The sequence below is a fragment of the Sabethes cyaneus genome, chromosome 2, assembly GCF_943734655.1.
Source record: "Sabethes cyaneus chromosome 2, idSabCyanKW18_F2, whole genome shotgun sequence".
Taxonomy (NCBI): domain Eukaryota; kingdom Metazoa; phylum Arthropoda; class Insecta; order Diptera; family Culicidae; genus Sabethes; species Sabethes cyaneus.
The window spans coordinates 926,867-988,200 of NC_071354.1; the positions used below are offsets into that span (position 1 = coordinate 926,867).

The 61,334-nt window shown below is 37.5% G+C and overlaps 5 protein-coding genes across 6 annotated transcripts; 3 read left to right on the forward strand and 2 right to left on the reverse strand.

Annotated features, from left to right (window-relative positions):
• Positions 1-3,198: 3,198 nt before the first annotated feature.
• LOC128734707 (uncharacterized) lies at positions 3,199-4,445 on the forward strand. Of its 2 annotated transcripts, XM_053829019.1 has the most exons (3): positions 3,199-3,265; positions 3,325-4,113; positions 4,174-4,445. In XM_053829019.1, exons 2-3 carry the CDS (start codon positions 3,396-3,398, stop codon positions 4,359-4,361), a joined length of 906 nt encoding a protein of 301 aa, XP_053684994.1. In that variant the 5' UTR covers positions 3,199-3,265; positions 3,325-3,395; the 3' UTR covers positions 4,362-4,445. The 2 variants fall into 2 exon arrangements, with proteins under 2 accessions (XP_053684994.1, XP_053684993.1); XM_053829018.1 differs by having other exon boundaries at positions 3,211-4,113.
• On the reverse strand, positions 4,364-6,839 carry LOC128734706 (ATP-dependent DNA helicase Q1-like). Its single transcript, XM_053829016.1, has 3 exons — positions 6,119-6,839; positions 5,362-6,061; positions 4,364-5,290 (listed from the first exon to the last, which is right to left on the reverse strand). The coding sequence occupies exons 1-3, from the start codon at positions 6,771-6,773 to the stop codon at positions 4,456-4,458; spliced, it is 2,190 nt and encodes a 729-aa protein (XP_053684991.1). The 5' UTR covers positions 6,774-6,839; the 3' UTR covers positions 4,364-4,455.
• A 2,747-nt stretch (positions 6,840-9,586) lies between these two features.
• Positions 9,587-11,736, forward strand: LOC128737649 (zinc finger protein 239-like). Its single transcript, XM_053832325.1, has 5 exons — positions 9,587-9,695; positions 10,215-10,342; positions 10,535-11,049; positions 11,104-11,229; positions 11,289-11,736. The coding sequence occupies exons 2-5, from the start codon at positions 10,220-10,222 to the stop codon at positions 11,473-11,475; spliced, it is 951 nt and encodes a 316-aa protein (XP_053688300.1). The 5' UTR covers positions 9,587-9,695; positions 10,215-10,219; the 3' UTR covers positions 11,476-11,736.
• Positions 11,737-29,006: 17,270 nt separating this feature from the next.
• Positions 29,007-42,014, forward strand: LOC128737057 (protein commissureless 2 homolog). Its single transcript, XM_053831605.1, has 2 exons — positions 29,007-29,676; positions 41,299-42,014. The coding sequence occupies exons 1-2, from the start codon at positions 29,265-29,267 to the stop codon at positions 41,793-41,795; spliced, it is 909 nt and encodes a 302-aa protein (XP_053687580.1). The 5' UTR covers positions 29,007-29,264; the 3' UTR covers positions 41,796-42,014.
• Positions 42,015-48,019: 6,005 nt separating this feature from the next.
• LOC128738675 (protein commissureless 2 homolog) lies at positions 48,020-51,674 on the reverse strand. The gene is made up of 2 exons (XM_053833993.1): positions 51,260-51,674; positions 48,020-48,468 (listed from the first exon to the last, which is right to left on the reverse strand). Exons 1-2 carry the CDS (start codon positions 51,672-51,674, stop codon positions 48,020-48,022), a joined length of 864 nt encoding a protein of 287 aa, XP_053689968.1.
• Positions 51,675-61,334: the final 9,660 nt, after the last annotated feature.

The window sequence follows — 61,334 nt, forward strand, 5'->3', positions numbered from 1 at the left end:
GAAGGTAGACCCGACGATGAGAAGGAAGCGTTTTACGCGCAGCTAGGGGGAACGTACGACAGCTGTTCATCACGGGACATCATGATTTAAATCTGGGATATGAACCCCCATGTCGACAGCAAAGCTATATATCCGAGAAATTCGATCGGAGAATGAATATTCGCTGCTTGCAACTGCCAACTGAACCAAACCACCAAAACAATAACAAAGAGCAGGGCAGCCAGTTCACACAAGTTTCAGCATATTTAGGGTTACCAGTTGTTCAAATTAAAAACTAACCCCGTTAGTTTGCATGAGGAATCGTTCAAACGAACGGGGGTCCACTGTATGTGTACCGTGGACCCCCGTTCGTTTGACCATTTTTAATCTGAACACTTTTTAATTTGAACCCCGTTGGTTTGCACGACGTGCAAATTAAAAATGGTTCAAATGTCATTCTCAACATAACATCATTTGTTTATGCAGACAATGCACATAAACACGATTTGTTTGTACTGACCTAGCGTGTTTAATCGGTTTCACATTTCGTTTTCCTAACGATTAAGATAGAAATCCGATCGGAAAATGCAATATTCGCACTTGCAACTGCCAACTAAAACAAACTACCAAAACAATAACAAAGAGCAGGGCGGCCAGTTTACACAGGTTTCAGCATATTTCGGGTTAGCAGTTGTTCAAATTAAAAAGTAACCCCGTTAGTTTGCATGAGGAATCGTTCAAACGAACGGGGGTCCACTGTATATAAACCCTACTTTTGTATTAATAAACTCACGATCATCGGTTCACTTGTTTCTCTCTCATCAAATTTCCTACCTATAGCTTGCGCTGATAATCCGAAAGCTTAGTCCGTCATCAAAGACACTGCTAATAAGGTCTCTACGAAATAGAGCTATGGTAAATACCATAGCTTTACCATAAACCATAGGCAAGTTCGCAACATGCTGGTGGCTGCAGATAGGAACTGGTACTCTGAGCCAGCCAAGTTCCCATTTCGCGTGTGACTCTACAGTGTGGCACATATATATTCGAACAAAAACAGTTATATTTTTGTAAATATCGGCTTTATTTCGAATTGTAGTTTTAGAAGTTGTTTACCCATAGATACAGAACACATCAAGCAATCATTGCTCTATTAGTCTATTAAATCACCTTTTGCCTGGATAACACGCTTCAAATGCTTTTTGAAGTCGTTATATGCGGCACGCACTACTTCCATCGGAACGTTATCCCATATCTTGTTGATAACTAATAAATATTTATCCAAATTATGATATTTATAATCACTGAGCTTCTGCTGCATATACCCCCTTATACTAAAATCCAGAGATTCAAATGAGGAGAACTTGGAGGCCATTCCTTTTTCGATATGAAATCCGTCAGATTGGCTTTGAACCACGTCTGCACAAGATTTTCAGTGTGGGCAAGAGCTCTATCCTGTTGAAAGAAGTAATATTCTTCACCATACATTCCCTGAACGTAAGACATCAAATTTTGTTCTAAGATCATTTCTAGATAGTATTTTGCATTAATTTTCAAACCCTTTTCAATAAATACAACAGGAGGTTTCCCTTCCTTTTAAATGCCTCCCCATACCATGACTGCTAATGAATTTTGGTATCTTGGTACATTCCGTTTGTGCTTTGGAACGTCGATGATCGAAACCGACCACAACCGATCATTTTGAGCATTATGTGGGGTTTGTGGAACAAACAAATTCTCATCAGAAAATCATCACTTCGGAATCACCGGGCCGACGGAGCAGCAGTTTGCATCTTTCCTGTCGTTTTGGTTTTGTTGCTTTTACGTTTTTTGAATGCTTTTACATCCAGATCCATTTTCAAAATTCAACGAAGAGATTCCCTGTTGATATTCAGCTCAACTGCCATTTTCCGTGCGGAACATTTAAAATAGAATTTTGCATGCCAATTTACAACAGCTATGCAGTCAAAAATGCTTATTGGTTACCTGGGTCTTTTTATGCCGAGATGTTTGAGGTCACGAAAAATTGTGTTGCATGCAGCACCGTTTCGGAGTTTATTTATTATCAACGACCGTAACTCGAACATTGGTGCGTGCACACCGAACGAGACATAATACGGAAATGAAACTTTGATTGTATTAATTGTATATGCCGTTGCAAGCATAAAATGATTTTTGTTGGAATATATATGTGTCACACTGTAAATAGGTGGAAATTCCGCAATATCGGAAGCTTCTGATTTTAATTGCAGAATTTACCTTAAATTTTATAGTAACTTTACTGAAAAAAGCGTATAATGTACAGTAAATGGAGTGAATGTTGAAAGTTCACTGTTTTTGACTTTTATGTGTATGGAAAATAGTCGACAATTTAGTGTACCAGCTACGTTACCAGCACATAATGCCCCCTTATATACGTTGTAAAATCTACGTCTTACATTAAAATTTACTGATGTGAAAACCGCAACATTTAAAGTAACTTCAGTTTTTCGCCATTTCAATATTGCGATTATTATCTAAAATTTTTCTTTCGTAGGTTAAGTTGTGCGCCTAACAGTTGCGCGCAGCTCTGTTCTGGTTGCTCGCAGTCAAAGTATCTCTTTTACACTCACACGAAATCTCGTAAGAAACTGTCAACGCAAGAGTGATGAGAAAAGCAACAATATTTCTCTCTCACTCATCAGCTGAATGCTAGGGTAGCTTGCTTCGTGTTTGTCCGTTCAAACATGGACCAATTTTTTACAAACGCAATCAGCATTTAAATTTTATCATTTTCGGTTAACGTAAGACATTGTAACTGTGTTGTTTGTAAGTCTGTACGTAATAGAACAAAACAAATGCAAAAACAAAACAAAACAATTAATGTTCTATCTAAGCAAAGAATAAGAGCATAAACATAGAAAACTTACACGTACTTACACTGTCAATAATACATGATTTACCTTTGCGCACAACTATATAAAGCTGAAAAACGAAAGATTTTCTCAAGAAGCACAATATGCTTTTTTAAAAGTAAAATGAACTCTCATTGTTTTGTTGTACTTGATTTGCATTTGGTTAATTAGCCCTTTTCAAATATTTGTCGAGCTTGCTAAAAAATCATCTGGCAGCCGGGAATAGAATAAATTTTGAGTGTACAGTTTACAACACCGCTGGGATTAAAGCTGTCAATAATATTATTGTGTTTTCATTTCATTCGTATGAATTTATCGCTCGTTCAATTCACATAATTTCGCGTTTCGAAATTCGCTAATTTTGGATAAAACAACGGTTTATTAGTTTATAGGTAACCACAAACCATGAGTTCTCGTGACGTTAATTCTAAAAAACTGAGTCGGCCAACAGTTAACATCGCAATTCATCCGGGAAGCGCTAATCTTCCGTCTGGATCTGCCGCTGGAGGAACCATTAATAACATGAATGCTCTCAATGGACTGGATGCCACTGCAGGAGACTACGTGCCGATTTTTTTTGAAGAAATATCTCAGATAATGCGTGGTTACGGAGATTGTGAAAAACCTTTGCGAGAATCTGTCATATTGGTGGAAAAAATAGTGCTACATCAATTACGAGGAATAATGCAAGACGCTATCGACCATGCCATGTGTCGGCAGAATTCACCGGTTTTGTCTAGAAGAGATTTTGAGTATATAATGCGAAAAAATCCAGTAAGGGTTGCAAGATTGCAAAAATACTTTAGAGATATGGCTTTCGTGAAGAAGAAAATGAAGGATTTATACGGGGACCGTTTTTCTCAATTGGGTGATCTTGGATCTAATCTGGAAGAATCGGACGAAGACTCGGATCGTGACGTCGCAGAAAAATTCGATGAAGAAAAAGTGCGTCGACTTTTCCGTGCTGACCGCATTTCGCAAATTTTAGCTGGTAAACAGTATGAAGAATTTAATCTTGCTAGAAGAACATCTTTTATGCATCGTAATACTAATACAATGAAAAATAGAATGAGAGCATGGCTAAACTTCCCGGAAGATGTTATCATCTCGCAGAGTTGTTTACTGACATTATCCTATTTGGCGCACGAAACAATTGCAGTGTTGGTGGACTTCTGTATTTTAACAAGACTGAATTCGGCCAATAGATCTGTAGATCCGTACAGTCGAGTAACTTCATCTGGTAAGTTTAGTGCTGTATCACTGCAAAAGCTTTCTTATTTGCATATTTGTCTCGCTTCAGGAACATCACATTCAATGCTTCATTTGTGTCCAGAAGTGACACACGGACGCGGTGTTGACGGTGTAAAGCCAATCACGCCGCAAGAAATTCATGAAGCAATGCGAAGACATCGCCAAATGGCTACCCAAAGCATGGGTCATTTTCGGAACAATGCTCTTAATTGTAAAACTCCTTATCTTGCGATGTAAAAAATTGCATAATCCCGTTTAACAGAATCCAAGCATTTCGAGGTGGTTTTATTTTTGTTATACTATACCAAAAGGAAACGTAATCCATCTAGAACTATTCATCAATCTCGATAACTTCATCCTCTATGGGAACAAAAAGAACGTCTTCGTCTTCATAAGATTTATTTAGTTCCCTAGCACTATTACGCATTTCATCTCTTTTCAATGCTACTAGTTCGCTAATCTGCAGGCAATTTGAAGAATCCGCTTTACGGCGACGCTTATCTGTCCTACAATCGTTGCTAATGAGAGTGCTATTGGAACTGGACACACTAGATAAGCCTCTTGATGAAAAACTCTCATATTCATCATTATCTTCGTTTTCGGACAAAACTTTTCGTTTGGCTAAACTAGTTTTGCTAGATTTTTCCGCTCTATTAGTACTTGATGTTACAGATGCTGTCTCAAAACTATCACCCGGCAGACTAGTTCTGGAGGTAGAAGTATCTGTACTAGATTCCACAGGAATTCGAAGTACTCTGGCCGCCTGAAACCGAATTCCACTCTTTCCAACCGAAGCGGTTCCCTTTGTAATATAGCTGATTGCCGAGTATTGATTATATTGAAAATCTTCCTTAAGATAACCGTTTACAATTAGGAAAGCCACTACTTGTTCACCGATGTATCTATCCATCAATGGTGGAGGTTGTTCCAGACGGTTTTTAGGGCTTCCTTTATGATACCAAGCGTCTACCAACTTCAATGCTGTTAGCTTTGTTTTCAATGTCTCTGCTCGGCGAAGAATCGCAAGCAGTGTGTTGTAGTGAGGGTTTATATCTTGCTCAGGAAGCTGAACCTTATCCCGATAGTAGCAGCGGTCACACATTCGATCGCAGTCCGTATCTTCCCAAACTTCAGCGAAAAATCTCGAGATTAGCTTTCGGCGACAGCTGAAACAATGAATTTTAAATTAAAATCTGATGCTACAAGAATAGGGATTTATTGAAAATTCTCTACTCACTCTTTGCCATTAATACAGTACTTTATCATTGAGTAAACGTTTTCTAAACCTTCGTATTCGCTAAATATTACCGTGGAAAGACGAAATATATCTTGAAATCGGTATAGCAGAATACAGTCCGAACGCTTGCCGTCTCGACCGGCACGGCCACTCTCTTGGTAAAAACTCTCCATACTTTTGCACAAAGTGTGATGAATCACAAATCGAACATCTGGTTTATCGATTCCCATACCAAATGCATTCGTAGCCACAATCACTTGAATTTCATTTTGCATCCACTTTTTATGAGTTTTAGTTCGATCTTTTGCTGCCAAACTGGCGTGGTAAGGTAAAACTTTCACTTCTCGCTGAAGGAGCTGCACTGACAGTTCTTCGGTGTCCTTAATAGAATAGGTGTAAATAATACCGCTCATATTACGGTACTTCTTTCGAATTAAACTAGCAAGAAAGTCGTGTAATTCCTCTTTATCTGCTGGTTTTTCCAAAACATGATAGTACAGATTAGGTCGGTTGAAGGGAGCATTTAATATAAGACATTCGCGTAGATTGAGCATTTTTTTTACGTCCGCTATAACTTTTGTTGTGGCTGTTGCTGTTACTCCCAATAAAGGCACATCCGGAAACATAGTCTTTAATACACACAGGTTTTTGTAGTCTGGCCGGTAGTTGTGACCCCACTGTGAGCAACAATGGACTTCATCTGTAAAATACAATTTTAATTCGGGTTTAAATGCAGTAAACAATGTAGATATTTTACCGATAGCAATTAAAGCTAATTTTTTAATGTTGTAACATTTCTGGAGTGCTAGCATAAAGCGATTACTCTTAGCTATTCGCTCGGGCGTGATGTATAGAAGCCTTATTGCGCTGTCATTGCCTTCACGAAGCATCTTATGAACACTGTTTACTAATTCCTTATCTGAGGTAGCACATATGTATTCCGCTTTGACTCCTATTTTTTTCAACGCCCAAGCTTGATCCTCCATTAATGATATTAGCGGAGAAACAACTATGGTAATACCTTCCGCAACCAGCGCCGGAAGTTGATAACAAAGACTTTTCCCCCCGCCAGTAGGAGCCAAAAGTATGACATCGTTTTGTGAAAGAACTGCGTTTATAGCCGCTAACTGTTGAGCCCGAAATTTCTCCATGTGAAATACATCCTTCAGCACTGTTCGAACTCGATCCGACCAATGAAAGTTCTCCGCGTCCCATTTTTTCTCGACAAGCAAATTTGAATTCTCTTGTACTTTATGGATATGTAAGCGTTCTTGTAACTGTTCTAGTTGCTTCCGACGAGCTCTTAACTGGGAGATTTTAAGGTCGATTTCCTCCAATTCTCGTTCTACGGCGACTATCCTTGTGTCATTATCAGCTTCTGATAGCTCAATATCTAGATCACACATTTTCATAAACGAAAATGGCACATGCTCCAAGATAAACTTTGTCAACTATTTTGAAGAGTCACGTTTATTTAATAACAATTATTCAACAGAAATCTCAAAATAATATTAGAAAGGTTTCAAAGCGGTAAAGAGCGAAATGTCAAATCCTTTCCAGTTATAGTTCGGATCCCGTCCTATTCGCGCTATTCATGATATCTTTTGTTTCGTTTACACTCATAGAACTGAACGTATATGTTAGCTGAGTGCAAATGACGAATGTTAAAAATCATTCCATTTCTTCACTCTTTAACCAATTTCGTATCCTTGATTCATACCAAACCTTTACAGGTGGCAGCACCTTATCTTCGAATAGTCGCGAATGCGAAGGAGAAGGTCTTCCGCTATTTTCAGGGATGCCATTTTATTATACCGTTTTTGTTTTTTAACCTGGGTTTAGTTCCATATCCTGAGAGAGAGAGACGCGCCAGCTAGGTGATAGCACCCCGCTGTCACAAATGTCATTCCCATACATTTTTCGTGTAGCCAACATCTCATCTAGCCCACAACAAACTTTGCCTCGGACAAAATGTATTTGTGAGTAGCCCGCTCTAACTTCAGCCTCGGATGAATCTGTATTGGTAAGCTCCCGAACAAAGTTACTTTTTTGCTTTTTTTCTTTTTGTGTCGGACGTGTAGGAAGCGTAAAAAGATGTTAGCTACTTCTTTTCCCTTCAGTTTCATACGCCTGGGTGATAGGTTGATTATTGTCGTTGTCTTCGGATACCGCCAGAGTGCAAGCGACATGCGACGCGACGCGACATTTCTTGCTGTAGTTATACGCGCAGCCCTTTTTCGCCCAAAGCAGGACTGTGCATTTAGCAACATGAGAGCGAAGTCGGGTCGCGTCGCTGTCGCGTTTACTCTGTACGGGGCCTTCTTCTTCTTACACACTTAAAACGTTCGGTAAGATTTACCGAACTCTGAACAGCCGAACGTTCGGTAAAAATTTCGATGGTGCCAATCGACGTTTTCGGATCGTTGGTAATGTTTGACATCATAAAAAAAAATTTTACCGAGCGTTCGGCTGTTCAAAGTTCTGTAAAGTTTACCGAACTCGGTACTTTTTTTAAGTGTGTATACAGTGGACCCCCGTTCGTTTGAACGATTCCTCATGCAAACTAACGGGGTTAGCTTTTAATTTGAACAACTGGTAACCCTAAATATGCTGGAGCTTGTGTGAACTGGCTGCCCTGTTCTTTGTTATTGTTTTGGTGGTTTGATTCAGTTGGCAGTTGCACAGCGAATATTTCATTCTCCGATCAGATTTCAACCATAATCGTTGAGGAAGCGCATTGTGAAACAGATTAAACACGCTAGATCAGTACAAATAAATCGTGTTTATGTGCCTTGTCTGCATAAGCAAATGATGTCATATTAAGAATGACATTTGAACCATTTTTAATTTGCACGTCGTGCAAACCAACGGGGTTCAAATTAAAAAGTGTTCAGATTAAAAACGGTCAAACGAACGGGGGTCCACGGTATTTGAAAAAAATTCAAATATTATACAATTTAAATCAAGTCAGAATGCTCCGGTTTGCGAGGGGTTTGAAATTTCAACGCAAATAAATACTTCCCCTGTTTTATTCAATCAAGCTAGCCCGGTTCACACTGACATTTCTTACCCGGTTTCCACTGACAGTTCGATGCACAATAACAATCCCAGCTAGCGCCTCTCTCTCAGGTTCCAACTTGTCCAACTTGAGAATGAACAAACATTTTCGGGTTGTCCGTTTATTCCTAACAGCGGAGTTGAAACTGTGAAAAACTCAGAGCGAACCTGACGTCGAAAAAGTTCAACCCAGAGCGAAACTAAGTTCAACCTGAGTGAAAAAACAAACGTTTTGACAGCCGTTCGATTGGAACTAGGGCAAACCTAGGTTGGATCTAAGCAAAAACAAAAACGCTATAAGATGCACTCAAGGGTAAGTCGCTTAGAACATTGAGGCAGGCTCAATTTAGTGAACAGCTGGCCTCATTGATTGCAATTGCGGTACACTCATTTCACAGTTTATGGCACACTGTGGCCCACATTTTTGACATTTAAATTTTGAAATGTTAGAAATTGGCAGCCCTGCCAATGTTTGTTAATGTCAAAACGATCAAACGGTCAATCTGAGCGCTGGCGAATTTGACATGTTTCACATGATCAGCACCTCGGCAGCACAGTAAGGCACAGACTGAACAAAATTTCCATGAAAGAGGTGAACGGAATGTTCTCAGTGACTTACCCTTGGATGCACTTGAATGTCAAATTTGAATTATCGAGTTTAGAATACTCTCTGTCGGTTTGCCCAATAGAGCTTGCTAATCTGCAGTTGTGTTGGTGGTTTGTTTTCCCCCAGTTTGAAAAACGTCATGGAAAAACCAACAGCAGCAGCAACGCGTGTACGTATACGCGGGATAGTGTGCGTACGGTAGCTGTCAGCAATCTCAATTAGCCAATCACGATTCGATAGTAGGAAGAGTGCAATAAGTGTCACTATAAATCACCTTATTACAACTGAAGATAGAATTAACAAAAGGGCGAATGCCGCAAACGTAAACAAACCGAGTCAGGGTTGATTTTCCTATGCTGGTCCAGCAAAAAGTAACTCTCTCCCGTTTTGTTTACCTTTGCGACATTCGCCCTTATGCTAATTCTATCTAGTATTACAATGATGAAATTTGAAAAATAATCTGGTCGCTCTGCTCGATATAAAACGTCAATGTCTGATTGGCTGTAAAAAATCTAAAAGTAAACATATTTGTTAAAACTTTTTTTTGTGAATATGTGAAATTTGGAAAATTTTGCATTGTTGTCAAAACTACTGTTGATTTCTGGGCAAAAATCTCTTGCAAAAAACTCATCGTATTTATTCTCAAAACACGTCACAAACAAACTTCTGGGTAAGGAAAATTTAAAGCTTGCTTTGAATAATGTCTTTAAAATAAGGAATTTAAAGTTAAGAATGGTATGGTAAAGATTTCTAGACTCCAAATTCACCCGGGCATATTTTTGAATACTGAGTTATTATTTTTCGATAATATGCGGTAATATTTCAACAAAATCTAATAGCTAGAGTATGAAGCATTAAGTAGTAAATAATTTAGGGTTGTGGATTAAGCCAAACCTAATTATTTTAACACTGTTTCCTATGATAAACAGTTATCTATTGGCCATTATCATTACCGTTAGTTAAAATCGGAATTAACCAGATTTGTATCTATATTATTACCGAATTCAGAGAGTATATGCAGCTTATATGCATATGCAGGAAAACGATAAACATCATGATACTGACTAGGACGGTTTATTCGCGAGATAAGATAGAACATGTCGTCGTTAACTTGATCTAAGAATTTTATTTAAAAATTGTGGCTAAATTTGCTCTGTCTATGAACCACCCAATTTACTTTCATTTTTAGATAACATGGATCTAGAAGAGTCAGTGCTTTGTCGTCTTTGTCTTCAGTCAAACGCTCCCTCATTAATGGTGTCGTTGAATCAGAATGAGGGATTGGTAAAAGCTATATTTCATATCACTAGTGTTGAGGTAGGTTATTGATGAATTTTTATATCGTCCATTGCTATAGCAGTAAAAAAATTTACTCCTAAGGCACTCATGAGCGTTAACTTCGATGTCTACATGTGCTTCACTTGTCAAAATCTTTTGGAACAGTGCATCCAATTCCGTACTGCCTGTATTTGTAATGATGCCATTTTTCGTAAAACTTATGTTAAACAGAGTGATGAAAATGAGGTACAATCCAATGCCTGTTCAAAAGACGGCGTAGTTAAATTGGAAATCAAACCAATAATCGAAGCAATGAAATATGAGCCAGAATCCAACGATGATAGTGACTCTAAACCGGAACGTGAGGAATACTCTTCCGTAGAAGATAAACCAGCGTTAATAGAAATTTGTGAAAAGATCAGGAAAAAGCGTGGAAGAAAACCGAGAAAAACTAAAAGTTCAACTTCAACTCGATCTAAGCCACATAAGGTGCAGTGTCAAATTTGCGGTAAAATGATTGCGAGCACCAACCTTGGTGCACATCAGCAGATTCATGATCCCAATAGACCGAAGCTTGTGTGTCCCCATTGTCCAGCACAATATACGGAATCAAAGCGTTTAAAATTGCACATTAACAATAAACACACGCATGAAGTGCAATTCTCATGTGACCGCTGTGGCAAAACTTTTGCATCACCAGATTCTCTTAGGGTACATTACATTGCGCTGCACACCGATATTAAAAAGTACGATTTAACAATTATCAGTGTTCTTTTGACGCAAAATGTTGATAATTTTAGGTATGAATGCACACTTTGCGGTGAGAAATTTTCGCGATCAACATCTCGGAGGCATCACTACAAAATGGTTCATACAACTATTCGCCCTTATGAATGTGAATATTGCGAACGCACTTTCAAGTTTAAGTATGTAAATCTACACTCGTTTATTGAATGTCGCTTGACTATTATTATAATTCTTTCAGATGTGATCTAACGCTACACACGAGAACCCACACTGGCGAAAAGCCCTTTGAATGCGATATTTGTCATAAAACCTTCAACAAAAGCTATAATGTTGTAATTCATAAGAAATCACACCAGAATGAAATCGAAAGGGCTGCTGAAAAGGCAATGAAGATGGTGCAAAATTCAGTTCAAAATGCTTACTAACTAGCATAGGATTTCTTTTTATATAAATTACGTTCTCAAATACGCCGGATTAATTTTTTATGTTTCACATGTCTTAACTGTTGCGTAAAACAGAATCAGTGTCCAGATATTACGATCAATTTTTTTCATTTATATAGGTAATATTTTTTTCGGTAATTATTTTAAGAGGTCCAGTAAAGCACGACGTTAAACATTAGGCTATAGGTATATGAATTGTATATAATATAGTCGACAATAAGCCAAATAAAAAATAGAAAATAAAGACGCAAATTTCCGTTACTTTTACGAAGGTAAAAAAAGCGAAGCCTTGGGTATAAAACATCTAAAATTTGCCCTTTCTGTATTGACAGACTTTGCACCCGGTTAATAGAGCACAGAACAATTACGGACTAGTGCACACCGCCCAGTCTGTATTCGAAGATACGACGACTGGGTTGTTAAGATCAGCATCAGGAATAGTTCGATCAATTTGACTCAATTTTAATTTATTGGTAGCGTCTCAGCCAAGCAAAATTTGCAAAAATATGAGACATTTATAGAACTAATTATTATTTACAGTTTTGTTGAATAAAACTAAACTGTATTTTTTGTATTTATAATGCTATTTTACAGCTGCTATTCCATTGGTAAAATGGTAACCAAATGAACGTTTTTTTTTTGTATGTCAGAAGGGCATTGGGTTAAAAGGCCACTGTGGCAGGCCTCGATTGCTGTACACAGTTTACGGACCGCTAATACCTCTCAACTCATACCCATTGATGGAGTTGAGCGGGATAGTTGTAATCCTGTGCCCCAATTCGGTGTTAGTGTAGCAACGATGCAGCCACCTTTATATTCGTTACTTTGAGCGGTGTCGGTGTATATGTGTAGAGTTAGCGGTTAGCGTGTAGAGCAGAGCAGAGGCGCAGTGCAAATGCGTCATTATACTTTTATATACTGTACGGTGAACACGTGTATCGTGTATTATTGTCGTTCTTAATAAAGTTTGCAGTTTAAGTTTAAACGGTGTCTTTTTTCTTTAGCCTACTTTAATCGAATAGGTTATGGGCCCAGTAGTCGTCTGTAGTGCGCGAATTTAAATTGTACGACAGTGAACTTTTGCGAATTAGTTTGTGCTTCTGAACTTGAGCGGTCGTTTGTGAAAAACAAAATGGCTGACGCGAAGGTAACAGTGGAGAAGCTAACCGATAGCAATTACGCCATATGGAAATTTAAAATTCGTTTGTTGCTAACGCGAGAAAAAGTGCTTAAAGTTGTCACTGAGCCAAAGCCTGAAAACCCGGATGAAACATGGCTTTCGAATGATGAAAAGGCGCAGGCCATTATCGGGTTGGCGTTGGAGGATAACCAACTAATTCACGTTATGCAAATGGAGACGGCAAAGCAGATGTGGGATGCGCTGAAAAGTTACCATGAACGCGCGTCCCTATCTAGTATTATTCACACAGTGCGTCTGTTAATTATGTTGCGAATGCCCGAAAACGGGAACATGGCTGAGCACCTGAAAAATATGACGGCTTTGCGGTTGCGGTTAACAGCACTTGGGGAAGAAGTGAAGGACAACTGGTTTGTAGCCTTGATGTTGTCAAGTCTTCCCGAATCATACGACGGTTTGATTGTTGCGCTGGAGAGCCGCCCGGATCAAGACCTGACTGTTGAGTTTATTAAGGGTAAGCTGCTTGATGAAGGACGACGTCGTGGAAATGTTACTACCGAGAAAGCTCTTGTGATAGGCGCCCCCAAGTTTACTGGCGGTGGCAATAAAAACCAGAGCTACAAAGAAAAAGCGAAAATCTGTCACTACTGTAAAAAGGAAGGACATTTCCGACGAGATTGCCGAAAGTTCCAGGATGATAGGAAGGAGAAAGAAAAAGCGAAGAATACCGTACAAAGAGCGAATGTTACTGTAAATTCTGAAGCTGGTCTCGAGCTGTGTTTGGCTGCAGGCGTATCTGGAAATTCGAGTTTGTGGTATCTTGATTCTGGTGCTACATCTCATATGACAAATGATGCATCGCTACTGGAGGAATTCGATAGCTCCAAGGAAGTGCAAGTTTGCTTGGCAGATGGGAAAACCATCAAAGCAACAGGTAGTGGCACAGGCAGAACGGTTTCGGTTAATGGGGTTGGAAGTCGTGTAGAGCTGAAGCTTGAAAAAGTGTTTCACGTTCCTGCATTAGCCGGTAATTTACTTTCCATAAGTAAAATTGCTGACTTGGGATTCATAGTGCAATTTGATGAAAAAGAGTGTCGAGTGCTGAAAGGAAACGATTCAGTGTTAGTTGGACAACGCAAAGGCGGGCTGTATCATTTGAAACAGTGTTCAGAAAAAGCTTTCACAGTTGGTTCAACACACAGTGAACTGTGTGCGCACTTGTGGCATCGTCGATTTGGGCATAGAGATCCGGCAGCTGTATCGAAAGTAGTGCGTGACAATCTGGGATACGGATTGAAAATTGAATCCTGTGCTGTGCAATCTGTGTGTGGATCATGTTGCGAGGGAAAGATGAGCCGCGATTCCTTTCCTAAATTTTCTGAGCGGAAGTCTAGTGCAGTGGGGGACTTAATTCATAGCGATTTGGGTGGCCCGATGGAAGAGTCGACACCGAGCGGAAATCGTTTTTATATTGTACTAGTGGATGACTATAGTCGATATTCGGCAGTGTATCTCCTGAAAAGAAAAAATGATGCAGAGGACAAAATTCGTGAGTTTTTCAACCTGGTTAAGAATCAGTTCAATCGTTACCCGAGAAAAATAAGAACGGATGGTGGAGGTGAATTCACCAGTGCTTCATTGAAAAAGTTTTTCGTGGATAATGGAACAATACATGAAGTTACTGCCCCTTATTCACCGCAACAGAACGGTGTGTCGGAGCGAAAAAACCGTTATCTGGTTGAAATGATGCGGTGTATGCTTGCTGATAGTGGTGTGGGGAATAAATACTGGGGTGAAGCGATTTGTACTGCAAACTATTTGCAGAATCGTTTGCCGTCTTCGACAGTGGTTGCTACTCCATATGAATTGTGGCATGGTAAGAAACCATCGTATGGGCACCTGCGAATTTTCGGTGCTGAAGCTTATGTCCATATTCCTAAGGAGAGACGTCAGAAACTTGATGTGAAGGCGGAAAAATTGGTTTTTGTCGGGTATGCTGATGGTCGTAAAGCATATCGTTTTTTGAACACTGAAACAGATCGCATAACAATTAGTCGAGACGCCAAGTTCCTGGAAATGTGTAACAGAAAAGAAGTTACCAGAGAAGTCCAGTGTGATTCTGCTGGGACAGGAGGAGCAGTTGAGGTTCCACTCGTCCCGTCGAATGAAAATTTGATTGAATGTGTTGGCACGAATAGTGAGATTCCTATACCGCTTTCGGAATCGGATGATTGTGGTTCGTCTTACGATGATGCTTCTGAGGGAACGTCGCCGTTTCGGGGTTTTCCGCTAGATGAAATTTCGCGACGATCCACTCGTCGCACGAAAGGGGTGCCACCAACAAGGCTCATTGAGGAAATATTTGCTGCTGATGCGCTTTCAAATGACAAAGTTGAGCCACGAAATTTCAAGGAAGCAATGAGTGGAGCTCGTAAGGAAAACTGGAAGTTAGCTATGCTGGATGAGTTGAAATCTCATGCTCAGAATGGGACTTGGAAGTTGGTGAACTTACCTGCTAACAGAAAACCAATAGGTTGCCGCTGGGTGTTCAAGTTGAAAAGAAATGCTTCTGGGGAAATCGTGAAACACAAAGCACGTCTTGTAGCACAAGGATATTCCCAAAAATTCGGTGAAGATTTCGATGAAACTTTTGCTCCTGTGACCAGACATACAACTCTTCGCGTGTTGTTGTCAGTGGCGAGCAGAAGAAAAATGACGTTAAAGCATTTCGATGTAAAAACGGCCTACTTATACGGCGATTTAAATGAAGAAATATATATGAGGCAGCCACCAGGTTTCGAATTAAAGGGTAAAGAGCATATGGTATGCCTTTTGAATAAAAGTATTTATGGTTTGAAACAATCTGCGCGATGTTGGAATCAAAAGTTGCATGGTGTGCTTCTGAATATGGAATTCGTACAGAGTTCAACCGATGCTTGTTTATATACCAAAATAGTACATGGAAAATGTATATATCTTTTGGTATATGTGGATGATTTGCTGGTTTGCTGTGAAGATGAACTTGAAATAGATGTTGTATTTCGTTTGCTCAAGGATAAATTTGAAATGACAGACCTTGGCGAGCCGAACTATTTCTTGGGTCTCGAAATAAAGCGAGAAAATGGAAACTATAGTGTGTCAGTAGAAGGATACATACATCGTATTGCGGAGAGATTTGGGCTTCTCGACGCTAAAATAGCAAAAACACCGATGGAAGTGGGATATATAAAAATTGATGATAAAAGCTCTCTATTGTCAGACGTCACGATGTACAGAAGTCTAGTGGGTGCACTGTTGTATGTTTCTGTTTGCGCAAGGCCAGATATAGCAGCCAGTGCTACGATACTTGGGAGGAAAGTATCTTGTCCGACTGAGGCCGACTGGGTTGCCGCTAAACGAGTTGTTCGCTACCTATTGGGAACGAAACATTGGAATCTGTCCTACGATGATCCTAATGAAAATCTTTTAGGATATTCGGATGCTGATTGGGCAGGTGACATAAAAACTAGAAAATCAACATCAGGATATGTCTTCAAGCATGCCGGAGGAGCTGTTTCGTGGGCTAGTCGAAAACAGAGTTCTGTGACATTATCGTCCATGGAATCGGAGTATATGGCTCTTAGCGAAGCGAGCCAGGAGTTGGTTTGGTTGCTGAGCTTGTTCGAAGATTTCGGTGAAAAACAGAAAGGTGCAGTGAAAATATTTGAAGATAATCAAAGCTGTATCCGCTTTGTTAGTTCAGAAAGAGTTAATCGTAGATCGAAACATATTGAGACACGTGAATCTTATGTAAAAGAGTTATGTTCTGATAAGGTCATGGAATTGCATTATTGTTCGACTGAAGACATGGCAGCTGATATGCTAACCAAGCCTGTAGGATCAATTAAGCAGATGAAGTTTGCAAAGATGATGGGACTGATGTAAGATGATAGCAGCGATCGTTGAGGAGGAGTGTTAGTGTAGCAACGATGCAGCCACCTTTATATTCGTTACTTTGAGCGGTGTCGGTGTATATGTGTAGAGTTAGCGGTTAGCGTGTAGAGCAGAGCAGAGGCGCAGTGCAAATGCGTCATTATACTTTTATATACTGTACGGTGAACACGTGTATCGTGTATTATTGTCGTTCTTAATAAAGTTTGCAGTTTAAGTTTAAACGGTGTCTTTTTTCTTTAGCCTACTTTAATCGAATATTCGGTACTACATGGTTCATAAAGCCAATGACTGTCTTGGGGTTTAGGCTCCATACCTGATATGGAGTAAGAAGGAAACTTCCAAAGTTGTGCCTTGATAATGCAAGAGCTCCGCAATTGCAGAGCAGATGCGCTGAACTTTCAGGCAGGTGTCGGATGATACCTTGCCGATATTCTTTAAATGATAAAGAGCGGGCCTGTGTCCTGTTAGGAGTCCCGTGATTGTGCGTAGTTCACTACGAGTTAAATGGAGTAGTTTTTTAGCTACTGCAGGGTTTGGGTAGATAAATTGTTTAACTTGTCTACAACCCTGTGTTTGATTCCAACGGGATACTATTTCTAGCTTTTCCCATGTCATCAATTCACCTTTCACGGCGGATGTGGAGGTGCCCAGAAACGGTTCAGGACCAATAAATTGCTGAGCTGATTCTTGTTTTGCTAGGTTGTCAGCAAATTCATTGCCCTTGATTCCGCACTGACCGGGCACTGTCTCTACTGCCAAATGAATAAAAATTGAGTCAAAGTGATCAAACCATCCCTGATCAGCATCGTAACTCGAAGCTATCATTCGACTGTACCGTCTCAGCAGAATTTGAAAAAGTTATTAGCTACAATATTATAAAATTAGTTTACCTTAGACCTTAGACGATGCAGCGAATGTCAAACGAATCGAAATCCATCTCTTTATAATTAGTTTTTTAAATACTCCACAAGTATTAGACCACATACGTTATCCGTTAGATTGAGCTCCACTTGCTTTCGAACTTTTCTTATTCAGTCCGGCATGTCCCAAGCCTTGCATCATTACTCATTAACATCTTCGTAAATTAAATAATATAAGTAAATGAATAATAATAAGATTCCACTTTGGCTGTTTGTCGAGCATAAAAAACTTGCGTCGCTCTGCAAAATTTGCCATGGAACGATCCAGTCAATCTTGTTCAGTATTCAGGTCGATGTCTGCTAATTAACGTAGATTTGTTAGGGAATGTACTTGTTCGACCTTATTACAGGAAATTATCGACATGCCGGCATTACTGGAACATGTACTCATCAATTTACCCATCGGCTTCCTAACGATCTATTTGCAATATCCTTCCACGGGACATATTACGGCCAAAATAACAAACCAAAAATCCACAAACAGTGCCCATCTACCATAAGTTTCTTTGTACATCGTTGATATCTGAATTATCATTGATTGCATGCAAAACTGGACTCTTCTAAGGTGCTCAATCGCTCGCAAAAGTGCATTGTATCATTTCATCGATCATCGATGGCAAAAGAAAATAAAATCATGGACCAAGATGTTTCTGAGAAATTTACTCTCACAATGCCCAAATAACATTTTTACGTAATTGTTCTAAACTTGAATATATACAAAGAAAGCTTAATATGTTACACATCCACCCATAAGAGAAAAAAAACATCTCCTGTTACAATCCTTTGTGGGTCTGCTTGCTACTCATACTTTTGAATTCGTTATGATTTTACAGCCCTGCAATTTGCGGTCAAGTGTGTTGGAATGAGTTTGGCCAATGCAGAAAGAAAAACATCGCTCGTCCCTGCCGTCGTATATTCTGCGCTCTCCATGCCTCTTTATGCACCCACACAGCGTGTAAAAGGACTAGGGTCACGCTAAAAGAACATAATTTATTGCGTTAAATGATGCTCATCGTCCTATACGACTGTGACCGAGTCCCACCACAGGATCAGATATTATGGGTGCATCCTTATCTTCGGGACGATTGTTTTCTGAGAATCAAGACGGAAACATTTTTTTTCAGTATAGTGTCATGTTCAGTTGGCGCCACGAATATGATGATGCAGCACTGGTCGATGATTGCAATCGCGATGAAGTACAAAAATTATATATTTGCTATGTTGGTTGTGTTTCAACATTCCATTTGTTACACCTTGCATTTGATGTTCGACATAGATTTTTGTTAACTTTGAAAGAAATTTACACGTACCGTCAAAAGGGGTAACTTGCAACAGTTTTCAACTATGAGTTCAAGTAAAAACTTATCTATAGCACATTTTAAGGACATTTAATTAATACAAAGTTATTAGGTCTAGGATAGAATAATTTCACATATTGAGTAAAAATATGCGATCAATATTGGCTGTTGTAGAAATTTTTAACCAGTGTGTTGCTAGTTACCCCTTCAACGAGGTAACTTGCAACAAGCAATATCTTTTGGAAATGGAACGATTTTAATGATTTGTATGAGTTTCTTTTGACTTCAAATGTCAAATGCAAATGTTAATCCGACTCGCGATATTTAATGCTTTTGCTATGAATATACGCAGAAATGTCCTATGTCACGTAGCGTTGGTGAAAATAATTTATGAGCCCCGTAGTGCAAATTACGAATTGAAGTTTGTATGTTATTGATGCAGTTGATATTCCATGTCTGGATCCGATAGAGCCTCCTTCTTTAAGGACCATTCACATATTACGTAACGCTCTTAGGGGAGCGGGAGTTGGGTAACAACGCATTACACGTCGTGAATCTACTATAAATAATTGGTTCGCGAAGGGGAGCGGGTGAGTAAAAATTCATCGATATCTTGTTTACGAAATATATGAATGTTTATTACGTTACGAGTGATCGTAACTAGACACTATCATATTGCTGAACGATTTCTCTCAGTGAGGATATCTTCTTTTTGGCCTCTTCTATGGTCATTTTCAGTATAATTCGAAAAAACGGGCATATTTCCGACTTACTGAAAGCATCTCACACTCTTCAGCTGTGGTTTTAGTATCGCTTGATGCAAAATTAAATGATAACTTACCTTGTGTAGTTAACGGAACACAGCTTTTTATATATACCAGCTGTTGCAAGTTACCCCGTTTAAGTACTTGTTTTACGAATAATGTGGTAACAAGCAGGATAAACAAAACTAGTTATCATAAATCAATTATTTTGTTTCCTTATTATTCACCTTACTATAAAAAATGTATGTTAGGCTTTTTTTATTTGAAGTGCTTGTGGGCGAAACAAACGTTTTACAGACGAAAAACTGACAATGAATTTGATACCATGTTGTGAGATTTTTTAAAAATCACCAAAACAGCAGAAAGTTAACATAACAGCATCTGAGGCTTGTTTGATCTGTTATCAACAAGATTCGGTGACTAATATAGATTGAAAATTTAAGTAACAGTTCAAGAAATACAATAAATTGAATCGATATTGCGTTGTTGCATGTTACCCCGCCGTTGCAAGTTACCCCGTTTGACGGTACTAAGTAGGCAGCTGATTAACCTACACTTGCGTACTAGGAATATAAGTTTCGGAACTCTTAACCTTCTGCGGCTGAGGTGCCCTAATCTTAACAATTATGCTGACGTGGTAGTCTTTAAGCTAAACTTTAATTCTTATTAATAATAATATGTGTTAATAATTCAATGAATTGTGTATATACAGATTTTAATTATTTTAGAATTGAGATCATATGTCTAGCAACCTTTCGGATGTATTAAAACCGCAGTTAAGAGTCGGGAAGACACTGCAAATTTAAGAATCAAAATACAATACATAACGCATTTCTTGCATTTGTCTCATTTTTGGAACCGCAAAAAGTTAAGAGTCTATACCTGGGTCTATACTGTTGGTTTCTGATTAATAAAAAAAAAATCGATGCGCAAAAATATACCATTTGAAAAATAGTGGTAATCTTAAAAAAATTATCATATGATCGAATAACAGTACATTATTTTAACTATATTATATATTTTAACTATATACTTTAGATCAGCGGTTCCCAAATGGGGGTTCGCGAACCCCCAGGGGTACGCCAAAACTTTAGTTCGCTTCAGAATAGTATAGGGAAATCCGTCAGAGGGTACGCGAACCGAAAAAAGGTTGGGAACCGCTGCTTTAGATCATGTATATTGATGCGTCATTTCTTTTCACGCAATTATTACAACGAAATGACGTGATTTTAATCTGCTTCTTGGAAAGGAACCCTAAATAACAAACACATTGAGTAACCATATTCTCCGTAATGGATCTTTTGTTCTACTTGTCCTATGTCCTTTTTACTTAACAAAATTGTAGTTTTCGTTGAAACATGGTGAACTGCTCTAGTTTTTCGTTTCGTAGAAAGATGGGTCAACTTCTGTAAAGCAGCTGAGGTCCGAATAGTCAGGCGAAGTATCTTCTTTAGATTCTCTTTATTCTTTTCAAACGATACTATTGTGATCACCCAGAGCAGGATCATATTCGCCGCCGACGATGTGGCATAAAATTGCCTGTCGGCTGTGCACTTATGGCTGCAGTATAGAGCAGTCACGGCAGAAAAAGGTAAAAATCCATTAACAAGCTTGTCGGATTCGTCAGGATGCCTTGGTCAGCATATGGTTTGAGCTCACCCACGTTCGTAGATGAAAAGAAATTCGCCGGTTGGCTGCATAGAGAACGGAACAACAAATGGGCTTTTCGGCGCAAAAGGGTCCATTTGTCAGCCGTTCGAGGGATTGCCGTATTGTTGAAAAATTAAATCAAATTAGAGGCACATGATTCTATTGATTCTAGCATGCACCCTTGTCGGCAAATTGATTTATGTTTGACCTGAACGAGCCTTTCGTGATGGTGTTTGCTGTAGTGCAACTTTGATAGCGACTTAAGTGTTCACTGTAGTGCAATCAAAGTTGATTAAACTGCAGAAATGGTGAACCAAATAATTTATAAAGTACATACTGGTATTTATTCTAAATTTTATCATTGCCTTTAAATTATTTGCAAGGTGTCTCTTAGTGCGCTAATGAAATAAGTGAAACCTAACGAGAGCTTAGGCGGTTCCGTAGCCGCAAGGTTACCGAGTCAGCTGTGGCAAGGGAGTGATCGTGATTCGTGAGTTCGAATCTTTGGTACAATCAAGCCCATTCGATGTCAAGTGACTTTAGCGTGGGTTTATTTTTAGGCTCTCTTTATACTTTCTTCATGCTGAACTCTATATTATCCTGATGAAGCCTCTTGGCAGTGCCAGTAAGTCTCTCTCATAGTTGAATGTGTACTGGTCAGAGGAACGCAATGGATTCTTGTGGGTCCTTGTCCTGGGTTGGGTATATGTAGAAAGCATAGGAGTATATGAGATAGCGCTCACTTGAAGAACGAAGTGGGTAGTGCCAGGTTTTAAAGAAAGTGTAAACCTAATACAGAATCCTTCCGCTAATCCGACACCCAATAATTCGAAGACTCGATAATCCGGAAAATTCTGAATGAAAAAGCATTGTACTTAGCTTCTTTAAATTAATTGCTGCCTTCATTTCTGCATTTGAATCAATATGTGGAACTTATTCCTATTAAAAAGAAATGGCAAATGATGCTCCTTATAACTATATTCAATTTTGCTAGGTGCTCCATGTTTTCACCACCCTTCTCAATAGAATAAAGTTCTTGGGCTTATTTCTAAACTGACCAAAAGTTTAGAAGTATTTTATTGATTAAATTGAACATTACTTAGTATATAACAAATTTACTAATATATTTTGGGGCGAACCAACCGCCGGTTGCCCCATTAAAAAAATTAATAAATAATAAAAATAAAATTTACCATATACGTATTTACGACAAATCTTTTTGGAAACTTCAAACCACCGCTGACAGTAGTTTGACTACGGATTTGCAGATTATGGAGCCAAAATTCAATAATCCGGCGATGAAGTTGGCGGATTAACCGGGTGGTACTGTATTAATTTACGAAGGTTTTTACTTTTAATTGAAATATCCGGTGCATAGAATCAAGAATCATGCGCCGAATACAAATATGTATATAAATTATAAGAAATGGAAATTTTCAAAATAATCATACAAAATGGGCCAAAGGTTCCAAGAATATCATAAAATTTTGCATACGGGCATGCTTTAAGGATTTATTATGCAGCCCCTGTGTATGGGACTGCCGCGGATCCACCTGGAAGAGGGGAATCCGCGAACTTAAATCTAAAGAAACCAAACACGCACGATCTATCTCTAGATTACGACTGTCTTTATTGAAACTAAATTTACAAACAGGAAACTTAAGACCAGGTAATAAAACTGCTGTCGGTAGGCATCGTTGGTAATTCCATGGTTGTGAGTATCGGTCCGCCTATTTTGATGCTTCGTCCAGACGGTGTGAAAACAGGCAAACGTCCTGCCTATGGAATGTTGATATGATGATGATGGGCAAAGCGAAATGGGCGGCAGGTAGTGACCGAAAATAACATATCCCTTTAGTTTATTTGGCGCATAGGTAGCAAGCGCCGTTAAACAAAACAAAATCAAATTAAACCTTATGTTGTGAATGGGGGTTTTCCCCGCCAGAAGGCCGATCCTTCAATCAGCTTATTGTAATGCATCTGGGGAATTCATATCACACCGCATATACTTTAAAATACAGGTAGGCAAATTAAGGAAGAGTGGCGCTGCATCTCCCCCCTCTTATTGAGCTGCAAGACACACGTCTTGCAGTGGTTAGGTGTTTGGTGATATCCGTTAATGCCTTCCTGGTGTAGTCAAGTCTAAATAACTGAATGGAGTATGCTGATATCATATAGCTTGACCAGCGATGTTCGTATATATTGTCGTTTCTCTTATTCGCTTCAGGTTTGTTTTTATTTTCGTTAATTTTTTAAACCTTTGATGATGTCCTTTTGATATTGACCTTTTTGTCTGCAAAACCTTCTGCGTTGGATTTTTTTGATTTCGCCTTTTGAAGCAATATTGTTGCCGCTTATGACATAGTTGATAAAACGTTCTTTTCGGTAAATGGTGTTGGTATCAACTTGATAATTATAATAATTATAATATGTATTCTCGTTTGACATTCCCTTTCGCTCGCTATTTTTGTTGTAATAGTACTTTGCCATTTGCTACTTCTCCCACTTCCGTTGCCTTTCGCTGCTTCCGGTTGATCTAGCATTCAGCTCGTCGGTGCCTGGGTACGGCACAACATCCTTCCTTTGCGGACTGCAGAGTCGTTTTCTTTATCGCAACGCTTCATTTTATAATTGTACTTATTTTTCTATCACAATATAGCATTTGCTCATGAAAATATACATTTTATTTTTTTGAATTTCTTAAAAGTGTCTAAAAGTTGCTGCACGCTTTGCCAAAATATTAATCACTACTAGCAAAACTGTGAATGGGGAATTTACATTGTCATTAAATCTCTTCTAAATTCATTCCAAAAATATTTTTAATCACTCAACTGTACCTATTCATTATATTATTTAACGTGAAAGTTAAGCCTATCAACTACTAACGATTTCTTTTTTATAAAAATATAACATGACGTATAAAATGCTATTGAAGTTGTAGTATTGCTACGTAATGTTGCATGTTTCCTAGACAAAGGTTTGCAATATATTATTTAGTATAAACCATAGTAATTTAGTGTTAGCTGTGACAACGTTATAAAGAATTTCATATTATAATATTTTCTTCGCTTTTCCATAATTAATCATCAACAATCATCTCATTTTTTTTAATATCTACAATGCAATTTTACTCTCTCTATGTTCGATAGTCACTGTTATTATTTTACTTTATTTATTATCTTTTCCTATTATAAATACTACTGGTCTTTTGATTTTTTTTTTTTTTTTATCAAATTACAAAAATATAGAAGAATGGGCAAGTTAATTTTGTATACTTTCTAGCTATGCAGTTTTAATGAATAAAAATAGGCAAATGTATATTAATAACTTGATTGAACATAGGTTCATGAGGAAGTGCCCACCGGCGAAATATTTCTCAAATTTTCCCATATTGTTTATGTATTTAGTCATTTTTGGTTTTTATATATATAGATTATTTTTCATTATAACGTTTTTATAAGAGTATGCATTGAAATTTTGTTTTTACTTTTATTAGTTTAATTATTTGTTCTGTTTGAGTCGTACTAAATTTTTTTAGATTTGTTTCATATTTTAAGCGGTCTCTGTTACCCGTTAATTTTCTTGTTTCCTTTATCGTCGGTCATTTGCCTTATTTTTTTTTTTCTCGTCATTATCCCTCTTCGTCATTATCTTCTCTTCGCGGAATTCATGTATATTATTTATATAGTCGTCAATAACTGTCAATTCTGCTTGCTGCTGAATTCGCTCTTTACGTAATTTATTAAGTCGCTCTTTTAATTTTTTTATTATTCGTCCTCGTGTTCCTTCTTAATCCACTTTACATATGCAGGAAATTGCATATCTCCTCCCCTCTCCCTCTGTAGGTGCGTCCACCTATTTTAAGGATTCTGGCAACAGGCTTGGGTAGAACTGTCATACATGTTTACATTCATTCCGGGTGCCGAAACCCGTTCATTTACTCATCATATTCACACACACTCGCTTACTTCAGTTATTCGGCTAACTGGTGTTTGTTTTGCAACAGTCTTCCTAGCCATCTTGCACTAGAAATTCCCTTCAGGAGATTCAACCAACAATCTAATTACTGTCCTTACATCCACCTCCCTTTCTTTTACTTATTACTTATAACTCTCTTGTACTCATAAATGCCTCTCTAGGACTTTTGTACCGCTCATCTTCTATCTGAAAGGAAATAAATTTTATATATAAAAAAAACAAATGCCAGACAGCCATCTGTCTGTAAATAAGGTTTGCTCCTTTCCCTCCTTTGTTAAATTCACCTGAAAAATAGATACTTAGTTAATTTTTTTAAACATATGTTATTAATTATTAAATTTTCTTTTCTTTTCTGAAATTCCTTGTTACGAAAGTTCTAACTATCAGTCTTCCCAATATTCTAGCATACAATATAAAAGCAGGTCAAGTCTCCATCCCTTTCATGTCAATACGCCATATTCTTTATATACCAACTTTCATGCAGTGTCTTCCTTGAATTGTCTTTTATGTCCTTTTATATTTTGAAATATGCCATTATATTCGCGTATGATCTATGTATGTTTTTGTTTCCTGTATAAATGTGCGTCATGTAGTCAAATAATTATTCCTAATCGCTATATTTCCAACTAACTATGTTAAACCGTTAATCCTTTTTTCCTAAAGATCGACATATGACAACAAAAAAGTGTCGACACAGTTTTAAAAAAAATATGTTTTTTAATCATAATACCGTTTCAGACGGTTATTATGTACTTTTTCTAACTTGTTTCCGTTTTTAATGACCGTGGTCATTTCACTTGGTAATTCGACCACCTCATATGGTCCCCGCCAGTTATTTTGCAATTTCTGACCCGCACCCGTATGGACGGCCTTTACTAAAACTAAATCTCCCCACATGGGTTGCCAATTATTAGTATTCTTATCGTAGAGCTCTTTTCGTTTCTCTTTGGATAATAATAGATTCCTTCTTGCTTTTGCGCGTGTTTCAAAAAATATACTTTTCAGTTCCTTTGTGTAATCACCGTAACTTAAATCGTCAAAGTCTTGTCGTTTATATGTCGATGCCGGGATATTAGCTCTCCGGCCGTACATTAATTCGAACGGCGTGTACCCCGTCGATGAGTTCATTGTTGTGTTGTATTCGAAAGTGAAAAAGGGCAGATGTTGATCCCATGTATGAGGCTTACCGCCAACATACTGCCTTAAATACATTTTTAATTCACGATTCGACCTTTCTACCAAGTTCGCCTGTGGGTGGTATGCACTTGTGGTTATTTTTTTAATTTTCAAAATTTTGCACACATCTTTCATCAATGTGCTAACGAAATTTGTTCCATTGTTGGTGACTAATTCCAGAGGAGCACCATATTTGCAAATTAAATTTTCTACGAAGTTTGGGCAACCGTCTGACTCTCCTGATTGACCATCGGCGCAATTGTTAAAAATCTAGTTAAGTCGTCTTGCATGACTAAGCCATATTTATTCCCCCAATCGGACTCGGGCAACACGACGATGTCCATAAATAATTTTTCAAATGGCCCTGATGCGGTTGTCGTTATCCGCATTGGTATTTTATTCATTTTGCAAATTTTATTTTTCTGGCAGGGAATCACACTGCCTTACGTAATTTTCAATATCTCAGCGCATATTTGTCCAGATATACAAAGTTCCAATTTTCTGACGCATTCGCTTAGCGCATACATGCCCTTCAAGTGGACTGTCATGAAATTCGTGCAATACCAGTCAATATCAATAATATGGCAAATAATCTTTGACCAACAAACGTACCTTAATCTCTACAAAAATAAAAAGAAAAAATAAACAAATAAACTTACCCCACAATCTCCTTTTTTGTGATTAACTCAAAATTCAGCAGCAGGAACAAAAAAAAGTGTCGTTGAACAGATTAAAAATTTTGCTAACCTCAAACACAGCTAGTCCGAAACAATTAATGCGAAACGTTTTTGTTTTACTTCACTTGAGCTTCTGTAGCATACACCGACTTTGCACTCACTTCAAGCACTTTGTTTGCGAAATGAAACAAGGTTTTTCGACTTTACAAAATTATGTTTCGTACTACTACCGCGGCACCAAACACAAAATGGCACGGATTCCGCCACCAGTCAGAAACTACGTTCGGCTCTCCTTCAGGGTCACCGCTGTCACCACAAAATGCAGCCCCTGCGTATGGGACTGCCGCGGATCCACCTGGAAGAGGGGAATCCGCGAACTTAAATCTAAAGAAACCAAACACGCACGATCTATCTCTAGATTACGACTGTCTTTATTGAAACTAAATTTACAAACAGGAAACTTAAGACCAGGTAATAAAACTGCTGTCGGTAGGCATCGTTGGTAATTCCATGGTTGTGAGTATCGGTCCGCCTATTTTGATGCTTCGTCCAGACGGTGTGAAAACAGGCAAACGTCCTGCCTATGGAATGTTGATATGATGATGATGGGCAAAGCGAAATGGGCGGCAGGTAGTGACCGACAATAACATATCCCTTTAGTTTATTTGGCGCATAGGTAGCAAGCGCCGTTAAACAAAACAAAATCAAATTAAACCTTATGTTGTGAATGGGGGTTTTCCCCGCCAGAAGGCCGATCCTTCAATCAGCTTATTGTAATGCATCTGGGGAATTCATATCACACCGCATATACTTTAAAATACAGGTAGGCAAATTAAGGAAGAGTGGCGCTGCAATTAATGAAAACAATACATATTTAAAAAACCAAGCTCCCATATTTTCCCAGAAAACTCCAAGGGAAATTTTCCGATTTTCTTGGACATAGCTTATTTTAAAATGTTTATTCGACTTTATTTTGGAATTTACTACCACTGTGGAAAATATTGTGGAAATTTTTTTTCTAGGTAATATTTCTAGATAACTACGAGAATTTACTTATATTTTCATTAAGGAATATTTACTCTGTTCATAAACTATGCCGGTATGAAATGCCCGTATTTATGAAATTCAGAAACTCGACGGCCCAAACCTTCACGATAATTTTGAAAAATATTTAGCGCTGCCAGAGTATTTCTTCGCTTTCCCTGAAAACGATGCCGAACTTGTTAACACTTTCAAAATCCAACCAAATGTTGCGTCACTTGCGATACGAGGTGTTAATCATCAAAATTTGAACTTATGAAATTCCACACTATCAAACTCATTATCATATTATCTGGCACGAGTCACGGTAAATAGAACATCTCTGCAGCACACGTTGAGTCAGTCGCAACGCTATTTGAATTTCCATATCCTGAGCCTATGAATAGAGTACGAGATAAATTTGATAAGAGAAATTCCACAAGACGTCATCGTCACTCTGAACAAGCACCTGTTGTGTTTCACGATTCATCATTAGTGGCCGGCGCCAATGCAACAAAAACAAGAGTGTTTATTTAGAAGGTGTATGAAATAGACACAGTCTAGGATGTTCAGAAACGGCACAGCATCGGCTTTATTGCGTCATAATGCAGTCGACTGTTGAAGCCGGTCCCGGCATTATAAAGATGCTTTTTCAATCGTCTGGAAACGGTCGAATGGGACGTCATGGAAAAATAAAACTAGGTAGAAGTTGAATCGTCATCAGTTGCTGAGATGCTTAAATATTCGCATTCGCAACAGACATTAAGCCGGGTTGCAGGAATCGGCAATGCATCCCAGTTGGCAACACGTCCAGACGCTGCGTCAACAGAGAGTCGATCTGTTCTAGGGTGGAGAGCGGTTGAATCGTAATCAGACAGAGCTGCTATGTCATCATCAGCACAGAAGCACCTATCATCACAGCCGTCGCAGAGCGCCAGTACTTGCGCACATGTCGTGTCGAGAAGGCGGTAATATTGCCGAACGCTCTTATGTGAACAGCTGTCATTCAGCTGCTGAAGTGTGAGAAACCGAATCGTTTCCTGTGGAAATTGTGAGGTGTACCAAATTTTTTTCGTTGTCTAGCACTCTACTAGATTGATTAATCAGCAGTGAATTCCAGCGATAAAATTCAGGATTTATTTTCAATTAAGTTTGGAGCCATAAAAATTTAGCCAGTGAAGCGCGGTGCTCGATACTAAGTGAAATTAATAAGTACGATGGATAGTTTGGAGTCAAAGATAACTTTCGAAATACCAAATCATCTCGATTTTGACAAACTTTTTCGAGGACATAATTATTCGCTGTTTTGGCCAAGTTTGCACTACCAACAGAGCGCAGCAGCAAGTGCAGCTGGACTTGGTTCCATGATGGGTTCAACCGGTGCCGAGACAGTGTTTGGTGATTACAATTCAAGTGACTTTAACCTGTTGAATAGTCTGCAAAATTATGCCAGTCGGAGTGGGCCAGCAAGAGTAGGAGACGGCAGTGAACAGCTGCTTGATCCCACCTACGAGCGGTTTATCGGAGATGTTTGGGTGGGCATTGTTCTTACGCTCATGATTCTATCGTCGATATTTTGCATGTGTTCCTGTTTCCTGTATCACAAATTTCGACAGTGGCAACGGAGCGGTGAGTATCTGGATCCCGTTAAAGATTTAGCAGCAACAAGAATAATTCAACATTTTGATTATCGCTACTCATTCAATGACTTTCTGCTATTGGTACTGTTCGAAGAGAAATAAAAGTTAACCAATCAGATAATTATTGTTATGTGCCATCAAATGAACCATTGAATTATCAATTGTTATTATGCTTATGGTTAAACTACAGAGACTATAGATTACAGAGATGACAAGCCACTCAAAACCTGCTAAATTTCATAAATTCATAATCATAAATTCATAACGGGGAGTTACTTTTATTTGTAATGGTTATTTGTGTAGGGTAAACCGGCGACGAGATTTTAATTATTTTGTTATTTAATTTTTGAGCTGGAGCAAGCTTTAGCGGACATTTAGAAATATAGTTTTTCGAAATATTAAATTCCAAACTTATTTTATCCAAAATTTATGGTCATTATTGGCCGTAGTGCGGAAGATTATCAATAATCGAAGTCTGCTATTTTTCATCGCGACCGGTTTGCCTGAAACCAGTTCCTAGCAAACATAAATGATTCTATCGATTGCTTCCGTATGTCAGTATATAACAAAATATTAAACGGTTGAGAACTTCTTCGAGTTTATCTAGATGTACACGGTTATCCTTGGGTGCGATTATTCGAGAGCAACAGGCTCGTACTCAGATAGCGGCTGTTCAAATCAATAAAATATGCTTTACGAAATTTACGAATGCTTCCTTATCATGAACGTTTGTCGATGCGTACACAGATAATAATTCGACATTGTGTTGACTTTCCACGATAAAGTACGTTCAGTGACTTACACTGATATTGTTCAATATACATATTACACTTATATTGTTAACCCAAATAATCTGAACATCCGTTTCTAAAAAAATTGTAAGAATCTGTTTACTGCCACGGCAAAAATACAGTACACACGGTATTGAATTAACACTTTTTCATTTCGCCTGACCGCAACGGTAAAGCTATTATACCGACTAGTCATAATCATCAATTCACACAGCAACGTCCGCGTTTATGCAAATTGTAGTGTACATATCGCTGCGAAATCATTTTCCCGCTTACCTTCAAGTCACCCTCATATTTCAAACGAGCGTTCTTTTTCCGGTGTTCGGCAGCAAAATGTTAATCATATTAATGAGAAGAATTTGTTCACTTCGATGTTTGATGAATGTTTCACAGCCACCGTTTCACATATGGCCATATAGTCTATAGTCTAACTCTAAGGTACCAACTATGCTTACTTTCCTTTTTACACTGGCTTACGTTAAGAATACTTATCGAAAAACATGCGTTTGCATTCGCTGTTAAATACATCGGATTTGGATTAGTCGTTGGCGAATTGTATTCTTTTTTCACCCCCTAGTCGTAAAACTCTTGCCATGCCAATATAATAATATTTGAAAAATAGCAACATGTGTTTCAATATACGAATGAGTGAGAAGAGAGCATTGATAAAATAGGAAGAGTTTGATACAATTCAATTCTCAGTGTACCCCCGCTATGATTGGTGTCGTTTCGTTTGAATCTACCTTTTCGAAGAAAGCATTTGGTGGCCAATTGTTTGCTGCCGTCATCCACGTGTGCTCACTCTCGTAGTCGAACCCCATGGTAAGTGAATTACCTTAAAATCAAGCGAATGTTGATCGAGCATGGTAGATATTCCTGTTAAAATATTTGCGTTCGCTTTCGCTTTTAATTATCATTGATGTTTACGTTAACGTCAATCACATGGGTTAGGACGCACAGTTGTTTGACAGTTGGAATGGTTAGAACTTAGAATACCAGTTCAAAAGGATTAAAAACAACTCGGCACAAATTGTCTGCCCCCATTCTTCCAGTCGGAATCAAAGCGTTAACAAGGTGATGACAAGTTTCAAATTATAGGTAAATATTGATTTGATTTGATTGATTTCGAAATCTAAGACTGGGAGCAATGTGCTACTTTATAATACAATAGAAGAGGTGTACATATTTGTATTTTAAACATTTTCGATTTACAAAAGCTTATCAAGCGCTAAAACTAATAGTGAAAAAATAACTGAGGTGATTACATCTTTTTGGCAAATCTACGAATATATATCTATATATCATTACGAATTAACCGATAATCCGAAAAAAATTAAGAAGTCGTGACATCCGGTTACATCACCTACTCGATATCTCTATCTTACAAGATTAAAGATCCCGTGATTAAATTCCCAAGAGATTAAATTCCCGAGAAATTGTCTAAATAACAACGACCCCGAGCCTATTGACGATGTTTCAAAAAAAATGAAACTGGAACGAAAATTTGTAAAAAATACTATTGGTGAAAGTTACTTCTCACTTATCTCATTTGACTGATGTAATTGCCTTCGTCAAGCCATTTTCAAGTAGTAACATGTAACAAATATCACATGTTGTTCGGTAGAACTTCGATCACCAATCATCCGATCACACGGTGATTAGTCTCAATGGAGCTTTTCTGCCTTTTAATAAGTGTACAAGTTGTTTACAACTCAATATCCCCCGCGCCTAGTCAGACAATCGAGTCTTTGCCTCCCGTTAGCTGTGCGAATGTCCGAACTTGCACTAGAAGTTCATCACGGACCATCGATGCAAGACAACAACAGTCGATTGACGACTGCTGTGACGGCGCTAGCGATTTCCTTTCGTTCATTAGATGCGCACAAGAATTACAGCGATTGTGCTCAAAAGTTACGAAACCTAATTAGATTAGCACTGCTGTGCCGATTGTAGCAAATCGAAGAAAAGCATGTGGTATTTGTTGATGATATTTCTGTTTTCTTATCAACGAGTCGCGTTGTCTTGAATGTTTGCTGTGCAGTTAGTAAGTGATTGACGTTTATATCAGAATGGAAAAAGCGTATCGAGTAAAACTGAGTTAAACGCACTTTCTGACATAGGATGTAATATTTTTGGGAAAAAGATAAAAGTTTGAAGAAAAAAAAAATGGTGCAGTGATACCACAACCTTTTATTATTGGTCTGGTCATGTACTTCTGCCTGCTGGTAGGTAGGTGCAAGGTGGAAAAAAGTTCGTTTCTCGGTTCAATTGATTCATTCATTCAAATAAGTGTATGTGAAAATTACATACTTAAACTTTTTACCGATACCAATTGAAAATTAATTTTGTAAAACTAAAATGTACTATTCTATTACCACACGAGCTTGCCCTATCTTTACCTTACCCACCTCGCTCTTCAATGTCAGTACTGTTTCCAAATACAGTCATCCTTGGCGAATCTGACCAGCATATGTAACTATAAAAGTGACTTTTGAAGATAATTTTTTTTGCTTGTATGGACTCATTACTGCAACCAGTACTATTGACACAGACTATTGATCTATTGTGATATCGCCCGGGTGTTTGCTGTAACCTGCACTACAATTATTTTTGCTAAAATATCGCTATTGAGTAATGCGTTATGATTTTTTTTTGTGTGCTTGAGTGGATTGGTGTGACCTCCAATGCCAGTGCTACTTTACTACCCACCTTGCTTCTCCATGCCAATGCGCATGAGCAGCACATTTAACTATAAAAGAGTGTTTTTTGCACTATAGAATGCTTTATGGAAGTAACATTGAATCTAGCACGACGGAAGGTAATGAGGGGCCTGAGAGTGTGAATAAAACCATGCTAAAGTCACTTCGACATCGAATGGCCTGGTTCTACTAAGATTCAAACCAACGACCATTTGCTTGTCAAGGCAGACTTGGCAGCAAAAAAGCCCCCTTTTTTAAATACCTATACTTTCATTAAAAATTGTTGCATTGCATTGATGTTGCCCAATAGAGGGTTAAATCTATGAATGGTATTGTATTTATTTATCACCTGAAAAGTAAGACTTATATCGCAGTTACATTTTTTCACAGCCTTGGTTTCAAACTAAACTGCAGGTATTGATTTTTCGAATTGGAACATATTCCCACCTTGCTGAAATGTACGGCAGCAAAAAGCACATTCACTCGTAAAATAATTCCGGGTGGCATGGAGCAGCACGAGCAACAGATTAATTAACACATATGTGATGATTGAAAAATATCTTTCCACATGGTTTAGATGACGACAGTATAAGTACAAAATTACCGCTTTAATTCCACAATAAATGTATACAATACTGTGGCTATAGCTTGGCTTTACCAACACATGACTGTTTGTGGCCAGGCAAGGGAACATATTTTTATTCCGTTTTTCTTTGAGATGGTCCATCGATATCACCTGTCGACCAGTATGTGCAGCCTAGTTCTCAGTTGGAATCCCACAGAAACTCAATTAGTCTACAAAAAAATGAATTCTTTTATTTTGTTGCCACACCTTGAAAAACTTCCAATTGATTATAGATTTTAGGAAAAGGCTCCCCGTTCTTTTGTGTTTGTTGTGATGAAATCAAAAATTGAACACGGAGCATTGAGAACATTTCCAACAATAGAGATAGCACATGTTATACACCTGAAAAAGCATGAACCAGGGAGTAACTAATTGTTTTCATTTGTTCTCGTTTCTTTCGACTCCGTTCAAGGCCATGAACACGAGGCAATGATTATATCACGTGTATAATCCTTGATACACGTGTCGATAGATTGAATTTATGGGTTGAGTCGTCTTCTCCTGGGCGTCCACTGTTATCATTTACAAATTCGTAAGAAAATAGGATCTGTACGTTTACTCTAAGTTTAATTAACTAACAAGTTTAACTAACATTCAGGTTCATCCCAAGTTTTCAACATTTATTGTCAACAGCAGGCCTAAACACCAAAACAGACTTCGTTTCATTTATAAATTTTTACCGTCAAAACTTTCAAATGTACTAGATCGAAGTACTAGCTTCTCAATAATTTATGATATTAGAATTGAGTTAAAACAGAATCTATATTAGTCTGCATGTACCTGCGTTCAAATGTACATAAACAAGCTGCGTCGAAAGTAGAAAGAATGCAGAGACGAAGCAGTAAATTATGAGCGCTCTGGCTGTGGTGCGTGTTGCTGCATAATAATAATTGGTCTGCACGTTAAGGGAATGCTCAAGTATGATTAGCTTTATGTACTTTAGCAGCCGTTTCGTTAATGTTTAGAACAGCCCTTCAATGTTGGTGCGTAGCCAGCTGGAGTTCAGAAGAGATTTATTATTTATTTAGGTTATCTAATCATTCAACCGTATCTTTTTTTATGGAAAACCGGTTGGAAGGTGGTAACAGATAACGTTCTTGTAAGTTTTATCAACGCAAATGTTTACGGTTTATATGATTTGATAATTTGGTAAAATCAAAAGAACCCAATAAATGGCAGTAGATTTTTAAATTTGGCATGCTTTTCTACCTATTTGATAAAATATTGTTGGTGTTTAGCATACGCAAGAAATACAACACAACAACAGAAATATAGCTAAATTGATCGTGAAAAAGCTTTACAGAGGTAATTGATACTATACTGCTTGAAATTTCGAAGTGTCGAGTTAACGGTCTATTTTTCAATGTTTCGGGCCTCAGTTTTTCCTTATTGAGAAAAATCAACATTATTCTAAGGAACGTTTAAAACACAACAATTCAAGCTCACGTTGGTCGGACTTACTGAGTGGATGTCGGACGAAGTTTGCGTTGCTGATTTCCGTTAAATACGTCAACAGTCACGGGTGTTCCCTCGAGATGTTCTCATGTGTAGGTGTGGTAGAAGAGACAACAAAAAATCATGTTTCTCGACATTAATTAGAATGTTGGTGTAATGTCGTAAATTACAAACCAATTAGCATGAGGCCCGGCATCCGCATTGTATTGATTTTGGGATTGAGAAATTGCCTGTGCCTGATGCTAAGAAATAACCAAGCCACTTATGTACGGTGTAAATGGTTGGTAATTTGGACGAATTGATAGCGTATTGTTGCAAAAATATGTACACTAACAGTTTTAGATCATACTGAATGCAAATGATTGATATGTATTTGCTCACTGGTTCTTGTACTTGACTTTGTTCCGTTGGTTTTAAATTTGCTGGGGAGTCGTGAAGATCATAACAGGGAGAGAAAAACTTTTCAGTTGCTGGGAAACTTGGTAAAGCGTTAATCATTAGTTACAACTAGTGTAGCAATGCATGAACTTGAACTTCAATAACATCTTCGTTACGTGCTGCATCGTGTTCGCAATGATAACCCTCGACTGATCTCTGTTGCTTTATTGTGACAATTACAGTTATAGGATGAAATAGTTACTATTTAATATAAATATAAACTACACATATACGGAAAACAGCTGCCCAATTATTTTCTTATCTGGTGTAAAATATTCGCTGTAGACTTGCCGCTACTACATTTGAATCGAAAATTTGCCCTACGGGAGAGGTCAACTGTGACATCTGCCTTTTGCTATGGGTATTGTTGGGCAGCGATTCGCTTAAATTGTCGTTTTGACAAACTAGTGAAATAGGGTCAGTAGGGGTTGAGAAAACACACATGTTCAAATTCAATCCCATTCTTTTTTGCAGTGCTATTTATTATTACCTAGCACACGCCTGGTAGCTTTTAATGCAGCTTTAGAGCTCATTAATATTGAAGAAGCATAAAAGAATCATTGACTTCATTCCTTTTTTATGCATTTAAAAAATCGACTAATATCAATCAGGTTAAATTTTAGAATATTTTTTTAGAGTTTATAAATTGTGAAACTTTCAAAGCTATCTGAACTTATTTTTAGACTACTGTTTTAAAAGGTTTCCCTATCATAAAGCTGAATAATACTTATTTAATAGGTATGCAGCTCAAAAACACAAACTTGAAAGATTTTATTTCCATTGTAATAAGATGGGCAAGATTATAAACGAAAGCGAACCTGACGAAAGGCTGAGCAAGAGATATACCAATTTATATACCTATGTTGGTGCTCTTTTATGCTTCCATGCATTTCCAAGCATGTTTTACATGATAAAACTGAATGGCATATAGTCTAAGCCTGACGCAGATGAAAAAGTACTTGATACATTGTCGGTCAAACTTTTGTTTCGAGTTGTGATTGCATTATCCTGGCAGGTACAATAGAAAACAAAATGGCCTCAGGAAAGTGTCTCGATCAACAGCTTTAGAAACCTTTAACATTCCAAGGAATAATAAACTATTGTTAATGATATTAAACGATGTACCTCAGATTTCAATTATAGGTATTATGTTGCACAATACAAACTACGGCAGGTATTTACATTTATTCGATTGTTGAATTTTATGTATGAATGAGGGAGTTTACAGGCAAGCAGGCAAATACCCCTCCAGGATAACGTTAGCCTCTAAAATTAAATTGCTGGAGCCTGGAGGATGTGCAAGCGAATGGTTATTAAAAGCATTTTAAATATACTCTACCTATAAATAGGCCTTGTATTCACAAATAATATTTCAAATTCCCATCATAAAACCTCTTTCGTGACAGGTCTTGGTTACATGCCGTTACCGTTCGTGGGAAAGTCGTTCCATTTAAGTAATTTCCTTACAAACGTCAAAGATTGCAATGTGCACAGCTGCTTGACTTTGTAGCTGTGCTCTGCGAAAGATTCCTCACCCACCCTTTGCGTCTGTCTGTAAAAGTGTATACATAAAACATTGACATCCTGGAACGGCTTCTCCTGTATCATATTCCATACAAACTCTACGGGAAGGAAACCAGCCAATATCCGTGCAGTAGTCGGTGCAACTTCCCATGCATATTTACCGTGTTTACCGAAGTTCAATGTTTGTCTGCAGCAGCACGTTTTTCACATGAGTCACACTTGAAAAACTAATAAAAATGAAATTATTGCTGTAAATACTGGAGCGGAAGGGACAATCGAGAAGTTTATGGCTTCTGCAAATAAAATTGACCGTGCTAAGGGAGGATACCAAAGAGCATCTTGCTGAAAAATTGAGTATAGTAATACCAGGAACACGTTTAGCTTTTCCAAGCACACGACTCAGTTCACTTGCGGGAAGTTAAACTTCCTCTCTCCACCGGCTGGGTTTATATTTGATGTCTTCTTGACGTTTCTCCCCTAAGAGAGTTGATGCCTTTCTGTTGCCCGATATAAGACAACATCGTAATAATAGGGGGATTTATACTTGAGTTTAATTAGTAACTCCTGATGGTGCACGCAGACTGAAGATTGCTGTTTCGAGGGTTACACTAGTTTTCCTGCCTTTTGTGTATCAGTTACTGATGAGGCGTCAAAAATCTGGGGTTTAGCCATGGGCAAAGTGAATAAATCAATGTGCCGACGATTGAGGTTTGAATGGCGATGAATTTTATTTATTATTCGAATAAACAGATAGAATGACTAAAAAACAAATAGCTTTAAATTTTGGTCACCAAATATGTGGTATGCAATTGTTCAACATATATAATGTCAGTTATGTTAGATGGCTTCACTGTAGCTAACTGACTTTTTTTTCTTTGGAAGAGTTTTTATGGACCAGCAGATATGATGAAAGATGATACGTACTCTAGTTTATTACTGCTTTGGAAGTAAAACTGTTTGTGCTACCAGTATTGTATTATGATGGTGGCGTTGAATCATAAAAAATGAAGAAATTAATCATAATTGTGGCATTCTTCAAAAAAAAATTTACTATTTACTGCATATAAGTTTTTTCTATACAAAAAGGAATAGTAGAGAAACATAATTGCTGAAGAATCGCCTGATTCTAATATTTCTAAACATTTCCAGTGAACTGAGGTATTCCCTGGTTATATTAACCAAAAAACTAATATCGATTAATAATCAGACCATCAGCATTAAGCAAACCAATCAACACGGTATAAAATATTGTCCCGCTTGACCCCATAAGGTGCTAACAGCTGTTCAAAAATTGTGCAACTAACGAAAGGCAATCGTTTATCATTACGGGCATAATTTGTCAGAATTTGTGGCACACTTCCTTCGGTCTGACAGCTCGAAGCTGTAGCTGCACTGTGTGTGTTTGTTTAAAGAATTAAAGTCTCATTCACTTCCGACCGGTGATAGGGAAACCCTATACAAAAAAACTCGAACATCTGCCGGAGTTGCAGTGACCATAGAGTGCATTTTTAAAAACTCTGACTGCTTTCCTGTTGCTTTACGGCTAATAAATGACTAATATGTATTTCTTTCTCATTTATTTGTACCTTTCCAAACGGTAGGGCTTCACCTTCCGTCATTACCTGAATAAGTATGAAATTTACTACTTCCTGTCCATGTGCACGCAGTCAGACAATTTTCGATTGTTGCTTATAAATTTTCAATTATCCACCGCCTTTGTTGCGCGAATATCGTATATACCGTGCCGGTTCGGAATAGATTTACCGAAGAGTAAAAGAATCAACATGGAAGGTGTGAAGGCGACCCTTAGTATTGTGCATGTGGAAAAGGGCCGTTTTGTTAATTTATATCACACACAGTCGGATGTATCTGTCTGCTAGTTACTTTTCACTTTTTCTTAACCGAGTCGAATTTCCGTCGGCCACAGCGACAACCCATGCGGAGGAATAGCTGGTTACGGATCCACGGTTTATGAGAGGATATGGATGTGGTACCAACGAAGCAAAAGTTAAGCTTTTAGTGTCCAAACTTTTTCTCAGTCAGAAGTTTATGAGGATGTATATTGTACCCAGTGACCGTTTTGGAGCTCAAGAATGCCGAGATTAACGCATATAAACGAGTTATATTTAATGATTATAAAAGTAAAGAAAAGAGTTGCCATTGGTCAAAAGTATCTGCCTTAACGAATGTCACAAATGCGTGACACAATGGACAGCCGAAGAAAAGTGGTGCAAACGGCGGAAATGGTGAGGGATCAATGGGTGCACTGTAGGAGAGCGCGAAATGTTATTTGCCACCCTGAATGCTCCAATAATCCGGCAAACATGAAAGCGAAAGGTCGCAAAGGTTTACTACTCTACTATGGCAATAGAGTCAAACAAAGTTTGAGCAAGTAGAAAATAAAATAAACAAAAAATTGAAATTAAGAAGGTGGAAAGTTAAGTAGTTGAGAAAAGGATCTTTAAGCTAAAATTAAAAGCCGGATTTTGAGTAGCAAAAGCCTCCAAAATGAGACCCGCCCACCGTTTATGACTCCCCCCATTGTGCTCACAGGACCTTATTTTATTTCTGAAATAAAACACATTCGACGACGCCGAAAAAAGCGAGATAGGCAGTACAAAGTGGGAAGAATAAAGTATCGACAAAGAAAGAATAAAGAAAGTCTGCCAGATGATTTCAAGTGTTTTCTTGTCCGGTAACCAAGTCAATAAAATTATGAAGAAAGTGCTGAACGAGCCACAAATGCTGGTACGAATTAGGCGTGCTTCCGGTATTTGTGTTTCTTTTTTTCGTATAATTGTAGAGAAACAATAAAGGAAACTAAATTTCACAATTAATTGCAACAACGGTCAGTTTCCGCCAAAAATTACCTTTTTTGAATTCTGATTAACGCTAAGCTTCCAATCGTAGTTAAACAAATTAATAAGCATTTTTAACCTTTGCGCGATCTACATTATTTATAGTATAGCTATAATCATCATTCATGAACAGTCCGTCCTGCTTGGGTGTTCGTTGGCAACGCGATAAGAGTAAAATTGAAACGTTTCACGCCATGTGATCATTTTTGTCACATTGTTTGAAATGATGGTATTATAGAAAAGTATTGTTCAGACTAGCAGGTGCTTAAATACTACTACTACTAAAAATGGTATAATAAATACCTACAAATTGTGTACAACAATTTCTGGGTCTTAATTTTTTTTTCAGCAATTCGTAGTTCTGTTAAGCCAGTTGTATCTATTTGATTGAGCCGAATTCAACAATCCAATTTTATATTGATTCCATTGTACTGCGAAGCAATAAAAACACCTATGCTTTTTCGTGAATTGGTGTTTTCAAAGCGTCGAATAGATCAACTTGCTTCGAATATCTAACGGGGGCTGTTGGTAATTAGCAAGAGTACTTATAACGATTTTTTTCCAAATTTAAGGTTTTTGTTTGAAGTAAAGCAAAGTAAGTAAGGTTTTTGTTTGAATGTAAGAGCGTGCTATTTTGTAAAGAAGATAGTGGCAAATGAAGTATGTTTCGTGGGAAAAATGTTACCTAGAAGTACCGGATCGTTATGAAGCAAAAATTTTGACATACTAAAATACCCAAAAGAAAGAAAGCATGAGACAATACTAATAAATTGATTTTGATTATGCACAAAATCGTATAGGTGGTGTTAAAGTAAGGCAATTTGGAATCGGAAGCCAAATATAATCAAATAAAAATGTCAAAATTTGGCTAAAATGTTTCATTCAAATTTGACGAAATGGCTCTCAAAAACTTGTGGTTTGCTGAATATTATTTATTTATTTTGCGTGCTAACCATGGCAGCTTATTTCATTAGCTTTGATAGTTTCTTTCGGTGGGAGAAGTACGATGTTTTTGGTACATTTGGCACAGCTACACTACAGAAAGTATCAACTCTATTAATATCCTCAACCTGGTTTTCCGCATACGTCATCATACAGACCTAATCAGAAATTAACGTCAGGCATCAGTCCACTCAAACTAAACGAAGAAGACTGTTTCGAATTCAAAGTACCTATACATTTTCCAACGCTGATGTATATTATTTTCTATTATCTTTACAGTTATAACTGCTCGGTCCCAAACGACTTCTAATATGGACATAGAGTCACCTCCGCCCTATGACGTCGAGTCACTACCGAGTTATACGATAGTATCTGGTTTGCCCAGTTACAACGATGCCATAGAACAATTGAAGCAAAAGCAGCAACAAAAATACATTGGTTACGAACCAGTCAAAGTGCACCGACCATCGGTGGTCAAAATGTTCGAGTCCCAGTCTCAGGATCTGATGACGGGAGGGGACAAGCACGAGGAAATCCGATATAATTTTCTTAACAGTCGTTCGACAAGTCTGTTAATAAGCGCCGAGTGCACGACCGTGGAACAAACGCCAGCCACGAGCAGTAGTTCTAACGAGAGGAATGGTGTAGTTCCTAGTAGTAAACGTCTTACTTCAGATGCTCGCGAAAACAGTGAAGAGAGTTTTTCTACTTTAAGAAAATTTGATGTTTGTAGGTATACGTTAGAAAACGATCAAAGTAACGAAACCAGCAGCTAATTTATTAGGAAATATTTTACATGCAACTATGACTGTGTTATTAAATGATAATTTATTCATCTGCCAAAAGACATTGTTCATTAGTAGTTTACAAAGGATGTTCCTTGCATGAGTGTGGTTGAAACAACCAACGGGGAAGTTCTCGATAGTCAATAATCAGAGAACTATTCAACGCGAATTGCTCACACAGCTACTCGAAAATATAATCTTTAAATATTATTAAACGTATACTTATTACAAACTGGTTGATCTTTATATGTTTTATATCACAGTCCGATGTCCGATCCCAAATTTTATGTTGTTTTTGTAGCGTAGTTCAGCACGCTTTAACTTATGATATTATTTCCTTATTACCACATAAATTACAGTCGATAAAACCAGCTTATAAATATAATTCTTTGATGAATATACGAACATGACATTCAGACCTTTTTAAACAACATGCCTTCGATAACTAGGTATCTAACTATTTCGTAAATTAATCGATTTTATTAGTTCTAGGCTCATGCAGGTATCTGCAAAAATCTTTCTAAATTATCGTTCTGTATGGCGTATGGGGTGCAATTGATAACCCGATAAGTTGCATGATGAAGTGTAAAAACCTGTGCCGTCATACGGTTTACTGCTATCTGTGAGTCATCATTTTCGCACTAGGAGATCACACCTGATACAAGTTTTACAAACAATTTGAAAAATGGATTGCTTCGCAAGGAATGGAGGAAAAATTTCCATTTTCTTTCCCTCCCAATTGTTTACTTACCATGGTAGGTATACAATGGAATGACGATAAAACGGCGATGAAATTCAACCACCCTCTTTGCACTAAAGCGAGAAAACACGTTACAATGCTACCGACACTTTACAAAATGAATGTAATAAAATTTTACATGACAAAAGGCAGCCGCCCATAGTTAAGCATTGCTATAATACTAAAGAATCGGATGTTTTTTGCTGGATGATATCCTCCCTAGCTATCTGGTGACTTCGAAATGAAATAGGAAAGTTTCATTTGTTATACACTTGCCATACCATCGCAGGTCCCATGGGAGAAGATTCACAATTCTGCTGCAATGTTTTACAAACAGTGGGGTTCGAATGAGTAGTGATCATTCTCCTAGTGAAGAGTGTTAATTTCCACTCGTTGCTGTGTATCAAAATTTGCTACTTGCTTGGTTACCATTCCATCAGAGGTAAGTTCTCCAAGGGCCAAATTTGCCTCTGTAGAGAAATAATTGTAGGCTGGATAGGATGCAGTTTTTACCCTTCATGCTATCCAACCCTACTAGTGGCGCATTATTACGGAATCGAAAAACTTATACATTGCAATCAATAAAATAATCAGAAATATCCGGTTTTTTTTTTAATAAATATCCATAATTCTCTAAGTTAAAGTATTGTAGGTGATATATTTACAAATATTGGTTATCCTAATTTACACATATATTTTGACTATTATTCCTGTGGCTATTGTTGCTCTCTTCAAGTTCCCAGTAAGAATTTGTCACACAACGTCGGACATTAATACATAATACCACCTATAGATTGCCAACTATAGAATAAAGATTCCAATTCAGCTATACAGTAAGAACGTAATCCACAATGTTTGACGAAATAAAAAAAATCAAAACGATTTAAACATGCTTATGCATTTGGTTGAATCCCAAATCCCAATGAAACCGATTTGGCATCTGAAATAAATCACTACGGTAGCATATGTGGGAAATTTATGAATCCCTACTCATCAAGTCTGCTTGCAAGTGATCGATGAAAAAACAAAACAACATCAAATCTCACACTCCTGATAATTTCATACTTTTAACAGGAAAAAATAACCACTCATATCGTATTTAGTGTGATAAAGGTCATATTTCCAGCATGGGAAGCAAATGAAAATCCCTAATGACTTCTGCAGTGGTGACAGCTTTCGCTCTAGGCAAGGATCTCTAGATATTGAAACATAACAGGCTCAAGAAGAAGGTATTGATTTTCTGTTGCGCCGCCAGGCAGGAAGGTTCACATAAAATTATTGGTCCCGCAACCGAGGGAGAAAAGTAGGAAAATACTTAACTGTGAGAAAATGTCCCCTTCGAAGATTCAACTTTTTGTTTATTTGTTTTCGCTACCGTTTTCGAACCTACTGCCGCTGGCAGAGGACATTAGCATCCCCTACTGAGTTGTTCCTTACTACGGCCAAGAAACTTCACTGTTTTCTAAGGTATGATGCTGGTATATCGGAATCTGGATATTGAATTTTTATCTTCATGGTAAAATGTTGCTTTGAAAGGACTCTTTCACCATATTTACATCGTTGGATGCAAGCGGAGATCGGTCGTAAAGATAATCTATTTTCTCCGATAATCAATGAGTCCACGAACCAAAGCTAATGATGGAGCCAATGTGACCCACTAGCTGTTGACTCACTAAATACAGTAATAAGTTTAATCCGTGGTAATAATTGATTGGTTATAGAGAAAAGCACAACGTTCCAATAGATTTATGTCATTTAATAAGGTACGAATTTTTAACTCGTGTATTTGTAATGTTACACCTCTTAAATTAAAACTCGATCTGTCTTGTTAAGTGAACAATAGCACTAAAATAATTCTTTTACAATCAGCTAGACATTAACTTAACCACACGTTTCAACTTGCGATGAATCATGCAATTATACACCGCAACCTGATATGTATATGGGATAGAGTGTCACCATTTGGAACCCTTTCTAATGTTCGCTTTAAAGTATTTATGAAACCACCTAAAACGAAAACCCATAAATTTTTCATGCTTTGTGTTTTCTGCTGCTTTGTACGTCACCTATCTGCTTCGTTATTTAGGGTAGGTAAATCAATTCGATTAGTAAAAGGAACAGAACAGACAAACCTATACTGACACAGACAGACTGATTCTTGAGCTTAAGGTGATATCTTAATCCGTACTGGCATTTCCCTGGGTAGTTGGAAACAAACTCGTCTGCCCCTTCCATTCCGCTCTATCTACTGTACAACCGTGATAAATTTCGGTTTCTTTTGCCGCGTAGAATTACAAGTAGATCTAATTCCGTCAATCTGCAGTCTGTTTTTGGTGCACAGAAAAGAAAAGCTGCAGAAAATCCAGATGTAGGAGAATCATACAAATTAAAATTATGAAATGAGCTACAGAAAATAAAAACATTTTGACATGGGTAGCTCATTACGAAAAATATTGTGAAGTAATTAAGCCATTACAGCCAATTGGGACATACATATTCCTCTTAGTTAAACCGTTTGAAAAATTCAAAAAACGGAGGATACAATTAAGCATTTGTTTATATAGTAGAAAGGGCATCACATTACAGAAACAAAACAAACAAACGCTTATTCTTCAACATTGCGTATATTTTATTATCTGGAAGCTAATTACAATTGAAATTTATGTAATTTACAGTCAACGTCGTAAATCTTCTGACAACTTGTTATTTCTTGCAGTAATTTATGTTGTGCCTTTTTTTTCAAATCTCGTCTTCCTATATTATTCTTTTTCTCTGTTTTTAAAACCTATTTCGTACCGACTTTCCATCTTGCTGATTACATCCAGCTGTCAAAAATAGACAACAGCATTTTCCCTAATTTTCCTTTCTATTACTGTCCCTTACGTGATCTTTCGAACTCGACATTCTCGCCACATACTTGACGTGGGAAGGCAAACTTTCCGCCACAAAAATGTGTTTCTAATTTTCTCTACCTATCGACATGTTTTTTGCTTTCCCTCAGTATAATTTGTTACATTCTCGCGTTGTGCTGCCAGGTTTTAAAGGAAACAGGGTTTTCAAGTTCAAAGTTGGGACGCACAACTGAAATCATCAGGCCTTCTCCATACGATCGCGTGCAGTCAAAACACTCAACAGGCATTATCAAAATAGTAAAGTTGGCTTCCGATGGAGTGGTACTTCATGTATCAACCTTGGAAGATACGAAGTGCGCTGTGAGTATTGTAGATGGCATAGAATTACATATGTTTTTCGTTCTGTTGTGATTTGAGCGATGCTGTCATTTCCCACTTGTGTAAGTACCTGGTAAAACATCACTGAAGGTAATGTAAGACATCTTTGGATGCCTAACTTAATTAGTTTGATGATTGGTAGATCAGAGAAACGCATGACTAGAGTTTCCGGCAGCAACTAAGACGACCGCATTTGCTTGCTGCAGCCAGAAAATACATACACATTACATAATATTTAAGTTTGAAAAATTCAAATCCAGTCTTGTCGACTTCTAAAAAAGCCTTATGGTATGTAACTTTTGTAGAATTTTTCCTTCTAACCAATTTTTATGATGATTTGAGATTATTGCCATACGATAACAGCCTCCTAGCTCACTATCTTGAAAATATCCGGTGAAAAATTGGTTATTTGATGAATAATAAGCCACCGGAAAGGACTGATACCTGGCAGAACTCTACAACTTAAATGGATAATTTCAAGGATTTGGGAGAAGGAGAAACTAACGGAGGAGTTGATGGAAGGTATGGTTTGTCCCATCTACAAAAATGGCGCTCGGCTCGGTTGTTACAATTACCGCGGTATTACGATGATCTACGATGCCTACAGGGCGCTCTCTCAGATGGTGTTTGGTGTTACGTTGTCTATCCGCAATACCAAGAGATTTCGTTGGGCAGTATCAGGCAGGTCTTATGGCGGCTAGTGCTACTACAGATCAAATTTTCATTAACCGGCAAATCTTGTCATGAAACAAAGTGCGCACGGATCATATTTTCGTGGAAATCAGGGTAGCATTTGATACAGTCGAGCGCGAAACGCTATGAAAGAACAGTTTTCCGGACAAACTGACGTGGCTGATCAAAGCTACCCAAAGCGAGTGATGCGCAACGTGTGTGTTTTGGGGGCACTCTCGAGTCTCTTTGAATCGGACAAAGGGTTGCGGCAAGGGAATGGACTGTCTCATATGTTATTTAATATCGCTGTTGAAGGTGTGATCCGGCCACTGGGCATCGAAACGAGAGGGGCGATCTTCGGCAAAAGTGGCCAGCACCTAAACTTCACGGACGATTTTAACATCATTACCAGAATGGGAGGATAGGGTTACAAATCAATGCATCAAAAACCAAATATATGGTAGGAAGAAGCTCCAGAGAAAACAACATTCACCTCTTATGGGCTGGAACCGGTTGATGAGTTCATATATGGGGAATCTTTGGTCACCTCCGACAGTAATACCAGCGTTTTCCCCACCACAAATGCGTCGATTAAGGAACATAGGCTGCCGCATAAATCTGACGGACTTGTGTAGTATTTTAACAAAATACAAAAGAAAATCGGAGAGTACCGTAGATGTAAAGACGAGCTGCCGGCTCTACTTGAAAAGAGTCCCATTGTGCACCTGCAGAAGTCGACCATGTAGGAAGAAAGTCGAACGACTGTGCAGTAAAATCCGTTCTCCTCAAGAACCCCACCGCACCGGCACCAGTAATGGAATGGCCCAACGTGCTAGATGGCCCTACTAGGTCTAGGCCGTCTTGCGTGTGTCGAGATAGTCAACAAATTAGTGACGAGTAGCCCAGTACAGAGTACAGTGGAGCTGGAGAGAAATTTTTGGTACAATTCGAGCCATCCCGGTTTTTTGCTGCTAGAAGTATGAAGTTTTCCGATGGTTTCTGAATGAAATATTTTTATTGAATATAGGAAATAATTAAATCGAAAAAGTGTCATTAGAATCACACATTTTTCGATTTAATTTATTCCATTACCCAATATAAAACTTCATCATTGGTACAAAACATTCATACGCAGTTGCACGGTTCTACTATGATAGGGATTTTCACTTAATATTTATTATTGTCCCTCGAGCACGTTTCATTCACAAATCCTATTATTTATTATCGTGAGAAATATACAACCATAGCTTATTCGACGGTACAATAGACTAACACGTTGTTTTGCAATCAAGGATCAGTAAGTAAGTTTTTATTGAAATTCCATTTATCATCAGTCTTTTATCAAAAACAGCGTTTAATACACTCACACATTGTATCTCACTTATGTGCACACATGTAACTACAAATAACCTCAAATATAAATAATCTTATATGACTCTCTTATAACTAAAGCAGTTAAAATATACACTTCATATATATTTACAAAATATATCCACACAGTCTATAATCTCTGCATAAATATGTAATTTTATAAGATAGTAACACAGTCATTATTCAATTGGTCTTCTCCGGCATTACCGATTGTTCTCGCGTTTCTTTTCGTTTTCCAACACACAAATTTGAATCCTAACGGGGACGCTATCGTTGCTGTCCGCCTTGTTTGCATGACTTTGCACGACTTCCGATGCATTGACTATAGTTTTAGGTGTTATCCTTGACGTCCGCTCTTCCGATGCGCCCCGGTCAACAAAGTTGTAATGAATTTCTTCGAAGACAGTGACATTGAGCCAGTTTTGCGGTCGTGAGTCGAGAAATTTTATGATGGCAGGTGGGTACATTGGAGCCGTTTTGTGGGCTGGCTCGTGCCCAGTACGAGTCTGTTGTCGAGCGACGATATTTTGTACAGCATCCTCGTAGGTTGGTAAACCGGAAGCGATGGTGTACGAAGGAAGCGTTTCGGTGTCGTACGGCGGGGGCGCCTCGATGTCCTGCGTGGAAAGGGTATGACAGGTGGAAATAGACACTGAAATAAGAAAAAATAAAAACCTTGATTCTTATGATGTTCCATTAATCATTATACAAAAAGAAATCTTTGGATTGGGTTTTACAGTTTTACAGTTTTTAATAAAAAAATTAAATAATCTAGAATATGTATGTCCAATATTTCATAATCGGACGTAAACTTTATTTGTATATGCTATAATATATTTAGAACTTTGAAATAAAAGCGATAGAACACGAACTGCCACATTCACAACTACCCCACCAAATTGTACAAAATGGACAAAACCACTCTAAGAACTAAATACTGATTACAATTCTTCAACACCCCATCGATAAGCCCACAATATTGGTATTCCGTGCCCACATACCGATATGATTATCCAATCTGACACAGCCGGTGAATTTCCCCCTTCTTTATGTATTTTTGCAGCGATCCAAGAAAAATAAGGAGCACACCGGGAATATTGCATCGTAATCTAATGTAATGTTCGTTCCTTACACACCGTCCGGAAACACATGCAGCATGCTCTGCTCATGCATAAAAGAACAACCCTCAAAATATGTCAGCATGTGCAGCGAATGGATTTTGAACCAAATGCGTACAATACAAGTGTGGGGTAAGCATGGAGGGAAGAAACGGAGCTTGCTCGACATCGAGTATAGAGGCCTTTATCAATCATTTTACCCCCGACCTCCGAAGAGGTTACCATGTGTGGTTTGGTGAGTGAGAACCAAGAAGAAACGCGAAGAAACCACCAAAAATAGTCTCACATTTCCATCATTTATCATTTTTAAGTAGCGAGAAAACGAAAAATTGCACATAGACAGCCAATCGTTATGAGCAACAAGAATTAGATCCAAAGAAATGTTAATATTCAAATGTAACGGAATTAAATTTAATTTAGAAGCGACAGAAGGAGATGGTATGCACAATATATTAGGCCATTACAAATATTTAATAAAGTTTTTGTCCCTCCGGTGTTGGGCAACTGAGGAGGGGGGCAAAAAAACTAAGAGATTTTTTTAATCGAGCAAAAACAAACAAATGCGTTTTAAGTATTTTTACTTAAAGTTTACATGTGAAAACCAAATCTATTCTTGCTTTTTAATATGTATGTTATTATTCTCCATGGAATAACCTTCGAAATGAAACAGAAAATCGAAAGAACTTTTTTTGTCTATTTTCGGAAATTTCATTGGTCAAATTTCCATTTCTGTTTCGCGTTAGAAACGCCCACAGTCAATTGATTTAATAAAAAAAAACTTTGACTTATTTCCCACAAGTTATCTTTTTGCCCCCGATTTTACAAGCCAAATTCAAATGGGGTGACAAAAACTTTTAAAATAATTTGCAATGGCCTTATTTCGATAAAAGCAACAGTTTTAAAAACATGGTCCATTTCACCTAAGCGGCTGTCCATATCACCCCAAACAAAATTTTGATGACAAAAAATCATTTTTTTTATCATATTTTAGCAAATTAAGCTAGATACAATAGTTAAACTTAGTTGGTAAACAGTAAGCATGTAAATCTCAGGATATGATTAAATTTTTTTGAGTTTTGATGCATAGATTTATAGAGATTATAGGTGATTTGCTTAGAGTGTCCAAATTCCTTCAAACTACCCTATAACAAAATTCATGATGAATAATTCAATTACACTCATTTCGTTCTAAATGTCGTTTTTTCTATAAAAGTAACAATGGCCAAATCCCCGAAATAATTATTTTTTCGTGAATCATGGAATTGTTGTTATTGAACTCTTGAACGCATTGACAGAATGTTGCAGTTTTGGTGCCAACATGTCAAGAAATCTGTTCTGAACACATTTTCCATATTTTGCATACAAAACAACTTTCATATGTGACTCTGAATCTTTAAAGACGAAAGTCAATAATCGGCTTTACCCGTTAGAGGGTTAAGTAAACGTTACTGTTTTTGAAGTACATACTTAAGATTCTCTACATCAAAACTAATTGCTTTGTAGAGACGGCTCTGCCAGTTTAATCTAAATATTTATCTATTTTGTGTTTTATTACAAGCGGTTCCGATGATGCAGGACACAAAAATGGAACCACGAGTAATGGGTAACAAGATAAGAAAACTAATTAGGTATTAGGTAGTTCGGATGAAATGCTTATAAGGGCAATGTGGTTTTAGTTTGGATTTTGATCTACACTGCTCTAGAATAGTGTACTATGAATCTACGTGGAGCTAACCGGATGTAAAAATTGCAGTACTACAGCGGTAAAAAACATAGAAGTTTCTCTATTATTATAGAATTGAATGTGTGTTGCACATGAGATGCTTAGTTGACTTTGAGTAATTAGTACAAAATCGATACTTGTTGTTTGTTGGCAGTAATACTCGTTGGTTATTTTGAAGTAAGTATATCTTAGTCGTGATAGAAATAATAATGAAAGACTTTTTAATTTGAAATTATAAATCTTAGATACATATTGTTTAACCGGGTTGTAACCTTTAAATCTGCATTTAAGAAATTGCTCGTCCCATCGTCAACTGGAGGATTGTACTCAATATTCTGTATCAGTACAAACGCGTCATTTTACGATACATATTATGTTTCACTTCACTTCTTTACATTTCATTTAATCGTTGAATGAGTCGTTTTACTGATTTACCTTTTGTAAACAATAGTAAAACAAAGTAAAACGAAAAACGGTTCAGGAATATTATAGTAAATCCTGAACTTCAATTCAATTGCATTGTAATAGAGCAATAAAAATACATCCACATCCAATTTATTACGAACAAAAATCGATTTGCTTTCATTTGCTCGAACACTCACCACATTTCTGCCACTTCCGATACTTGTAATAAAGATAGCAGGAACACACACAAAACAACCCAGACAGGGACAGCAGCACCATCACAGCTCCTATCCACAAATAGCTCGGATCCACAAGTTGTCCCTCCGTGGTATCCCAATCACTACCGTCGCCGGGAGCTATTCCCCATCCAATTGCTCCACCACCCACACTGCGATCACCCGCAAAATGCCTTAAACTGCTCATCAGATTGAAATCACTTGAATTGCGGTCTCCCAATACAGTCGAATTTAGAGCACTGCTTATTTTCTGCCTATACGGTTCACTGTGTAGATTCTGCCAGTAGAGCGTATAATTGTTGTCACGGATCAACTTATCAAAGTCCAGATCGGTGGGCACTTCGAACGTGATTCGCGATTCCTGGTTATCCAACATAATGTTAAGGTAGGCGAGAGCAACGTCATAGAAAGAGTTCTTTTTTGTTTTATATCGGTCAGAAAATTTTAGCCCAAGAGACTAAACAATATTTTCCAACCGTTCACTACGGTGTCCATGCAGCAACTAAATGCTTGACGTTGCTTGCAGCATAGCATAGCTTACATATTCTGTCGAGAACATGCTAAACCAACACAATGAACATAATCAGCTGTTAGTTGTTTAGACTGGAAGCAATTCATGCAGTGCAATGCGTATAACAGAGTATGCAGGATAAAAGAAAATTCAAAGCTGGAAGCTTCACTGGAAGCTCAGTATATTTGTATGAGTGAAACATTGCGTTCCCGATAGGGGTGGGTGGTTTGCTCCGAGTCGTTCGTCAGCATAGGAATGAGTAACATCTTGCATCGATGCTTGCTTTGGTATGCTACCGGTTTACGCAAACGAAAGATGTTAAATTTGGAAGACTGCGTCGTGATGACTGTTGTCTGCGTCACAACGGATGGCGATGCTAAATGCAAAACATTTTCATGAGAGCAGACGAGCACGAAAAAACATAAGCGGAAGCGTCTGTCGGGCATACGTTTGACTGGAACTGGATATCCACAAGGAAGATTGAAGGAAAAAATATGAAAAAATATAGAACCGTAGACAGTTTGTCAACGAAGAACATAAACTTGTCATAAATACGTTAAGCAACCACTCCATTGCCCAACGATAGAAGATTATCAGGACAGGATAAAGCCATTGCTCAGTTTGAAAACAATATCTTCAAAGAAATACATCTGAGCAAATAGAATACATTATCACTAGCATGATGTAATATGTGGTGCATATAATATCACTCGATAACTTTCAGATTTTTTCGTCCGAAATTTTAATAAATAAATTTACCGCAACCTATTGAATTAGATATACGCGTATCTTAGAAACCCAACGTGCAACAAACAACATAAATGATTTCACCATGCTCCCTCTATCTTCACACTAATTTCATTTTGTAATTGAACTTTGTCTCAGCCGGAAAGCCAATAATACAAATAACCAGGAGAAAATCTATTTATTTGTTTACTATTTTTACACTTTTTGTTTGCTACTGTTTTTTTTTCTTTATAAATATTCTCACTGTGTCCAGTATTTTGATCTATTGTTATATCATCTAGGAACTTTTTTTGTAGAAGCCTCATTGTGCAGTGCAGTGCTGTGTAAGTGCAGTGGTAATTGCTGGAAGAATGTGGACGGGTGTGAGAATAAACCCATATGTTAAAATCACTTTACATCGAATGATTCTACTTAGATTTAAACCTACGATCACTCGCTTATCAAAACAGATTCAGCAAACTTGAGGCTACTGAACCTCCTGCTACTGTTACAGTGATAATGTGTACAGCTGTATGGACTTTCGATCAAGAAGCATAATTATTTTCAAAATTATCTAACTAGTTTGCTGTTTACAGATGAATATACTCGCTCACTTTATCACTCTTTCATATTAAACATAGCTTAGATCTTAGATTTGCAATTTTACATTCTTAAAAACCATTTGTAGATGCTTAATGATCGCAAAAAGTTAAAACAATGAAATTCGCCTGTAGCAAGACGAAAGCTCGATCAATTAAATAGAAAAATAATAGAAAAGTTACATATTTCTATACATCTATTAAAAAAAATTCTCGGAAATTAAAATTTACGACCGGCACGCGGCATCTTTTTCTCTGTTCAGCATAGATTAATTAACTTTCCAATTTCTCTCTACTGTACCGTAGATTATGCTTCTCGGTATACGCATCGGGATAAAGGGATACTCGCTAGGGCTACAAGGGAACTCACTTTGTTTATTGAAGCTATTTATCGTTAAATAAACAGTAGGAAACTTCGAAATGGGAGGATTTTTTTTGTTTTGTGGGAAGATCGTTCGTTTATTTTTTTCACGGTTTTCTCATTTTTAATTTGATGACTAGTTAAAGAGGGCGCTCCGTATTATTTCGGAAGTAGAATAAAGTTTGGCTCGCGCTGAAAAATGCTAACGGAGGCGTCAAATTAAATAAGTTTATTTATGTAACTGACTAGTTTTACGAATAGCTAACATAAAAAGCGATTGATTATGGTACGAGTTACGAGTTGCACGGATATGTTTTTCGATGTAAATATTTTGTTAGGACTACAAATTGATTACGTGATGGAAAAATATTATGGCCTCATTGGTAAACAACCACTGCCACTTACTGGCAGTTGGAAATAGTGTACCTAACTAGCGCACATATAAATCAGACTGATTTGAGAATAACACGTCGCTTTTAAAACCGATCTTAGTTATCCATAATCGTAAATACGAAACGTGCTGAAAGAGATTTGTGTCTCGCATTTTGACAGAATTTCAGAACACTTGTGCGTTGGCCCACTTTGAGTGTTCAGTACTAAGTTTGATGTGATAGCTTTAGTGTTAGTCAGTGTAGTTTGGTAGAAAAGTAAATTGGTAATCTACAGCATAAACATAACTTTACATACCGTCATCCGGGGATACTTGCAACCAGGCTTGGCATACACTTTTCGCTTCGATTTTACTCTTTTGATTACTGCACCTCAACCAAGCAGAATTGGAAAAAGTGGTGTATGGGGCATTTGTACAGCTAGTAATTATCTATAATATTGCTGAAGAAAGTAAAGTTTTATCTTTAGTATTTACAACACTGTTGGGCTGCAATGCCGTTGGTAGCAAAAAGAGCGCTCTTATTGCTACCAAGAGGGTAGCAGCCTTATAGCGTCATAAATACATGCATAGTAATGCTTACTTCAGCAATATTCACTTTTACAAATTTTGCTTGGCTGAGATGCAGTAATCAAAAGAGCAAAATCGAACCGAAAAGTGTATGCCAAGCCTGCTTGCAACACTTTTAAACTTTGACTTTGAACTTTGACACAACTTTCGTTCTTTACCATTTACGTCCAAGTGTAAGTAGCCAAAACTTGTATAGAGGTTAGTACTTTTGAAAAAAAAGGAACTTAACGAGTCTTTGGAAAGGATGGAAAATAGGGGTGTTGCAAATCACCCTGTACACGGGGTTACTTGCAACACTATCCTGATTTTGCGTTTCTTATGAATATGAAAGTACTTTAAAACCGCGATTGGCTAGTTTTAGATATTTTGGTTGGCAGTATAACAAGAGATACTAGAGGCATTCTTTGCTTCTCAACTTCATCTATCGCTTTTTTTAATTTATTTGGTGCAAGTGCAAATGCAGCTTGTAGGCGGACACCGAATTGCCTTTTGAAGGCACGTGGAATTTTTCACAATTTTCAATTTTTCTGGAGATAGCAGAAGAGAAAATAACATCCTAGAGATGCAATCTTACTTGGTACTTACTGTCTACAAAGATTATTATTAATTTTACAAACGCTACAAGTCGCGCCATATTGGAAGTCACAACACGAATTCATTATTTCTTCTCCAAGTTCAAAACATAAACAAAGCTCAAAGTTGTTATTTGTTAAGTTGCAATTTGTGAAATTACTTTCCGGTCATATAAAACAAAGCAAAACAATGATACAATGGATTAAACTTAACTGAACAATAGGTAAAGATCCCTTCTTTAAAACGGCATTGACTACAAATGGTTATGTAAAGAAACATATGCATTAGAGCTGTGAAAAGCACCATGCGCAAAAATGTTACAAGTAACCTCGGTGTTGCAAGTATCCCGGATGACGGTACTAGATACTATAACATAGTATAGTAACTATACCTACTAGGGTAGATGCTCCAGTAGTTGTGGTAGTACCAGTAGTGGTGGAAACGCGAAATATATCATAATTTTGGAGGATTTCGAGATAATTTCAATTTTCTGTTGGTAAATATATATTTGTTAACAGTTTTATCTAAGATACACAGTTAAAATTAAAGGTATTGGTGTAAAAATTATAAATTCCCTTTGAGCAGACCAATAAAGTGCAATTGCTTAAGAAATTCGTAACAATCCATAACATTTTAACAAGCCTACGCTGTTATCCACCTGCTGCCATGCTCACTGCAAACGTTACTAAGGGCGGTAAACAAAATTCCACTATTATAGGCAAATTTTCCACTATTATAGGAACATTACCACTACTTTAGGAGCACAGACTAATGTCAGGAAAAGCAATATTTTAGAAATATAAACCAGCATAATGGTATAAGTTTGATATGTATTTAAAGCCAACATTATGGTGCACCATATTATCATGTAGTTCAATTGAAAACTGATAAATTGAGCGTTCAAATTGTCTTTAAACACTATCCCCCGACATAATCCTTCCATTACTGGAGCATCTACCCTATAAAATTATGAAATAAGGTGCTGCGATGTTAAAATTATGGAAAATGGAAGATTAATGAATTGGGCGTTTATTAATGAAATTTAAATTGCAGTACTGCGACCAGCTTTTATAGTTAAAATTATTTATAAGCACGTATAAAATTAATTTGTCGGTAATTAGATAACTGAGGGAAGAAGATATCATAAGAAATAATGTGGATGAAAACATTGAAAAAATATCCTACTATCGATAAAATCAATTTTTTTAATAAAACATCCATAAAAGTACGCTAAAGGCCCAAACACAATGCATACGAATGTTATTACATGGCGGAAATTTGACAGTTTTTCAGATTTTTGACAGACATTTGACAGATAAGTTTATTTATTACTCGGTACTTTATAAAGAAAAATCAAAACACTTCGTTTACGTAATCTTTTGCAATATACTCAGTTCAAAGCCAATGCTATTGATCGATGTTAAAATGTTCATTACCAAACTGCCAGCAGCGTAATCGAATCCGTATTCTGCCGAGAAAATCGACAAGACATTGCTCAGGGGCCCATTTGTCCCGCTGTGCGACAGCAGCGGTAGTTGGAATCTAACAGGTTGAAACATCCTTCGCCGCTACTGGCGGGTCTGTTTATCTTCGATCAAATCTGTACATAAAAGCTGAGTAGATGTGACCGAAGCAGATTCGACCCTTTTTGCTGGAAATGAACGAATCTCAGTTCACGCTTCAACTGACAGTCTTTGTGCAGCGGGGGGGGGGGGGGGGGGGGGTATATATTGTTCATTGGCATGGGGATTTCTTTCAATTTCACTCACAGAGAAAATTGTATTCTGAGCAACAATAATGTAACAGAATCAGTGATGGTTGAAATGCACCCCCTATTCTCGCTTATAGTAGGTGTTCCTAGAACCATTAAGAAGCATGAACCCTATATTGTATTGCAATGCCAAGGGTGTGCGTGTTGTTGTGATCGGACCACAATATAACATTTGGCAAAACAATATTAATCTTAGAATTTTCATACGTTTTCATTTCAGTAGGGTAGATGCTCCAGTAGTTGTGGTAGTACCAGTAGTGGTGGAAATTCGAAATATAACATCATTTTGGCGGATTTCGAGATAATTTCCGTTTTCTATTGTTAAATATATATTTGTGAACAGTTTTATCTAAGATACACAGTTAAAATTCAAGATGTTGGTGCAAAAATTACAAATTCCTTTTCAGCAGTCCAATAGAGAAATTCGTAACAATCGATAGCATTTTAACAAGCCTACGTTGTTATCGACCTGCTGCCATGCTCATTGCAAGCGTTGCTAAGGCGGTAAACAACATTCCACTATTATAGGCAAATTTTCCACTATTATAGGAACATTACCACTACTTTAGGAGCACATACTAATGTCAGGAAAAACAATATTTTAGATATATTAACCAGCAGAATGGTATAATTTTGGTATGTATTTAAAGCCAACACTATAGTGCACCATATTATCATGTAGTTCAATTGGAAACTGATAAATTGATCGTTCAAATTGTCTTTACACACTATCCCCCGACATAATCCCTCCATTACTGGAGCATCTACCCTAATAGTATATTTGCTCGTGGAAGGCGGAATGTTTTCGGGATCAAAGAACTGCAAGACTGTATCGATTTGTGCTACCAATCGATCATGTTAAACTCACCTTACTGCTGAACGTAAATGCAGACAAAGTTTCTCACGAATCACGATGGATGCTAGCGAAGAGTATCCTTAATTTGAATACACGCTTAAATGTACCCGCCACTTATAAAACGAGTATGATACATAAAATAGGGGAAACGTTTTCAATGGCTTATGAGTAAGTTTCTGTGCTTACGTGCTTGAAGGGTTATTTATTTAGGACCATGAGTACGTGCTCGAAAGCCAAAACAAAATATTATCTTCAATTATCTTCCTGCGGGTTTCAAACACCTATTGAAAAGCCGAAGGTCTTTAAGAATGCATTTACTGGGGAAATAAAAGTTGAAAAAAATTGTGAATCGTGGGAATTGTGCCTAAACGATTTATGCTGCCGCGTAAAACAGAGAACACACTTTTGAAAAATGTAGCTGTAGTAGAATTAACAATATTGATGTATTAATAAATTAAAGCACGCATTAGGAAGCCACTGTTTGATTTTTTTTGTTATCCAAGAACATGATGTACCTGAGTATAATCATTTAGAGACGCAAACTTTACAAATGACTGCATCGGCCAGAAAATGATTATTGCTTATGTTTACGACAAGAGGGATCACTTACAATAATCACTTCCAATTGTCCGTCGTAAAAATTTGTCAATCTTCATCATCAGCAAATTATAATAGTATTTTATTATTGACTTATTCAATTTGAAGTTTTCGGTTTTAATTGATTCAGTTTGCTATATGCAGGTACGTTCAGTTTCTTTATCCCAGCGGCATGAATCAAATAGCCACTACTCGTGCTCAGCCAAGTGATATCGGCGTCGTCGGCGCTTTAGCCTTCATAAGGGTTAGCAAATCGATAAATTATAAGGGTTCCTATTATTGATTGAATAATTCACATCTCAGTTATCATTCGTTCATATACGCATGTTCGCAGTAGGTATATCTACATGTAACAAAACGATATCATTTATTAGAATTGTACAATTTTTTTTTCTCAGAATACCAGAATAATACAATGTAACAGTAGTCTTCATGCCTTCATTATCAAACGCTCTAGCTGGCGAGGGTATATTTTAGTATTCCATTATATGGCGATAGTCAATGAACTTCCTATGATCCATTTTCCTGTACCTACGTGAAATGTAATTATGCGTGCAATTTCCATGCTCCATGAGCTTCTTGTGAAGGAATCTGCAATATTCGTTTCCTTTCATGTAGAAAGACCCTTCACTCACTATGTCCCTTGAAAATATATGGATGAATAGCACCCTTCGCAAGACTATTCGATTAACCTGCTATCCGAGTCGAGCAAGAAGGGTCAACTCGTCATTATGCCATCCTCAAATCGATGAATCATGCGCCAACTGACTTTTGAAGTGTGCCTTTTTGCTATGTACCGTCAACATGGCCTCTAAATATTTTCTTTTTTCCCATCCTCAGCAGAAAAGAACATCTCAAAAAATCGTTATGAGGTCTCCAAGTATGACCAACCACGTCGGTCGCCTACACCTTCTACGAATTTCGTAACAATGGCTTCAAAAAGGGATCAATTGAAGCGCATCTGAAATCTGAACAGGTTCATAATCTGTGTTTTCATCTCGTGGAAAAAATGTGGGCATACCGAAAACAGAGAAAGAAATTCGATAATACTTATCCCGCAGAGAGAACTTATTTATCTTAGTTTAACTCAGCGTTCGGAACCATTGCCGATCATCATCTAATAGAATAGTTTTTTATCCCATACCATCAGCGGCGCAGTTTAGGTCATAATTTATTGGTTTTTCATATGAATTCATAACTGTTTGTGCTTTGTCGTCATCTCCAAAACTTGAAGTGTTCCGTCGTAACTTGCCGACTGGCGTCTGTTGTTTCGAAAAGGATGAATATTCTTAAAGATTTCCTCTTCGACAATAAAGTGGTTCTGGTACATCACATATTCATCGTACAGAGGAAATAGGAAATCTTCCCATTTCCAACAGGAAAAGCCATTTAAATTCTTATTCAAACTTTACTGATAAATGTGAACTTTTCTGTCACAATAGGGTCACAAAAATAGAGAAAATCAATATCCCTTTGTTAGAATCTTTGTATCCAGTTACATTGGCATTGCCCCAATAAAGGAAATATAATTACCACACACCGTAAAATTGTACAACTATACTTCCTTGCACTGTAATCTGATGCGCCGCTGCAGATGTTATCTTTCTTCAGTATCTACTCTTAGTTTAAGTTTCTCTTTTTACAATTTTTGAATAAACAAAATCAACGTTGAAAAGCACTGTAAGCTTTTTTGATCAAATATTTACCAGTGCTGGGAAATGCAATAGCTGAGAGATGTATTTTGATCTGGATATACCATACATGATGGCATACTCTTTACATATGCTTAAAAGGAACCACTTTTTGTTAAAAGTATATTGTATTCCGGAAACTGTTGAACTGCTTTCGAGTAAGTGTCGAATTCGATACATGCTAAGGGGTAATAATTAGGTACACTATCAGCAACCCACAACCGAAAGTCTGGTTAAATTTTCCTTTCCTCCGCTCAACGGGAGGATGTTTAATAAAATTAGGACCCTTAGCTTACAACACAAGCATTAGTTGTAAGATTGGTCGAGGATTAATTTGTCGTCATTGAAGTAAACGAAAAATAACCTTGGTGAGAGAGAAAACACATTTATGATTGCAAAACTGGGGGAATAAATTGATCATGATCATGATTCGACGTGCTGCTTCACAGCCTGGAAGGTAATAGTAAACAATTTTCTATTCCGATCAAAACGAATAGAAGCCGCGCGTTTGCAAATAGTTTATGCTTAATGCAACGTTACTTTACAAAATTTTTCAATTTTTGGATCGAACTTGAAATACTTTAGGTATATTTTCAGTTTTCCTATTATCATCATTTCAACCTAAGGAAGGATTCCAGTTAGTCTTGGCTTCCTTCCTGAATTATAGGTTTATTTCTAGATGTGTGAAATGAGTGAGAAAATCCTTCCTCATTCACCACCCGATTAGAATAATATAACGAATATGTTATTAATTTCTAAGTTCATTCTTTTCTACCAAGGTACGACAGTTAAATGGTATATTCATTTTATATTAATTAAACATTCAAAATAGATTTGAAGCGAACAAAAATTCGTCATAGACAAAGAAACAGATTTTGTTATAGAAACGTATTTCAGAACATATTCGGTTGCCTGTTTGTTATTTCATGTTGGTAGGATAACAGCTTTACAGAAATCCGGATCGTTACATCGCGTGTAAGATATTTTCTTCCCCGTTGCTACGGCAGGCTCAAACGAGCTCCCATTGACTGAGCCCGGTATTTATGGCACTTAGCTTGAGTTTTGTCATATTCCTTCCGTAGAACGATTTATTCAGGAGACGTACGCTGGATGAATTGTACCAATCTTTCCCCCTAAACATACTTTTACTATTTATTCACCCCAGTCTCGACACCAGGGATTTAAACGTAATAGAAATGGGGTAGGTGTGGGGCGCTATTCTCTGATGAGTAACCCAATTTTATCGTTGGCCGACGATTCCTGTATTGAGGAAGCAATAGCTATCATTGAAATTAAATTTTATGGGGTGGGTGGGATGAAGACTACGTGTGTAAGAACCTTGACTTGGTGCGACGTCGGTTTTTAAAGTATTTATATTTTCTTATTAATTAAA

Excerpts from the sequence above, each read along its gene's own strand:
- LOC128734706 (XM_053829016.1), bottom strand. The coding sequence starts at position 6,773 with ATGAAAATGTGTGATCTAGATATTGAGCTATCAGAAGCTGATAATGAC. Across the intron at positions 6,062-6,118 it reads ATTAGCTTTAATTGCTATCG|ATGAAGTCCATTGTTGCTCA; the intron begins GTAAAATATCTA and ends TGTATTTTACAG. Across the intron at positions 5,291-5,361 it reads TACTGTATTAATGGCAAAGA|CTGTCGCCGAAAGCTAATCT; the intron begins GTGAGTAGAGAA and ends TCATTGTTTCAG.
- LOC128737057 (XM_053831605.1), top strand. The coding sequence starts at position 29,265 with ATGGATAGTTTGGAGTCAAAGATAACTTTCGAAATACCAAATCATCTC. Across the intron at positions 29,677-41,298 it reads TCGACAGTGGCAACGGAGCG|TTATAACTGCTCGGTCCCAA; the intron begins GTGAGTATCTGG and ends TTATCTTTACAG.
- LOC128734707 (XM_053829018.1), top strand. The coding sequence starts at position 3,279 with ATGAGTTCTCGTGACGTTAATTCTAAAAAACTGAGTCGGCCAACAGTT. Across the intron at positions 4,114-4,173 it reads CAGTCGAGTAACTTCATCTG|GAACATCACATTCAATGCTT; the intron begins GTAAGTTTAGTG and ends GTCTCGCTTCAG.
- LOC128738675 (XM_053833993.1), bottom strand. The coding sequence starts at position 51,674 with ATGTTGGATAACCAGGAATCGCGAATCACGTTCGAAGTGCCCACCGAT. Across the intron at positions 48,469-51,259 it reads TCGGAAGTGGCAGAAATGTG|TGTCTATTTCCACCTGTCAT; the intron begins GTGAGTGTTCGA and ends TTCTTATTTCAG.
- LOC128737649 (XM_053832325.1), top strand. The coding sequence starts at position 10,220 with ATGGATCTAGAAGAGTCAGTGCTTTGTCGTCTTTGTCTTCAGTCAAAC. Across the intron at positions 10,343-10,534 it reads TTCATATCACTAGTGTTGAG|AGTGATGAAAATGAGGTACA; the intron begins GTAGGTTATTGA and ends TATGTTAAACAG. Across the intron at positions 11,050-11,103 it reads CTGCACACCGATATTAAAAA|GTATGAATGCACACTTTGCG; the intron begins GTACGATTTAAC and ends TGATAATTTTAG.